Source organism: Rhipicephalus microplus, chromosome 3, assembly GCF_043290135.1.
Source record: "Rhipicephalus microplus isolate Deutch F79 chromosome 3, USDA_Rmic, whole genome shotgun sequence".
Taxonomy (NCBI): Eukaryota; Metazoa; Arthropoda; class Arachnida; order Ixodida; family Ixodidae; genus Rhipicephalus; species Rhipicephalus microplus.
In genome coordinates, this window is record NC_134702.1 from 95877830 (window position 1) to 95949918 (window position 72089).

Consider the following 72089-nt stretch of genomic DNA (forward strand, 5'->3'; position numbering starts at 1 on the left):
AGCCGGCCGTCTTGGCGCTCCAAGAATCTGGCCCTGCTCCATCCCTTTCTGGATACTGCTCCTATGTAGGCGGCACCACCACATGTCTCCTCGTGCATAAAGCTTACACGGCGATACAGATTGACCTTGATCTGGATCTTCCTTACGACTACTGCATGATATCAGTGCTGTCTCAGTGGAAGGGCCAACCATCAATACATAATTTAAACGTGTACTGTCCCCCTCGCCGTGCGAGGGCTTCGTTTGCGCATCTCTTCCATCGGGCGCGGCGTATAGCGGCCCGACAATCACTGGTGATTGTCGGGGACTTTAATGCCCCCAGCCCTCACTGGGGTTACCACTACGAGAAGGCCCGGGGCAGAGAGCTCAAGGAGCTCATTTCCTCGCTGAGCCTCACGCTTCTTACCGATCCGGCACAACCCACACGTTCCGGCAACTCGGTCACGCGAGACACATGCCCCGACCTCTCCCTCACCCGTGACATCCGCGATGCTACATGGGAAAATTTAGGCGAAACCCTAGGCAGCGATCACTTTTTACTCCGCATTTCGTTCACACCGCGGCAAAAAATGCGCCGACACTGGGGCCAAGCCCGTCTCACCGATTGGACTCAGTTCAGAATGCAACCATTTCCCGCCGTCCTCTCCTCGACCGAATATGCAGCGTGGGCATCATACGCCCTCCATTTGAAACAAGCGAACACTCGCACCCTTGCAACCTTTAATTTGACTCCTGCAATCGATCCACACCTCCTACATCTTTGGCACGCTCGCCGCGGGCTCGTAAGGCGCTGGAAACGCAACAAACTTAATCGGAAACTTCGCGATCGCATTGAGGCGCTCACTGCAGAGGCGGCCGCATACTCTGCACAACTTTCCGATGCTAACTGGGCAGACACCTGTTCGAAGCCTGCAAACAAGATGAGCTCTAAGAGTGCGTGGCGACTCTTTAGAAGCCTTCTCGATCCCTCCACCACCAGGGGAGAAACGCAACACCAGCTCCACCGTGCTCTGCATGCCTTTCAGGGCACTACGGATCAACTCGCGCGAGAAGTTTGTGACCGCTACATCTGCCGCACAATTGATCCCGCGGGCCCAGCATATACGTATCCCGGCGCCCCTTACAACGACCTCGACGCCCCATACACGCTTTCCGATTTACGATTTGCACTCACGAAAATGCGACGGGGCACGGCCCCTGGACGCGACGGAATCACAGTATCGCTCCTGGCAAATCTTCCCGACCAAGCACACCTCTCGCTACTCCACCTTATAAATTCGATATGGGACGGCTCTCCGCTGCCATCGGAATGGACCACATCGGTCGTGACATTCATACCCAAATCGGCAAAGTCCGTTAGTATCGACGCACTGAGACCCATCTCACTTACGTCCTGCGCAGGCAAACTCATGGAAAGCATGGTTCGCGAACGCCTTTCCGCCTACTCGGAGGCCAGGAGGACCTTTGCCGACACGATTTTTGTCTTTCGCCCGCATCTGTCGGCGCAGGACGTCCTGCTCCAGCTTCAACACGATATCATAGAGCCGACTACTATGCGCCATAACGATAAAGCCGTGCTTGTCAACGTCAAACACCGCACTATACTCACTAACCTGTCTACCACAAACTGTGGGCAGAAGACTTTCAACTACATTCGCGCCTTTCTATCACATCGCACCGCCTTCATTCGCCTTAATTCTACCGAACGCGGCCCGTACTTATTAGGCACGCGGGGTACACCTCAAGGGGCAGTCCTGTCTCCTCTGCTTTTTAACCTGGCGATGACGAACCTCCCCTCTCTTCTAAGCGAGGTCGAGGGAATACAACACGCACTATATGCGGACGATATCACAATCTGGACCAACACCGGCTCCTTAGCGCAAATCAAAGAACGCCTGCAAAAGGCTGCCCTTCTGGTGGATACCTACGCTGGTTCACGCGGCATGGAGTGCTCTTCAGCTAAATCGGCTCTTCTCTCAGTCTCTCCGCTACCGCCGCCTAAAATTTTTCTTCCGTCCGGGCCCGTCCTGTCAGTGCAAAGTATTCGGGTTCTTGGCCTTCACCTCACATCGTGCTTGGATCCAAAGGGCACAATAGCAGGCCTCAGACGCACCAGCGAGCAGGTGAGCCGCATGATACGGCGAGTGTCTACCAAGCGCAGCGGCCTCCGCGGGTCTCAGTCCCTCCGATTGGCCCACGCGTTTGTGATCAGTCGCGTCCTCTACGCCTTGCCTTACCTTCACCTGCGTCGTCGACACGAGCACCAGCTGGACGTCCTTCTTCGTTCAGTATACAAACGCGCTCTGGACCTACCCATTGCAACTTCCAACAGCCGATTCGCGGCTCTGGGGGTACACAACACCTTTGCAGAGATGCGCGAAGCTCATCGCGTTAACCAAATCAATCGACTGTCGCAGACGCCTTCAGGGCGCCGTCTTCTACACAGACTTGGCCTTAGCCCGATATCTGACCAAGACCCTCTGCAGCCGGTACCAGAGCTCTGGCGTCAAAAGCTATGGGTGGAACCTCTACCCCGTAATATGAACCCCGACCTCCATCCTGGCCGTAGACTAGCACGCGCCGCGGCCCTTCATACGCGACACTCCGATCGTCCTGGTCTTTTCTACGTGGACGTCTCGGGTCCCTCCCCCTCGGGTCACTTCATGGCTGCCGTGATTACAGAGGGCAAACAAGTCGATGGCCTCTCCTTTCGAGCAGACACAGTAACGCACACTGAAGAGGTTGCCATAGCTTTGGCCGCCTCTCACCCTGCCTCACGCACCATCCTGACGGACTCGTGCTCGGCCTGTTCTCAGTACCTTCAGGGTTCCATTGCCCCGCTGGCGGCTAGTCTACTACAGGCAGCCTCTTGGCGCTTTAACCCTCATCCCATTCGTATAGTCTGGACCCCAGGCCACTCGGGCCTGCCCGGCAACGAGGCGGCAAGTGCCGCTGCCCGCGCTTCTCCTGTCCGGGCCTTTGCCCCTCCATGTCCCGAGACGGAATCTGGCAATACCAAGCTGACGCGCTTTCGCGAAATTTTGGCTTATTACCGGGCTTCGCGCCGCCTCTACCCGGACCCAGCACGTGGTTTGGAGAAAGCGGACGAATGACTGCTACGCCGCCTGCAGACTAACACCTTTATCAATCCGGCGTTCGCCAGGCACTTTTTGCCGGAAATCAATGGCACCTGCTCGACCTGTCTTGTCCTCGCTGACACATATCACGTCGTAGCATCGTGCCCAGTTAATCCCGTCCCTTTCTCATCCCCTTTTCCTATCCCAACTAGAGAGGCTTGCGAGGAGCATCTGCTCGGCTGCTCTACCTTGGCTGCGCAACGCTCATTGGTGGAGCGCGCACGGGCAGCCTCCAGCTCCACTGGCGTCCCGAAATAGGGTCTGGTCACTCTAGCACGCCGATGGGCCACGTCGGCACTCTCTAGTAGACGTTTTCTGAAATAAATGTTTTTTACCACCACCACCGGTCCTCTATATACAGACAAAAAAGGCACACGAAACGAACGCACAAGTACACACAGGACAAGCACTGACAACTGTCACAACTTTCACTTCTTTGTGCGTAAGTAGTACGCTTATTTTGTAATTGCAGCTGCGGTAGCTAGAGAAGTGACCTTGCTCTCTGGAATCGCGCAGGAAAGATCACGCCCCGTGGAGACAGCGCTCCACGAAACGCCAGAAGCGATGACCTTAGGAGCAGACCCAACGCCAGAGAGTCCTTATGTGCTCGCCGCGAGGTGGTGAGCACATGAAGGCACCCTATACAATCACCATCATCAACATCATCATTATCACAATCATCGTCCTCGTTTATTTTCTCTTACAGGCCCCCTTTGGGGTAATACATAAGGGGGGGGGGAACATAAGAAAGTTAGACAGGAGACTTGTCAGATCACAAATTTGAAACACATCTCAGTGAAATTGATTACCAGTTTATATGCAAAATAAAAACTTTTTAATTTAGTGACACATGAAGAACAGTGTAAGGTCGTAATGAATATTGCAGCGTGAAAAGATCAGTGCGCAATTGCTTAAATACGATGGGGTTATGCTCGGTGACAACACAATCTGGCAATGTATTCCACTCTGCAATGGCGATCGGCGAAAAAGATTGATTGAAAGAAGACGTTGAGCCATGCAACCACTGCATGCTGCAGGTGTTAAAAAGGCGACGAGATGTGCGGTGTGGGGGGTTTAGGAGTTTACCACGAAGTTGAGGAAACTTGTAATAGAGCCTATATGGAACAAGCACAGCCTTACAATCTTACGTCGGAATGACAATGACTCGAGTCCCAGGGATGACTTTATGGCACTGATGCTTTCATCACGGCTGTACCTAGAAGAGATGAATCTGGCCGCACGTTTCTGTATAAATATAAAGCGATAAGGAGGTATGCTTGGTGAGGGCTCCAAATAGATGAGGCATATCATAGCTTACTCCGTATAAATGTTTCACACGCCAGTTTTCGCGTGGCTGAGGGACACAAGGAGGACACAAGGAAAGGGAACGTCTGTGTAACCAAGTTATTTAGTAGTATGGGCAGCTAATTTTGTGCTGTGATCGGACCACGCCAAATTGTTATTTATTGTGAGACCACTATAACGATATGATTCGATGGAGGACAAAGCTAGCGAATTCAGGGAGTAGGTGTAACTATTGTTTAAGCGCTTGCGGGTTATCTGCATCATTTTGCATTTCGAGACGTTGAGTTTTATTAATGAGTCGAAACAACAGGTTTTGATTGGATAGATCTAAATCATTTTGGATGATATCATGGTCACTATGGTGTGCAATGCGCCGATAAAAAACACAGTTATCTGTAAAAAGTCGAATGGGAGATGAACTGCCGTTAGGAAGGTAGTCTATGAAGATGAGAAAGAGCAGAGGACCAAGGACGGATCCCTGTGGTACTCCAGAAATCACATCAGTAGTGACTGAACATCGATTTCCGAAAACTGTGTATTGGAGGCGATCTGTCAGAAAGCAGCGGATCCATGACAATGCGAAGGGGTCCAGCCATAGGCACGCTCATCTACTGATGACGAAAACGTGCTGACGCTGAGGAGCTCCGAGGACCGCCAAATGGTATATGGTGTATATAAGCGGCTTGCTGTTAGCGCTGTTATCTGCATGCGCATTGTGATTGTGGCATAGAGTTTAGCGCTGCGGTTCAAAAGTTCTCTGGTTAGACACCCTGTGGTAAGCATTAGCATGTAGTTTTAAATGCGAGACATGTTTGTTGATTTTGAGCATATCTATCTATCTATCTATCTATCTATCTATCTATCTATCTATTTATCTATCTATCTATCTATCTATTTACCTATCTATCTATCTATCTATCTATCTATCTATCTATCTATCTATCTATCTACGCCCCACCGCGGTGGTCTAGTGGCTACGGTACTCGGCTGCTGACCCGCAGGGCGCGGGTTCGAATCCCGGCCGCAGCGGCTGCATTCCCGATGGAGGTGGAAATGTTGTAGGCCCGTGAGCTCAGATTTGGGTGCACGTTAAAGAACCCCAGGTGGTCTAAACTTCCGGAGCCCTCCACTACGGCGTCTCTCATAATCATATAGTGATTTTGGGACGTTAAACCCCACATATCAATCTAATCAATTATCTATCTACCTATCTATCTATCTATCTATCTATCTTGCCGCCTACGACCTTTAGCACAGAATGTGAAATGTGAAAGAACACGCACATAATGCGAAAAGCCATGTTTGGAATAGAGCCCGCGCGAGCTACATTATAGCGCTCATCAGTTTTCTCAACAGCCGACGTTGTGTTCGTCGTTGCCATTGTGCAGTGTGTATTGCCAGCGGCCGTGGTATTGCTGTTGTCTAACTTACCGTTTCCCGGCCGCACGTTCAACCAAATAAACAATTTCATCTAGGACACGGCGACTGCTGCTTTATTTAGTGTCACGACCCTGCGATAATATGAGTGAATACTTCAAAACTAATCGCTGCACGAACAGAAGCCTTAATCGTCGCGTTCATTCTTTATACAAAAAACACCTTTATTCCGAACAGGGAGTGGCAATCTGCTTCGCTAAATGCGACAGGGGGTGGCAATCTGCTTGGTGAAGTGCAAACTGCACGTTTGTTCTTTCAGAAACGTCCACTATTTTACTAGGGCTTGACACAGACCATGTTGTGGCATATCTGTAAAAGAAAAGATGGATCAGAAAATTGATCTACTCGTTTCCTGCTTAGAAACGATATCACGCGATTTACAGTACTGTGAATATTAGAATAAAGTAAAACCTGTGCATGTCTGATTAATATGACTGTTCTGAGAGATGCATGCTCTCCCCATGCGATTGAAAGTTGAATTTCACAAAATTGTCAATAAAAGGTTCCGAAGGATTAACTTTTTTTTCTCTATGTAGGCATTTATTCCGCATGTGTGAAGCAAACGCAGGGACATCTTTTTCTACGAAGTTTTTATGAGTGTAACGAAACGTTAGCTTACGCCTTTGAAGATATGTTGCTGTACTGCTGTGGCGTATATTTGTTCTACAGAAACTGTTGATTGCATGTAAAACGATGACTCATGCACAGCCTCCCAAATTTTTAACAATCTTGCGTAAGTGGCGACCTTTCTGTGCGTCAGCGCCATATGGTGAAGTCTAGTCGCAAAGAGGCGAGGGCAAGAGCATGTCCGTAAAGCACGCTCAGCTGCGCCTGTCATTTGCTGGGCCCTTTCTACTTGAGAACTTCCCCTTCTATTGTCTCGCTTAAGATGAACAGACAGCGTGAGCTGGCTAATAACTTCAGTCATATTTCTTTGTTTTTTAAAGACGTTGCAGTGAAAAACAGAGAAAATAATTTGAAGGGGCCTTGAAACACTTTTTTCAGTAAATATTGAATTATTTCACTGGAAAAGCGTATTGCCTCACAAATTCAAGACCGCAACTTTTTTTAGAATCCGTCCAGTACGAGCGGAGTTACAAAAATTTTTCACACGCTGCAAACGCATTTTCTCTTTTGCTGTTCCGACGAAAGCGCTGGAAGCTAAGCAGGGAGAGGTGGGCGAGAGCCAAACAAAAAACGTCACGCAAGCCTTGTGACCTTAAATATTTTTTTCCTTTTTTTTCTTCGAATACGCGGCATTTTTCTCAGTGTGATCGTGCGCGCACTCATGGATAAGTGCAGGCCTCCCTCGGCGATCTCTGTAACGACCGAGCGTGCAATGTTCAAATCAGTCAATGGCTAATAGATGGCACTAAGAGTGGTAGACGAAGACGAGGCTTAACAGCGCAAACGACAGAAGGGGATAGAAGAGACGAGAACAGAGCGCTGAACAGTCTCTTCTATCCCCTCTTGTCGTTTCCGCTGTTAAGCACTTTCTTCGTCTACCATGCAGCACCAACCAGCCCAATCAAGCACCTTTCACTAAGAGTGATTTTTAGGCTTAATGGTGATTTGTCGAGAGATTAAAAAGCAATTTTTGCTGGCTTTGATCATTTATTGTGAATTTCAGGCCAGGTGCTGCGTTATATTGTTTGGCTCGCTTGTTCTCGGGAGCCTCTACTGCCGATCGGCAGCATTTTCTGACTATGCTCAAAAAGTGTTGCAGGGCCCCTTTAAAGATACGCACTCGTACACACTCACGATAAAAGCAGTAAATCTACCCATTAGTTCCAAAACCTTTTACATAGATGTGAAAGGTTTCGCTAAGCATGGAAATGTTTTTTTTGTATATATGTCTTTTCGAAAGCTTGCCACATGAACGGGTAATCAGGGGTGCACTCGGAGTTTTCACTTGCACTAGAAGAGTAAAAACATTTATCACCATTTGTGGTTCAGTTTCAGAGCAGGGTGTCCCATCTATTGCAAAAGACGTGCGGTTCTGCATCTTCGAATGGCTGTAAGTATCGTGTACCAAGCAGCGGAATACGCACTGCTCTAGGTCGGATTGAAGCTGTAACGAAAAAAAATGTCAATACGGAACTTTCTCCTCGTAGTATAGCCCTGAGTTCTTACGTTCTGCCTAATAATACATCTCGAGCTCCAAATAATAAAATTCAATTATACCAAGTTCTCAATGAGGGAAAGAACTTCCATTTCCGTGCAGGCACACCCGTATGATTCAATGTTGCCGTCACATCGAGTAACGAAACTATACCTTTTCCTTCAAATTAGTTTTTATGGAAAATGACTGAGCGAAACAGCGACCATTTACTTCTACCTTTGGCAAAATAATTTTGGTACGTGGGATTCAACGGTATCGCTTCAAAACATATGGGTTCCCTTGGGCAGGGTGTACGTTTATCTTGACGGGGATGTGCGCCCCGCCCTTTCAATTCCAACGAACGTGGTAGTCGTGTGCGTTCTGACGTACTGGATGGTGCTACGGCCCTAGGTCGGCACTTTGGGAGACTACTCACTCATACTCACTCACCACAAATTTTTCAGCCTTCACCCTCACTCACGTTCATACTCACGTCTACTCCCACTCACAGGCCCTCACTCACGTTCATACTCACGCGTACTCGCACTCATGAGTCATTTCTCATAATCTCTCATAATCATATAGTCGTTTTGGGACGTTGAACCCCACATATCAATCAATCGCACTCATGAGTACTCACTAACATTCATACTCCCTCCTTGTCACACTCAGAGTACTGACTCACGTTCATACTCACTCCTTCTCACACAAAGTACTCCCTCACGTTCATACTCACGCCTACTCACACTCACTCTTCCTCACTTATGTTCATACTCACTCCTTCTCACACTCAAAGTACTCACTCACGTTCATGCTCACTCCTTGTCTCACTGAGAGTACTCACTCACGTTCATACTCACTCCTACTCAAACTCATGAGTACTCACTCACGTTCAAACTCACTTCTACTCGCACTGAAAGTACTCATTCACGTTCACACTCACTCTTACTCATACTCATGAGCACTCACTCACGTTCAAACTTACGCCAACTCACACTCTATGCCCTCACTCACGTTCATACTCACGACTACTCACACTGATGAGTACTCACTCATTTCATACTCATGATTACTCAAACTTGTGAGTACTCGCTCACGTTCACAGTCACGCCAGCTAGCACTCATAGGCCGTCACTCACATTCATACTCACGACTACTCACACTGATGAGTACTCACTCATGTTCATACTCACACCTACTCACAGTCACTCACGTTCATACTGACGCCTACTCACACTCATTGTTCATGGCTCACGTTCATACTCATGACTACACACACTCTTAGAGAAACACGGACTGCTGGGCGAGTTGGTAATTCATATTAACTGTGGTGCGCGAAAAATTGAAATACAAAAAGAAGACGCCTCGAGACAGCGTGCCATGTCCAGGTGTCTCCTTTTTGTACTTCAATTTTTCGTGCACCTCAATTAAGACTCATAGTTACTCACTCACTTTCATACTCACACCTGCTCAAGATCATAAGCCCTCAATCACCTCCGCACTCGCATAAGAACTCACCTTCATACTTACGCCTACCCATACTCCGGCGCACTCACCCACGTACTTTTACATTCACATACTCATCATCATCACAGCAGGACAAAGGCCTCTCCCCTGTTCCGCCAGTCAACTCGGTCCTTTGCTTGCTGTTGCCACTTCATACCCGCAAACTTCCTAATCTCATCTGCCCACCAAACTTTGTCTCCCCTTTTCCCGCTTTCCTTCTCTTGGAATCTACAAATAAACCGGCAGAAAACGAAAGTAATGAACAACAACCTCGAAAGAAAACAGCGCTTCGAGATAGGTGGCAGTGCACTTGAAGTTGGAAAAGGTATATACGTCTACTTAGGACAGGTAGTAGCTGCAGAGTCGAGCCACGGGACTGAAGTAACTAGAAGAATAAGAGTGGGCTGGAGAAGATTCGGCAAGCATTCTCAGCTCATGGCTGGTAGATTGTCACTATCTCCTCAAGGCGAAGGTAAGTAACAGCTGCATCTTGCCGGTACTTACCTACTGAGCAGAAACCTGGAGGCTTACAAAAAGGGTTCAGCTTAAATTGAGGACGACGCAGAGAGCGATGGAAAGGAAAATAGTAGTTGTAACCTTAAGAGTCAAGAAGAGAGCAGAGTGGATCAGTGAACAAACCGGGGTTAAGGATATCATAGTTGAAATCAAGAAGAATAAATGGACATGGGCCGGGCATGTAGTGCGTAGGCAGGATAACAGCTGGTCATTAAGCATAACTGACCGGATTTCCAGAGAAAGCAAACGGGTTAGGGGGAGACAGTAAGTTAGGTGGGCAGATGAGATTAGGAAGTTCGCGGGTACATGATGGCAGCAGCAAGCACAGGCCCGAATCGAGTGGTGAATCATGGGAGAGGCCTTTGTCCTGCAGTGGACGTTGTCAGGCTGATGATCAATAATAACATTGAGGTTGCGTTACGTGTACTAAGCTTACTCAAGAAACAATCGAGCTGAACAATTGTCGCTTTCTGTTAGGATCGATAGGCTCTACAAACAGGCAATTACTCAGCGCATTTACGACGCACCTGCACATTCATTTATTTATTTATTTATTTATTTATTTATTAGAATACCCTCAGGGCCCGTAGGGCATTGTGTGCCATGACGCGTAGGAGACGCTGAGACATCGTTTAGAATATCAGTAAATTGTTACAAGCACTCAAAACGCGCTTTCTTAGGCTACGACGCACGCGCGCGAAATACAGACGCTCTCGACAGCTTCAGTATACTACACGGCCGCCGCTATGATTACCCGCCAGAACCCAAGACGTTTCCATGCCATCCGGTTTGGCCGCTTCATTCGTTCCACTGCCCCTAGCCCATTCTGACTGCACTAGCGGGACAGGCGGGCGCCGGGGCCTCGCCCCCACGTCGGCACTGCGGCCACCCCGGCCGCCCGGCCACTGATAGGTGTTCTGTGGCCCGGTGCGACCGTCGAGACGGTGCCTCCCCTCTCTGCCTTGCCTTCAGATGGAATGGGTTGCGTACGGTAGTTTTACATTCGAGAAATCGTGCGCATCTTCGGAGGTGTTTTTCTTCCTCTGTGGGTTGCGCTCACGCGGAGACTTCTTTGGCTCCGTGCCCGCACTGACGATTGCAGGGGGCCTTATTTATGGATCTGCGGACGCGGTTAAGGTTCATTGGAAGTGTGCGTACGCAGGGTTATCGCGGACAGACGAATGAAAAGGTGATTAACGAGTTGCGTTATGTATGTTTTTGTACTAGCCCGCATTATGTGAATGATAGAATAAATTATCAAGGGCGATTGAGTGCTTATTCCACACTGTGTCTGCAATGTTGAAGGCATAATAAGCCGCCGAAAATGAAGCGAGGGTAGAGATTGAAACGGCGATGCGAACAGGGTCCGATTACGCTATCGCATACTATACTATTGACGGCGAACCTCCACCGTCCTCCAAGCTTTCCTTTTTTTTTCCCTATGGGGCACTGGGAAGGCGAAGTTTGCACACAGCTTCGCGCTTCAGAAGTCATGAGATCACTTAAGGTTTTTGTTCAAGGAAACCGTCACTTGAGGGACAACGCAGAGGTAGAAACTGCAAAATCACTGCGCACAATGTGCGTAGTGCACACAATGTTGTTTCTCTCGTGGGCCATTTCTGCGTTTTTTTTTTTGTCGCTTGCGCAGCGCATTTTTTTTTCTGAACTGGCTCGCGCGGCGATTCTCGTTAAAGGGCTTCTCAAGACCTTGTTGTTTTACATGTATTATCAGCGCGTTGCGCAGACTGAAGGCGCAAGAGGTAAGTGCAGCAAGAACGGTAGCTATAGAGACAGGCAGCTCAAAGCTATTCAGCCTAGAAAATTCAAATTACAATAAAATGAACGGCTACTCTCAACTCGAGTTTTGCGCGGTCATCTCGCCCTTCCCCCCCCATCTGATTTAGGATGCCTCCCCCTGTTTCCAAACTACCTGAAGGCTTTTACGTACAGGAAGCTTGCGTGCCATAGTGCCCGTTATTTCCAACGTATTGAGGACGCCGTTGCGATGGTTACAAATATTTATCACACTCATAGTAACTCACTCACGTTCCTACTCATTGCTACTTACACTCACAGCAACTCACTCACCTTCGTAGTCAAGTCTACTCACACTCATGAGTACTCACCCACGTTCATACTTACTCCTACTCACATTCATGAGCTCTCACTCACTCCTAATCACACTCATGAATACTCACTCACGTTCATACTAACAAATACTCACACTCATCAGTACTCACTCACGTTCAAACTCCTACTCTCACTCATAAGTACTCACTCACGTTCATACTCTCTCCTTCTCACACTCAGAGTACTCACTCACGTTCATAATCACTCCTACTCACACTCACAAGCTCTCACTCATTCTTCCTCACACTGATGATTACTCACTCACGTTCATACTCACGGATACTCACACTGATGAGTGCTCACTCACGTTCAAATCCACATCTACTCACACTCATGAGTACTCACTCACGTTCATACTCACTCATACTCACACTCAAAGTACTAACTCACGTTCATACTCATTCTTACTCACACTCACAATACTCACTCACATTCATACTCAATTCTACTCACGCTCAGAGTACTCACTCACATTCATACTCACTTATACTCACACTCAGAGTAGTCACTCACGTTCATACTCACTCCTATTCACATTCAGAATACTCATTCATGTTCATACTCACTCCTACTCACACTCATGAGCACCCACTCATGTTCATACTCACTTCTACTCACACTGAAAGTACTCATTCACGTCCATACTCTCTCTTACTAATACTCATGAGTACTCACTCACGTTCTACTCACTTCTACTTATACTCATCAGTACTCACTCATACTCACACTCACCATGTTCAAATGAGAATGAATGAGTGTGACTGAGTGTACTCATGATTGAGTATGCAGAGCTATGGCCAGCCTATGGACGGCGGCATTTCTTTTGCATGTGAGGCTCTATGTGACAGGAAGCACTGATTGTGTTTTCAAAACATTGCCGCTCCGCCCGCACAAGTTATCGATTTATCATCCGGGTTCCGGCATATCAGCAGCATGTCACACATGGCCGTCTACCTGTACTGCATTGCCGTGACATGGAGCCCTTCATATTCGAACATCTGTAGATAGACGGAAAAATTCTGATCTCGGTTTCACAAAGTTCGCGATGTAACAGAACACGAACGTAGCCATCACTTCTTGAAATCAAGTTTTAACTAGAAAACCATGAAGAATGCACAAGATTTTCTTGTTCTTTTATTATTGTTACTTGTAGCGAGCTAACACTAATGTATTAGCGGAAAATAAAACAAGCTACACTTAATGTGCTTAGAAGACAAGGAGTACATCGCATTAAGGTCTGGCAGAACCTACGTGGAGTGTCATTGTACGCATGCACTTTATATCAGGGTCTCTTCTCCACATGCCATAAGGAGCATTTTTTTCGGCCTGAAAGTGGACTTTATGGGGCTAAAAACAAAGGTGAGTGCCCACAATGAAGTGGCTCGTTATTTCTTTTTATCCCGTGGGTCATGAAGAAGAACAAGTCATCGCTTTCTTGGAAACACGATAAAGATTCTGCACTCGCACCTCACGCACATGCCTGCCTTAACAGTCTACTAGCTCATGAAGCCTCTGGAACGCATTCGTAAGCGCGCACCCTTCTCTCACCACATATACAATACCAGTAGGATTTGACGAAGGTACCGCCTACTAGGACGGAGTGGGTAGCCACCCCCCAAAAGACCCAGTCAAGTTCGCTGTGTATCAAGGCGGGACCAAATGGTAGGTATACCCTCGTAGCTACCCTCCTTCTCTCGTGGTATTTTTAAACCATATAGGTAGCCCAGCTTTATATGCCATTCACGAACTGTCACTCTCTACATTAAACCTTCCTGGTTTGTATGAGATTCAACATTCTGCCACTGAACTCTGTTAATGGGACGCCATCACCGGGCTAAAACCTAAGGTGGTGTTTTCCACAGCCAAGCAGCACGTAGTTCACATCCTCGTTGTCGTAGCCGCAAAAGCATAGGTTGAAGATCGTGCATGGTGAACCCCAAATAAAAAAAAAAGGATTTATCAAAGCAGTTTCGAGTCTCAGGCGATACATGTGTCAATATGTCTTGGTAGCTGAGAGTCTAATCGGCACTGAAGATATTGGTCGACAACCTAAAATATCCAGTCCTTTATGCTGCCTGAAAACGAGGAGTATATGAGTACAATTTACGTTTCGCTTACGTAGAATTTGGTGTATGTCGCATAGCTATTGTATATCTAATAGAGGCGGGTTTCTTTGTGTACAATGATCACCTTCATTTGCCAACACATCTGCCATTTGATTTCTCTCGATTCCAGAGTCAGAATACCAAATGCAAAGTGATGGTCTTACTTTGGAGCTTCTGAAAGGTCTTTTGGGTAGCCTTCCATACATGCGGACGTATTTTATCTCAATTGGCATTTTTTACACGTGCAAGAGGAAATCCGAGATTACGGTTTACCCGCTTGGTGTGGTTTACATCTCTCCCTTTTTTTGCATGTCTGTTTTCTCAAACCTGTGCCAGGTAGCCTGCCGGATACTACCATCGCCTTTATATTCTTAATAATATTATCTGTAGCTTTACGTCCCAAAACCACGAGATGATTATGAGAGACGTCGTTAACAAAGGCTCTAAAATTTCTGCCATCTGGAGTTTTTTATCATGCACTGACCTTGCACAGCTTCGCAAAATATGCTTTACGATGGTATAAGCGCCGATGTTCTCATCGTGTATACTTTTTTATGCATTTGACACTGGCCCCCCAAGCTGAAACGCGGTAGCCTAAAAGTACAATGCCCTAACCAAGCATGGTGTAACGACTCGAATGAAATTAGCGATTTTGAATCCTCGAAGTAACTTTTCGGCCATGAAAAGCAAGTTGCTACATTGTGAAAGAATAAAATTGACTAAGTAAAGACACTCTCAGTGGCCAATGTTACAACTCTCGCACTGTCTTTGCCCATTGTGTACTTCGGTTGTGTAGGCCGAGACACTTTATTTTACGTTCCTTTTGAAAGCCCCCCATAACATTTGTCTTTTCATTCACGCTTGTAGTGCTACCAGTGAGTGGTAATCAATTGCCTGTGTGGTGTAAAAACTCAAATTGTAGTCACATTTAAAAATAGCGATTGTATTGAGCAGCCATTTCTGTCATGTATGATTGAACCGGTTGGCATTGAGGCCATTCATGTCTCTTCTTTTTTGTTATAACACTTCTCGTTCAGTTTGTATATTATAGCGTGCCAAGAACACATCCATTCAAACTATAACTCATTTCATACCGTGGTATTTTTTGCAACTTTTTATCGAAAGTTTGGTACCACACACCAATAAAAACGTCATTGATTCACCTGTAAATCATTTGAGAAGAATATAGAAGACGCACGTGTCACCTTTATATAAGTGGAGTTCAAGTATCTCGGTTCCCTGTAGTATTCCTTACAGAATGTTTGCCCATCCATAACATCCCCTGGAAGGTCTGCCGCCTTGTTTGGTAGAGAAATGACGTGGCATACGTCTTTCCGAAATAGACATTTTGAATATCGCCACCTGCAGAGTGATAGATATATAATGTGCAAATCTTTCCAAATAAGGCAAAGAGAATGGCTGCTAACTGTGAAATTTTTTTTGCTGTTTCATTCATGGCGAAAATTCCATCGTCTTTAGCGGATAGTTTTGACCCGACAATACCTCGTACTAAAGATGTGACAAGTATTGATGCGTATAGGTTTTGTCCTAACGACGCAAAGATAGGTTGCAGTACGGTTGTATACTATGATTGATGTTTCACGTCAAATATAGGTATTTTTCACGAAATATTTGTATTTGCCGACAGTATGTCGGTCGAAGTCGATTGGTTCAAGCATCTAGCAATAAAAAGAGTGAATCGATGTTCACTCCACTGATTTCAATCACTTACTCATAATTATTATTCTAACCCCCGAACTAATTCTCATTTTCCAGTGTATAGCAGTGCTTGCAATGTTACGAACGCAGCTGGAAATGCTACCTGTGGCTCCAAAACAAACACAATCGTTCGGAAGCGTGAGCTGCTCTGTACGCGGTAGCCGCGTTTCAGAGGAGTCGAAATGCCACTAGCCTGTGTACCTAAACTTAGTTGCACGTCAGCGCACACCAGATGTTACGAGTGGAGTTCCATCCTCCACCATGAGCATCAGACGATTAAAGTTTATTTGAGCTTTCCAGTTCGGCGTCCCTCATGATTACATCGTGGTTTGGAAAGTAAAATCTCAACAATTAACAACAACAACAACAGCAACAACAATATTATTATTATTATTATTATTATTATTATTATTATTATTATTATTATTATTATTATTATTATTATTATTATTATTATTATTATTATTATTATTATTATTATTATTTGTACTCGTACTAATATTCGCAATATGGCCAAGAGAGCCGCTCAGCGATGTGTTGTAGAATGATCTCCAATAATAAGAACTAGATTTGTGTGTGTTTCCACAAATATTTAAAATAACGAATATATTCCGAATAGCTTGAGTAATTCGTACCGGGGGAGAACACCAAAACAAACAAAGCTTTGGAACAGCTAAAGATTATTTTTCTTCTTTTAACTCCTGTAGTGATCCGCACACGGCCTAACCTTTTACGAGACTACTGATGCTATTTATGATGTTGGTTGCCGCTTGCTTCCTCTGAAAAGTGGAGATGTAGTGTGGCCGAAATTTAGAAACCGAGCTCGGCCGGGCCCGCTGACTGCGTTGAAGGCGCACCGAGACCGACGCTGGAGAACTGCGACTCCGCCCCTCCCTCCTCCGCCCACTTCTATTCAAAAATAAAATCATGGGCCTGGTTCGGCTCCATGTTAGGATGTCTGCTGCGGAGACAAGATGACGTTTTTTAATAATGTGACATTCCACATTCACCATATCAAAGTTAAGCGTAAGAAAACTACAAATAACAGTCACTCTATGCAACGATTACATTTGAACGGGGCTGGAGCAGAGCCAAGCTGTGAAGCAGACCTGACTCGATATAATGTGTTTCGGTCACGAGTGTGGGCGAGGAAGTTGTGTAAAATTAAGCAGTCAAATGATTCAAGTTTTGATGAAGTGTGGTGCTTCTACTTCAGATATCCCGATCGACTGAAGGTACGTCGGCTGCTCTCATCTGGCAGCCTGAATCGCCAATACCTCTCCCGAGTAGAAAGCAAGCACACAATATGCAAACTGTTATTTCTTTTAGAACTTTGGCACCTATGATTTAATATATAATGACAAAGGTCACCTTGTCTGACTTCACCCTCTCCCCTTGCGTTTAGGGTGGCGATGTGAAAAGAGAACAGAAAAAACGGGGTGCGGTGACTGCGGCGAAGGCGCTAGAGAGTGGAAAACACTTCTGCCAGGGCGTCTACATTTTAGACTAACTCGGATTTGCATCTGGTATGACCCGCCCGACTGAAAAACATTGTAACCCGAGCCCATCCCGCGTCAGACATGAGAGGATATCAGCCCGCCTGAGCAGGACCCGCGGGCTGGACCGGCCTCGATCTTTCGGGCAACCCGATGCCCGTTTCCACCTCTACTGAACTCTCCCCTTTTGCTCACGTTTTACGATGTTGAAGCTGTATCACGTTGATCAGCTCTTGTCTTCACCTAGCAATAACTGAAGCTTCATGCCTAACAACAGATGCAAATGTTGTATTTGCGTAAACTGTTCTTGCATATATCGATTTAAACACGGATTGTCGCACGGTTTCGGTGCGCCGGCCATGTTGTGATGGTAGCTTGGCTTGCTTCATTATATATTTAGCTGTATTTCTAGAGTTTGGTTGAAAATTCTCTAGTTTTTATGTCCCAATTTAAAGTAAGTGACAAACTCTGACGTTCATAGCGTTAGTGAATGCAGTATTTGAACCAGAGTTATAAAATATTACTATAGCTCTAGTACTAGAAGTATAACTTATATTAGTTTACCTTATTGGTGTACATTGTGACGACGAGGTTCTGGAAAAAAAAAGATCCTCCAACAACGTACAATGAGCTTTGCAAGAACTTTTATCTGAGGAGGGGAAAGTATCCGCCACCGCACAGAAAACTGAACCGGCCTCAGGCATTACCGCTCAGACTTCTGTAGGTCGGGGCATACCCAAGTCCCGCACTCTTGCACAAAATTTACCCTGAAATTCAGACGTCAAACACTCGCGCGCTTTGCTCGGACTTTGCCAGCTTAGATCATATGCTCTGTCGGTGCCCTGCGTTACGGGTAGAAAACATTACATCATCAAAGTGGTATGTTGCGCTACGCAATATGAATTTGAGGACGCAGCTATGCGCAGTCCAACGGGCCCACGACGTGGCGGAAAGGTTAGGCCTATCTGTCCCGACGTGGGAGCGGCCCGCTATGCGCTAGTTCGCCCCGATGGACCTAAATAAATATTTTTCATACTATACGATACCATTGTGGTATATTACTTCGGTTATACCTAACCGAATATTCTTTGGTGACACTTTGTGAATATCTGTTTAAAATACTGAATATATGTTTTGAAAATGGTCTACTTACTGTTCAAAAACTATTTTTATATCATTCATTTACTATTCGTATTCGATTCAGTGTCATCAATATTGATTTATTCTTTGTTTCGTTTCAAAATTGACTATCCCACACCCCTAGTAAGGACTAATTCTTTTCCGTGTTGGGCAAAGTACTCATCGTGTCAATGCGGATCTGTACTTTGTTATTTAGGTTGGGAAAACAGCCTTCAGATTTGGTATGAGCAACACGACGCCTAAAGTTCTTTGGCAAAATAGAGGTATACAACAGAATGTAGTAAGCACACCAATGACAGCCTTTGTGAAGAACAAAAAAAAACTATTTAGCATATGGGCATGGGCATGTGTCCAACAAGAAGATGGAAGAGACTGTATTTTTTGTTTTGAGGTAAAAAGCCAGTTTTGATTGATGGTTACCCGCCTAGCCAGGAAAAACTAGTTTATTGTCAGGTCGTTGAACATTACTATTTTGTTTCGACTCTGTCACCGTAACAAAAAGCGCGAATGCTTTTTGTTTATGGGTTTACAACTGTGGCTCAGGTCATCTTCATTATCTTGATTTACAATAAAATTCAACACATAGCAATCAATTTTCTTTTTTATGTACAATTTTAACTATAAAATAAAACAGGTATTGTGAGTCTTGCCGTGAAGCTTACGTCAAAAAGTCGGCGATGTCATTCTTGCTGCAGTTGGAAAATGCACAGCTGTTATTCCCGTTCCTTCGGGGGCTGCTCATTATGTAACCCTCATCACCTGAGCAGTTCTTTGCTGTGCCGTGACCATCATGGTCAGCGTTCAACCTGTATAAAAAGAATGTTAATATTTACCCAGGCTAAGTTCAGGATATAAGTGAGATAAAAATAACAGGTCACATTTGTTCAATGAGTTCCGCATAAAAATACTTTAACTCATCACTGTTTAAAGAGCATCACATGTAACTCATCGCTAATTACTTTACAATGTAGTGCACGCTATTTGAATTTGAGGTTTCTATATTATCTACGGGAAGCAAGTATTGCGGTCACTTCTGACTGCACAATAAACAAGATAATTCATCATCCGCCTCGTGCCAAATACAGTTGTCCTCCTGTGGTCATTGAACGAATGTAGCATGAGGCTATAATGCAGAAGTTGGATGGAGGCAAGCTCAAAAACGGTGAGCCCTGAAGTCTGAAGGCTGCATTTCCTAAGCGAAATGGTTCTGTTTAGTAAAAGTGGGCAAGATAATTACTCTCTGCCAGCATGTTTCGTTCGCCTTGGAAGGACAGGAGCCCGCCCCTACTGCGTCTCTTATATTCATATAGTGGTTTCAGGAGGTTAAACCCCACATATCAATCAATCAAAATCGCCTTGGAAGTGTTACTTGAAGATATTTTGTTTCAGTATAAACAGTGCTACCAGAAAAGAAACATGAGGTCGATGTACGCACTGCAAATAAGGTTGCAATGAAGGTGAAACTTCTCGCTCACCTAGCTCGGTGCTTCGCAACTCTATTACTACAACGAGGAATATTTTGTTTTAGTTTTCTAGCTAAAAACCACAATGGCATTATGAGGTATTTCATAGTGAAAGGCTCCGTAAGTTCAAACCACCTCACGTTTTTAACGTGCACTTAAACCAAACAGGCTTTGCCCTAACACGGGCCTCTAGTATGTCGCTTCCATCAATATGCAATCGCCCATGTCGGGATCGAACCAATGGTGTTCGCGTATAATTGAGCACATTGACAACTATGCCACCACAGTCGCAGGCACTTTGCATATTCATCTCGTTTAACATGCATGCACTGCAAGTACGCAAGACGCAATTGAGCACAGGTCTATATAGGGTATCCCGTATAGCCGCAGCTGTCTCTCTCAGGTATGTACAGCCTCTGCCACGTCTCTGTAGAGCACGTGAGCAGCCGGCTTCAGCTCTGCCGAGCGAAACCTTGAGGCAGTATCGGACTCTGACGGGGTGTGCTTGACAACTAGGCCGCGCACGCTCCTGATACACCACTTCAGAGCCCGAAACTGCCTCAAGGTGTCACCCCGCATAGCAAAAACCGGCTGCTCGCGTGCTCTATACAGACGTGACGGCGGCTCTTTCCCTGTGTATAACTAGTTTAATGATTTGGGAGAGTGGTGTTTAGGCTGAATGTCTTGTGTAAAAATTCATTGACAATTGCGATATTGATTCATGGCAATTCTGAATAGGTTGTGACGAGATATATGCATGTATGAGCACTGTCCATATTTATGAAAGGGAACACGGGAGCCTGATGCCTATATACGTACTCCAGTGGCCGCTGGCAGCGCGCCGAAGTTGGAGTGAAAGCAACCACAGTTTCTTTTCGCCTCATCGCGCAGCGAGCAAGACAAGCACCCATTGATGCTATGGAACCGCTGGCAAGATAACGCCCTCCCCCATAAAGCGATTAGGCAAGAGGCCGGTAGTCACCTTGAAAGGTGAAGGCGCTGCAAACTTGCCGCTGATTTCATATCAGCAATGAATGGTTGTTTTGCAACAGAAGGAAAAATAAGTTGAAAAAAACATAAAAAGGGGCACTAGTTCGTAGTGTTGTTCCACCATGCAGTTGTTCAACCATGCATTAACAGACTGTGCATTATTAGTGTCATCCCAAAGCTAAGACAACGATTCGAGTTTCTAACAAGAAACTGCAACTATATAATGTACATATTGGCAATCACAGCTATATATTCCTCATTTTATTATACTTCTTTTACTAGTTATCTTCCCAGTCACACTCACTTTTCTCTAATTCCTGACTTCATCAAAATCTATTTTACCAAGTGCGCGCTGCTAACGTGCTCCCTGTCAGTACTCCAGATCTAATACCCCTACTTTAACACTGACATTATTATCTCTTTTTTGCATTCATGAACAATGCGAGGATTGTCCGAAATGTTTTGTAAATATTCAATCAAGATTCTTGCTTTCCTTATGCCTAGATAGGTAGCCCAGGAACCGCAGCATTTTATCATATCGTATATGCTTCTTCTTCACTACCCCCATAATACTGGAAAAATGTATTGTACAGTGTATACCGGTACACATCCACATTCTGTTTAATCCGCGATAAAAACAGGAGTATAGATTAAAAGGAAGACACGTTAATATTCAATTACTGAGCAAATTCTAAAGGCTACTATGTTGCCAATTATTTCGTCGGCTGGTAAACACCATGTCAACACACAATACGTATCCTAAGTCGCAGGCGTTTTGAGCTCCTCAAGGTACTTACAAATGAGCGATTTCATGAGCCGATGTCTGGACACCAGAAAAGGTAACAGGCCGGTCCAACCCTAAGGCAGCTTTGCCATTCCTGCAGGCCTTCCCCTTATTTGCGATTCCTGTGTATTAAAACACAGCGTGATCATTAAAACTGAAAATGACCAGATGGATAATTTGTAGCCAGAAAAGATGTTTTTTAATGATTAGCTTTAGCAATTTGTCTGCTAAGAAGATGAAGGAACCAGTGTTTTTAAATAAGTAATCCCATGACTATAGGGATGAGGGTGGGAGGCTGAGGATGAAGTGCGATATGTGTTAAGAAACAGGGAAACCGAGGCACATCCTACTCGGTGAGAATGGCGCAAAGTGAACCAGTGCACGCGAGTGCGTCGCAGATTTATGCTATATGCACACATCAGCTAGCGGCATGATAGTTGATGTACCTGTCCTTATCAAACTGCTCAGCGCAAGAAATGTTAGACTATGATCACAAGAGATGAGTACCAGTGCGGAATTTAAACTGATTTATTCTGACCTCTGTGGCAGCATAGCACGTGTAGTGTCACATTGCTATTCTTGAGGGCGCGGGATATATTAGCGACCACGGCGGCCGCACATTGATGGGGGTGAAATATATAAAGAACACCCGTGAACCAAGATATATGATTCGACAACCGCAAGCCGTCACAATCTTGAGTGTGGCGGCTTGCAAGGTACAGCAACAGTTACAAGGAAGGCACCCTCAGGAATTGTTAGATCTTTGATCGTCCTAATGAAATGCTGGGTATCACCTAGATACATATGTGGGGTTTAACGTCCCAAAACCACCATTTCATTATAAGAGACGCCGTAGTGGACGGCTCCGGGAATTTCGACCATCTGGGGTTCCTTAACGTGCACCCAACACTGAGCACACGGGCCTGTAACATTTCTGCCTCCGTCGGAAATGCAGTCACTGCAGCCGGGATTCCATCCCGCGACCTGCGACTCAGCAACCGAGTACCTCAGCCACTAGACCACTGCGGCAAGGTGGTGGGTATCAAGTAGGTAAGAGAGGTGTGTAGGAGGTGTGTTCTTAATTATGGAGTCTATGTACTTTAATATTGGTTTGGTGAAGGTACCTTTTCCTGAGACCATTGGTCGGCTGGTGTTTCCTTTTTTGTGTATTTTCGGAAGCATATGAAACCATCTAGGTTTGGCATGTGCTACAGTAAGTGCCCTCAAGAGCTTAGGATCTCACTCTCCGGGTTCTACCAGATCATCATGTGCGGTGGTTTCTATTGCTTGGTGTTCTATGGTTGGATCTTTATCGAGTGGTTTGTAGAAAGATGTGTTGGCTAATTGGCGGGTGCCCTTTCGGATATAGTCGGATTTATTTAATACTACGATTCCCCCGTTTTATCTGCAGGTTTAAGACGACATATCTTCGACCACTGAGTACCTAAGAGCTCCATACTTCTTTTTTTAGAGGTCTTGGTCTGCTGCCGGTTTGTGTGTGTTATATTCCCGAAGTATGCCTTTTTGAATGGCTTCAATGTAGGTATCTAGATGCCTCTCCAGCTTAGAGCTTGGTGTCCACTGTTACCTTGAACTAAAAGGTATTATGGTACTGGTTTTTCCCTGGGTTTTGTCGAAAACGTATTTCCCCAGGCGAATATTCCGTGCGAAGCTATCTAGGTCTTGTAATAAGGAAAACTGATTGTATCGGCTGTATAGTAGTGGGGCAAAATGTGAGTTCGCGGGAGATCACGGTTCGTTTATGACTGCTAAGTTAAACGTTGGAGAGGTTAATTAGGTGTTCTGCTATGTTGTGTTGTGTGCAAGTAGTGCCTCTCGGCCGGTCGTTTATGAATTTTATGCATGCTACCAAATTGTGGCACAACCATTAGTTCAGGACTCTCTGAATTGTCAGTGTATGGTTCGCAGAAGTTTGAAAGTTTATCCCTTGGCATTTCTTACTCCTTTTTTTTTAATTTCTGCTGTTCTCTTTTTCTCAAAATGTTCTAGTTCATTAACTTCTTTAGAGGATAGAGAAGTATTAGATTTAAATTGACACACACACACATATATATATATATATATATATATATATATATATATATATATATATATATATATATATATATATATATATATATATATATATATATATATATATATATATATATATATATATATATATATATATTGACACGTGTTTATAAGAAAAAGAACGATGATAGGAATGTTTCGTAGATTACAGCTAGTGGGTCAGGTGGTTTATCGCGACGACAACGAAGCAGGCATGTTGCTGTACAGCTGATCCTGAATACGCTCTTTTCGCTGCCGTAAGCTGCTGTCATCTTTTGTTCGCTTTGCACTGCGACACTGGTGGAGGTGCTGGGTAGTATGAAGGCGGAGCGGGTGGGGAGCTTCGAAGGGCGGCGGCGTACGTCATGGGACGTTTTTCGGGGGCAGGATCAGCTGTCGAGAATGCTTGGCGTATTTCGTCACGCACGACTTGAGCGACAGATGCCATGGGTGTATCCACTACAGGAGTCCGCAGCCTTTGCAATTCTTCACGAACAATCTCTGTAATCATGTCACGTAAGGAGCTATGACTGTCAAAAGTCACAGCGGCGGCCTGAATTTGGGGGCTGTTGCACAAGCGGTCATATTGCTGGGAGCGTTGGTCAAGGGCCCGCTCGATAGCCGACGCTTCTTTGATGAAGTTCTCTACAGTGCTTGGCGGGTTGCGCAGAAGTCCGGCGAACAGCTGCTCTTTCACGCCACGCATGAGGTAGCGCAACTTCCTATCTTCAGTCATCTGCGGGTCAGCCCTCCGAAATAAACGTGTCCTGTCTTCGGTGAACATGGCGACCATTTCATTGGGTTTTTGGACCCTTAGCTCTAGTAGTTGGTGGGCGCGGTCACGTCTGTCGACATTGGCAAAGCTTCAATCATCTTCTGGTGAAAGTCGGTAAATGTGGACAGGTTGCCTTCTCTGTTCTCGTACTAAGTACAAGCGCTGTCATTGAGATAGAAGTAGGCCCGGGCAAGGTTTTCCTGAGCAGACAAGTGGTTGATATTCGCAACACGGTCATAGTGGTCTAACCAGTCTTCTACATCTTCGTGTGCGCCACCACCAAAGCGTTTAGGCTCCAGCGATTGAAAAAACGTTACCTGGGATGGAACGGGAGGACTGGTGCCGAGAAGTACAGGCTGGGGGCTGGTGTTAGCCATTTCTAGATGTCTGGTAGAGGTTTTCTACGAGGGGTTGCGGTCTGGAAGAATACCTCGTAGCCGACGACTGAATCGATGGACAGGGGTTGCAGTAGGCACGTCCGAGCTGGATGAACGGCTCCCACTAGGAGTGTGAAGCATCGGGCAGCGTCGCGGCCCAGCACATATATTGGCAGATCGAGGTAGACCCAAGAGATCGGGAAAAAACCGCTTTTGTGACGCCGGATGGTTTATATGAATTTAAAGTTCTACCCTTCGGTGTGTGCTCAGCGCCCGCTACTTTTCAAAGGCTCATGGACACTGTACTTTCAGGGTTAAAATGGAAGACCTGTTTAGTTTATCTAGACGACGTCATAGTGTTTTCCCCAACTTTTGACGGGCATGGAATGGATATTTTGGGACCCCTTCCTACGAGATTTTTCATAGAAAATATTGTGCTACGCCACGGTTCCCCGACTATCGTGATCACAGACCACGGAACAGCATTTACGGCAGCTCTTTTAGACCACGTCCTGATGCTTAGTGGAACGACTCACCGTAAGACCACTGCGTAGCACCCGCAAACAAATGGACTAACGGAGCGCCTCAACAAGACGATTGAAGACATGCTGTCGATGTACGTGAATGTCCAACATAAGAATTGGGACGAAATTTTACCCTATGTCACGTTCGCATACAATACGGCTAAACAAGAGTCGACTCGCATGACTCCATTCAGCTCGGTTCACGGACGGGAGGTACAGACTATGCTGGATGCGATGTTGCCACATAAATGGGACGCTACTTACACAGGCGCTGACGTGTTCATTGAACGCGCGGAAGAAGCTAGGCAGCTCGCCCGCTTACGGATCCACCAGCGACAAGACTACGACGCAGGCCGCTACAATGCTCGCCATAGAACTGTAACCTATAAAATCGGTGACAGAGTGTGGGTTTGGACACCCGTACGAAAACGTGGACTGTCCGAGAAGCTGCTAAGGCGATATTTCGGGCCATACCGAGGATCGCGCCAGCTAAGTGACGTCACCTACGAGGTTGTCTTCGACAGTCCCCAATGCCCGAGGCGTCGCCAGCACCAGCCTGAACTTGTTCATGTAGTGCGTATGAAGCTGTATGTGAGTGACTGACTACACGTTAAAAAAAATGCTGTGCGTCTGAATCAGCATCGGGACGATGCTCTTATAAGGAGGGGCAAGTTACACGTGTTTATAAGAAAAAGAACGATGATAGGAATGTTTCTTAGATTCCAGCTAGTGGGTCAGGTGGTTTTTCGGGACGACAACGAAGCAGGCATCTTGCTGTACAGCTGATCCTGAATACGCTCTTTTCGCTGCCGTAAGCTGCTGTCATCTTTTGTTCGCTTTGCACTGCGACAATATATATATATATATATATATATATATATATATATATATATATATATATATATATATATATGTATATATATATATATATATATATATACTTATGTTTATAAGAAACATATATATATATATATATAACATATATATAATAATATATTTATATAATTATGAATATATATTATATATATATACATATATATATATATATATATATATATATATATATATATATATATCCCTCTCACTCTCGCAAACATCTTTCAAGGCGAGAGGGACGCGGTAGCAACGAAGTGCGGAAGTTCATGTCAGTATAACTCATCCCCTGATGAAGGGAGGACCCCTCCCGAAACTGTTGGGAAATAAATATATTTATCCTTGTTGACAACGATCCCGTTGTGCCATATCCCATACCTATATATAAATGTATATATATATATATATATATATATATATATATATATATATATATATATATATATATATATATATATATATATTCATGAAACCAAAATACGCACATTTTTTTCTGATGAAGCTGTTTGCGGTTTACTGATGCAACTGCCGCGAGCGACCGTTGCTGCTTCAAATATGAATGTAGTGCATTGGTTAGGCTGGGACACGAGAACCGTTGCCTTTTCAAACACTGGCTGAGTCCCACATGCAGAACAAACCAAAAAACTGTCCTGCTCCACACTTCCTATCTTCTGGCAATATTCTTGACGTCTTACATTAGAGAACCTGCCTGTCGGACCTGCGCACTCTTGTCTACAAGACAAAGGTATACTGTAACCAATTCTTGTCGCACACTTAACTAACTTTTTACGGTGCTCAATCTTGTGATCGCTCCCAGTACTTCCTACGGGACTAGTTCGGACACGCATCATGCCATGCGAAATTGAAATGCGAGCAATAAACTTTTCAACGGGTGAACTTGTAACGTGGTGGACGTGTTGTTCACAATGAAGGACGCGAACGTGGTCCTGTAAACCATAAATTTTGCTTTGTTTGACTCTTAGTCTCAATTTATAATAGTAACAGAAGCACTAATTACATTTTTGGATGAATTCGTATTAATACAGCGCTTCTACACTGCAAACTTTTGCCTTAAAAATTGTAAGCACGGCACCTTGAAAGCTGCCAGTCATGGCACTGATGCTACAATACAGGCTAGACTGAAAATAGAGAGTTGTTGGTCGAGCGAAAGCAGGTCGACGATAGAACTGAGTACAAGCATTGAAAACTTTAGCGCTCGTGATCACCTTGTCTAAGCCTTAAGCCTGTTTTAAATCGTTCTTGTTGATTTTCTCATACCTTCTTTTTGGTATTTTTTTCACACACGCACAGTCATTGCTTTTTTTCTGAGAAACCCTTTTTAATTCAAAATTGACATATTTTCTTATAATGTTAGTAGACGTGTATTGAACTTCAATAAGCAAAATCTTGCAAGAATATTTACAATGGGGGCCTGTAATACGAAGGTACCCCCATATTGTTAGTGCATATTTTGATGTATTTATTTACCATGTTTTGAATATTTATCCGTTCTCATTTGCTTTAGTTCATTGCACGGGCCTAAATGTGTTTTCATGTCACTGCAAAAATAAATATTTTTTCGCGTGCAGCACTTGAGCTGGGAGTGTCGGCATAAGACCCGCTTTCAGTGACTTATAAGTTAAATAATAATAAAAATGAGACTTCCTTCAAAGACTCACATGTGCCAAAAATGTGTTTTATATTGTAGGAGAATCAACTTCTCTTATAATTGCTTCCTAAAAAAACATCTGACTGATGGCTTCATTCCTTGAGCACTGGAGAATACCGTAAAATGAAATCGCAACATTAGGATGCGTTACCTGCTTTTACATTTATCCTATTCTCATTGTATGGCAGTTCCCGGTCTGCGTTTAGCTTTGCGGCATATATTGCAGAAAGTAAAAAAAAAAGATTAAGTTTCTGAAAAAAAATGTGTAAGAAAACATGAACAGAGAAACAACGCTCTTCAAATCAGCCGAAAAGAGACCTTTGTTGCAGGCCCCGTACAATGGTCAAACGCCATGTCTCTAGAACGACTAAGCGTCGTACTCTGAACCATACGAGTCACATCTGCAGTTCGGAACAAGCCACGTCAGAGAATACGCAGCGCCGATATTGTTCCTTACTTGGAGTTTCCCTCTTTGTTTATCACGGCGGCCGCGATAACTCCTTCGGCTGTCAGAAGCGCGGGGAAAAAAAGTACGATCTACTGGATTGGTGCATTTTATACTGCGAATTTATTCTCGGTTCGTGGTACCATATCATGCCAAGGATGGTTCACTTTTTTTTGCGCTAAACCGATCAGAAAGCCTCCGATGGCCAAATTGGCCGTTGCATTCGTGGTGACACTCAAGGATAAAATATGCAAAAAAAGCTCGTCGTTGGCGCCGCACATGCTAAGGTGGGGCTTGTTTATCACTGCAGATTTCGATTATGCAGTTCCGAGCTCTTGCTGCGTAGTTCGATATATGAAGGTCAACCACTGCACTCTTTATCGAGATAACCAGTTCCAGCATATACATCATAGGGGAGACGTTAAGATGTCACATTATGTCACTTACCTAAAGTACCGCCAAGGTTTTTCCCACGTCTAATTTTAACCAGACCTGCACTAAGAAAAAAAAGAAACATTTTACACGTGACCTATCACACCAATTGATTTCACTCATGCTGGTATTCACAATAAAATGTATCTTTCACAGACATCAGACGTTTTTTATAGATGACAGCTATGACTACAAAGCAAAAAAATAAAATAAACATGGGATCGCTTACTGCGTATTGGTTGTTTGGCTAATTGGAATTGCTTCTAGTTATAGCCTAAATAATATGGTATGGTATGAAAAAACTTTATTTAGCTCCATCGTGCAATGCACTGGCACATAGCCGGTCCCCCCTAACCTTCCCACTTTGTCATAGGCTCGTTGGTATGCCCATAGTTGTGCCATTAAATGCAGACTGCGTAGCACAGCATCTCACTAGGATAATGTTATGTCTTCAACCCGTAACACAGGGCACTTCCTGAGCATGTGATCTTAGCTGCTCTTCACAGCGGTGGTCTATTGGCTAAGGAACTCGGCTGCTGACCCGCAGGTCGCGGGTTCAAATCCCGGCTGCGGCGGCTGCGTTTACGATGGAGGCGAAAATGTTGTAGGCCCGTGTTCTCAAATTTGGGTGCGCGTTGAAGAACCCCAGGTGGTCAAAATTTCCGGAGCCCTCCACTACGGGGTCTCTCATAATCATATGGTAACTTTGGGACGTTAGACCCCAGAAATTAATCAATCAATCAATCAATCTTAGCTGCAAAATCAGGGGCAAAGCACGCATTTGTTGGACGTCTGAATTTCTAGATATATCTTGTGCAAGAATGCATTACCTGGGATACGCACCAACCTACAAGATTCTGAGCGTCCATCCTTCAGGGCTGCTCAATTTACTATCCCCTAGTGGATACTTTTGCTTCCACGAATAAAAGTAATGATTGATATGTGGTGTTTAACGCCCCAAAACCACCATACGATTATGCGCGACGCCGTAGTGAAGGACTCCGGAAATTTCGACTATTTGGGGACGTTTAAAGTGCCTCAATTCTGAGCACACGGGCCTACACCAGTTTCGCCTCCATCGAAAATGCAGTCGCCGCAGCCGGCATTCGATCCCGTGACCTGCGGGTAGGCAGCCGAGTACCTTAGCCACTAGACTACCGTGATGGGGCATCGAATAAAAGTAAGATGGCCAAATCGTTTGAGTAACTCTTCGGTTCCTACAAATAGAGAGTGAGCCCTCACTCTAACAAAAAGGTTGAGGAAAAATTCATTGGGGCCATCCCAGACGGACAGGCGGACAGACAGACAGGCAGGCAGACAGACAGACAGACAGACAGACAGACAGACAGACAGACAGAAAGACAGACAGACAGACAGACAGACAGACAGACAGACAGACAGACAGACAGACAGACATACAGACAGACAGACAGACAGACAGACAGACAGACAGTGTTAAGGGTCGGAAGAAGGAAGGTCGCTGATGGCATCCCTCCGCTGTCACCAGTTGTTGCGAATGGGGGTCTACCCGGTCTCCTGTGGTAGCGCGGTGTAACCGGGTCGAGGAAACGAACGCTGACAAGATGAGGATATCAAAAACAAACAGGTTTACGAAGCTATTTACACTTATTTACAGCAAACAAAGGTTAGTGGTTTCACAAACTACGAGTGTGGTGGTTGAACCGTTACATGGTTCAGAGCGACGTCAGGCACTCTGCGGCGTCGTTTTAAGCCCTGTCGGGTCCTCCTCTTTGAGTGGAACACCGATCACAAACACACAACAGGTGAGGGGGACGAGCATGCACGGTCCACGTGAACGTCCAATATTGAGTCGTGACCACTGCACTGCAAGGTGGCGCCAGCGGTGCTCTTCCTCGTCGTGTGTGTGCCGCTAGTCGAGAGGTCCCAAGCTCCTGACAGCACACATCAAAGGGTCCACCGATTTGTTCGCTCAATTAGCGGGGCAATTTGCGGCGGCCGCCACGGTATCTTCCAAGGAAGATGCTGTGTTCGTGGTCCTCACTTGAACAGTTTACGGCGCCGTGGCGACATGAGGTCTAATCTCTATCTCATAATGGATAGATAGATTAGGAGGAGGAAGGGAAGAAATGAAGGGCAGGGAGGGCAACCCTACGCTCGTCCAAGTTGTTACCCTGCACGGGGGGAAAGGGTGAGGGGATTAAAAAAGAATAAAGAGAGAAGAAGTGAAGGGCAACGTGTGGGTACATGTGAGCCTGTCCATTGCACGCTTATAAGCAGTGACGTTCCAATCGTCTATGTGACCTTGTTCATTGCACGCATATAAGTGGTCAGGTTCCGGTCGTTTTTGAAAAACCTAGCAATGCCCGCGTCGCTTTGCTGGCCTGAAACGCGTAGAGCCATGAACTGAGGATCTTATCTTCGGAAAAAATAGATACTCAAAGAAATGGACACCTGGTTCGCCAAGAAATACTTCCTTCGCCTCTAATGCATGAAAACTCAAATGAGTCTGCATGTCTGGGCCTGTATTTTCAGAACATGGCCATGTACTGAACGGCGCAAACCAACGGCGCACACATTGTCATTCCATTTCATGTCAAAACAGTCGACAAGCCTTAAAACAGTCTCTTGCTGTAAGCATTGTTGCAAGTCATTCTCTGGAAAAAATACGACACAACGAATAAACCAGGGTTGTTTCTTTTAGCTGGCTGGGTAAGAGTGAGTTCACATTCCAATGTGGTAATCAGTACAGGTGTACCGACCGTTAAATTGTGAAACCATAAGCATAAGAGGCAAAAAGGTCACCATTTATGGAATATGAATTTGAACATCAAGTTTATTCATCCTTTCAACATGTAACTACAAAATTCCACTTATTTGTCTGTGTCCTTGCACCGTATTCATGTCTCCCACTCTCTCCTATTAGTAATTTTTTTACTATAGAATCTGCACTTCTAAACACTTTTGCCTTTGCAGCATGCATACAATTCCAGCAATGAAGCGGTAGCACCAATGATTCGTTGTTATACGGTGAAGGCCACTGAGGCATCACAACCTGCTCTTGATGTTTTATATGCAGTTTCCACGGTGCAATATTGACTCTGGCAGCGTTTTCCTTGCATTACTGAAGCAGCACTTTAGGTTATGTAATAAACTTTCTGTACAATCACCTGACTGCCATATAGAGGATGTCGGACTTCTTGTGTACTTCGCTAGTACGCGCCAGACTCCCCAATGCAGACAATGTTTGATCTACCATGATCCGTCCGTCGTCGTGTATATGTAGATAGTCTGTTTTGGCCTGAAAGGTAATGCTCTAATCAGCATGGACGCGAAATGTCCGAACGTGTCTTCGTTACCTGCAGCCCTTCTATTGCTGTTAACGCTATCCTGGCGGGTGGCACGAGTTGCTGCAAGCGAAGGCTCACCTGCAAGGGTAGACAAAAACAAAACTGTGCATCTATGGCTGTGAACAAATAGTGTGCCACAAGCAAAAAATAGTAAAAAATTGTAAGGCAGCTTTGCACTATGGTCTCAAATCTGAAAAAAAAAATGCAAAACTTGGCAGCCTTGTTTTTTATGTCTTTTTTTTCCTTCCTCATCGTCCTCATTCTCTTTTTCTGTGCTTCTGTATTTTGTCTTTATTTTCTACCTACTTCCTCTCTGCTTATTTCTTTCTCTTTCTTGCACTTCTGGTTTCCTTCACACTTCTTCCTATTCCCTGTCATTCCATGTTGACCTTGTATCATATTTTTTTTTATTTTATACGTGTCTTTGGCTAAGTTACGGCTAGCGATGGCAACATATCATAGCCTGGTCCTTCAAAAAGGATCCGCACTCTATAAAGATATTGGGACAACGTATCAAGTTGAGGGTAGCCTTCTCAATATATCAGAACTGATAATTTCCGATGTGGACGTATTTATATTCGCCGACTGTATGCGCCTAGGCAATGAAATCATAGACGCTAACATAGGTATTCATGTAGTTCGAAAACGAGGAAAGTAACAGAATATTATCCTTGATATATATACTTGAGGAAAACTATATGGCATAATTTCCGTATGTATCTCGTCATGATAAGCACTGTGCAGTAAGACAGATAGCGGGCATTCCACATCGCCTCTGAATCCTTCGCAAAAATTATGAAACAGTCAAAGCGAAGAACAGTTCGTAATAAAAAGAAAACAGGAACCAGTATTTACCAAGCATTTTCTTTACTAAAGTCGACTTAGAAAACCCAGCGTATGTCACTTCTAAAATCTGTATACCACACAAGCACAGGAAAGAGAAATAAAAGGCGTCTGTTGTACAAACGCTTGCGAGAAAATGTGGGAGGGGCATTGAATGCAGGAACGTTCTCCCCCGGACGGCTCGCCGGGCTCTGGCGACGAGTTGACTCCACTGGACCTGGTCCTGCTTCAAGATCGCAGCCTCCCAGTATTTTCTGGGGTGGTTTGCGTCGTCATTTGTGGCTGCCCCTTTTAGCGCTGGGTCGCTTGCCTTGCAGTGCACTCGGTGTGCCGAAGTATCTTCCATATAAGAGCGTGGGAAGATATAGTTGTATCTCGCATGATGGATTCTCGGAGCTGTGACGGTATCTTGTTTTTATGTTGTTCGTCCGTTTATAGGGTGGTTTCATATCATGTCATAGCACTACTCGTCCTGTGCATGAGAGCTCGAGTCTCTCGACCTGGTTGTAGTGGGCGGTGCTTCGTTTTGTCCACCTTATGTGAGCTCCCATGCGAAGTAAATGGTCAGTGGAGGCGGTTGGTGGTGGTCCTAGGGCGACCGCTGGTGCCTTTCGTATATATATATATATATATATATATATATATATATATATAGATCAGTCAACCTAATTTTACAACAAACGCTGTTATGTAAATATAACACAGCAAGGTGGCCGTAGTTGTCCGCCACCACCACTGCCGATGTCTAAAATCACAGTCACACAAAATATTAAGAAATTAACAAAATAAGAAAATCGCGAGGCCTGCACAGAAAGCCGCAGCACAGCCACAGTGAAAGCTAGAAGAGCGCTGTTTCTAGAAACAGTTGCAAACTCTCTTGGCGCTACTAATACAAGTACGCCTGCAAGGTACGCAATGCTCCATTAATTGATTCAATGGCTGAAGACGATCAAGAAGTATCGCTGAGCCCCATTTATTGGGTTGAAAGCATCCATCAACCCACTCGTGATCGAATTTATATTTTGTGGTGCCTAGTTACACGGGTCGTACTGCGTGATACTTGGTTATTTTACTATGCAACCACGTTATATTGCATATGGTAACAAGGTTCCTTCCCGACATACTACTCGTACAGGATGTTTGCGCGCAAGGTTTTCGAGGATCGACATTGCTCAGTTGTATAACACTGGGCCAGGACAGAGTGGACCCAGGTTTGGGTCCGTTTGCCCTAGTGTGCACGCTGGTTTGTTTGACATGGTTTGTCATTTGCAAGCAGGTATGTTCGACATTCCAGGCGCTGCGAGCGTAAGACAGATGGTTATGCGTGCAACGGGCCGATAACGTTAAAATAAAAAAAAATGCGTGTGTATTTGCTATTGTATGAAAACGCATTGTCCCTATTCAGCAAAGCCACACAAATTTGATGAAAGAAACGTATGTAAATATTAAAAAAAACAACTAGAAAATTAAAGTTCTACACTTCGCTGGTGCACAAAGAGAGGCTTGAGGTTTACCTGATGCCCTACCTCAATGCATGCCCAGTTTCACTCAGAGTACGTCTCCCTGGAGGGGGCAACTTCTTAGTTAAGCGCACCGAGACATCAAAGTAACCTTTACTAATTAGACGCGACGCTCAGTGATGTCATTGATCTATAAGTAGTAGGTGGCTTTTATGACTGTATCTTATGATAGGCTACGTTAGGTGAGCCGTAATGGTCATCCTACTGTCGGTGACGAGAACCTCAGCAGCACCATGATGACGAACGAGGTCCCGAAGAAAGAATTTCGCTGCCTCGACGGCACTTCTGTTCGGCAGGGCCCTCTTTTCGGCGTAGTGGGAGCTGTAGTGTGGCTACGGCGATTCGTTTATTTCTAAAAGTTGAAGTTGCGAACATTATTTTCTATAAATGTCGGCGAAGGGCTTTGATAGACAGCAGAACTTCGGCGTGCCTGGTGGGTGGTGCATTCCGTCTCTATGGTCTCGGTAAGCCCTTATGAAGTAAGTGACACTTGACGGGAGGCGAGGCAAATTATACTTTTCATACATTCTAGCGAGCACATGGAAAAATCCATTTAGGAAGGCCAGTAGGGCACGTTGGTATATAAGTTCATAATGAAAAAATCACCAAAATGTACAAAAATTGGTGGACGCTTAAGCTTCACCTTTAAGAGTTGAACGCGATAGTGAAATTCGGCCCCTAGAGCGCTCTTCAACCACTAAATGCATACTTGTTCATATGTTGCGTTACATACACACAAACGCACGCACAAACACACGCACACAGCAGATCGTACCAGCACACGCACGCAAATGGTACATACAGGTTTTTTTTTATCTAAAGCAAGAGCTGCAAGGCATCCATGATACACCCCGTGCGCACGCCATCTCGGAGGCAATAAAGAGCCTCACAATGCCTCACAGAAAACAGCACATTATCTAGCGTTTGCTGTTTGCTCTATCAGCGCCTCTAGAAAGGCATGATGTTTTCCGCTAGATGGACATAGTTGTCTATTTTTAGAGCTGTTTGAAAGTTCTTGTGGGTATTTTTAGCGGCGATTGCTGCACTATCCCGGTCTTCTTCGACGAAGTTTGAGGCTTCCCAAATGCGCCTACAGATCATCGGATGGGCTCGTCTTCGTAGAGACACCTGTCGAACAAATGCGTTAAAGGGGCCCTGAAACACTTTTTTAAGTAACCATAGAATGAATTCACTAGAAGATCTTATTGCCTGGCGAATTCAACACCACAAAAGTTTCAAGAATACGTCCAGAGTGAGTGGAGTTACAAAGGTTTGTCGCACGCTGTAATTGCATTATTTCTTCTCTCGTCTCTACAAAAGCGTTGGAAGCTAAGCAGGGAGGGGTGGCAGGGGCGAAGAAACTACCACGCCTCGTGACCTTGAGCGATTTTTTTTTCTTCAAATGAGCGGCTATTACAGAGTGATCGCGCGCGCACATGTGGACAAGTAGCGGCCTCCCGCGGCAATATCGGTGACTTGATTTTTCGGTCACAGACGAACAGACCATTTTCCGTTCACGTATAACGGGGCTGACACCAACGGCGGAATTTCTGCGACACGAGCTCTCTAACGCTTTCGCGTTAAAAAGTACGAGGAAGTGCTCGTCATGTGTCCTTTCTGAGTGTTTGTACTTTTTGGCGCTTGTTTCATTATGGAAGAATCCAAGGTGTCCACTCATGGGATTGTTGCAAAAAGCTTCGAGAACATCTGGAAAATCTTGAACATACTGCTAAAACGCTGTTGGCCCGAAGTGACGAGAATTTTTTTTTAGTAAAAAGCTGCTTCGCAAGAAATACAATGCAAGTCCTCAGTTTCATTTCAAAATCCTGAAGAGAGCACAATGGCGTCGACTGCCTGCGTTTGTGCCCTTGTCACCCCACCGACGCAGGACGACTAGGACGATGAGTGCTTCTTGGGAACCATAAATGTTGATGACTTTTCATAACGACAAATAGACCATGCCAGAACTCAGAAAAATTGTGGAATATATCGAGGAAAAACCGCAGTTGTGTTTATTGTGGTAGTTCCGCTGACAAAATGAAAAGTGTTGTTTCAAAATTCAATAATAATATGTGATGGTCAACATCCTAACACGTAGATGAGAGGCGTGGTAGTGAAGGGCTTCCGAAAATTCAACCACCCTAGCCTGATTCTCGCATTACTAAGAGCCCTTCTGCACTTTGAAGCGCATGGTGATGTGGTGTATCTTGTTACGGTACAACAATGGTCTCACCACGGAAGCAGAGTAGCAGAAAGTGCTCGACAGCTCCAACCTCGCCGCTCAGTTGCAGGACCTCCACAATGCAAGCGAAACGGTAATCAGGCATGACCTGCTCGTCCCGACGTGGGAGCTGCCCGTGGTGGCTCTTCCCCCGTAAAGGGATTTTCCGACTCACCCTTCCATAAAGCTTGTTGTATGCCAATGTGTTATTCTTTAATGTGCATCTAAGTCTGGGGTACATGGCCCTTAAAGGGGTACTAACACAAAAACCTTGGCCTCGCGTTTTGCTGCTGCAAAGGGTTGCTGGGGGCCTGTTAGTCATGACACGACACATCGTTTGCTGCAGCACGTGACAGATAATTGATCCGAAGCCCTTCATTATCAATCAGTTTCAGTTTCGGTTTGAGAGAGTTCCAAAAAACAGAGTGCGACTGTCACCACCTAGCATGTGCAGCTCTTGACCATGTCTGCACACAAAACTGTGACGCACTTCCGTACGGTCTGCATAAAGAATACCTTTCGGGCAGGAAACGGGACTGGAATGTCGCCAAACACTTAACTTTCTAAGCGTGCGCCATGGTCACACACTCACAACAAGCTGCCAAGAAATATAGAATGCGAAAACTAACTCGGGAAAAAAAATGGCGGTTATGAAGTCAGCATAACTTGTTTTGTGGACCATAGCGTGGTGACGTGAGGGAAGTAGGGGGTCACCTCGGGGTCCCCTCCGATGGTGTCTACAGCGCTAAGGAGTTGGTCGCTCGAACAAATTTCAAAATGAATTTAAAATACCTTCCAAGCTATATTCACTGTTGATATCTTCTAGATGACATACGAATGTTCACGAGAATCGACCCCGCAGGCTCACTCAGCCCCGAAATTTTGTGTCAGTACCCCTTTAAGCATTTTCGCCTCCACCGAAAACGAGGCCGCCGCTGCCGGGATTTGATCTTTCGACCTCCGTATCAGCAGTTGAGCACCGTGACGACTACACCAGCATGGCGGGTGATAAAGAATTGAAGGCCTAAAACCACAGAGTGTCGTTTCTGGCGCCCGCGTGGCTCGGATGATGACACCGCCACTTTTCCTTGATGCCAAACATACGACAGTGTAGTTTACTAAAGAAACTGCCACTCAGAGAAGTCGTACGTGGCTGCATTACGCCAGTATAACTGCTTTATGACTGAGCCAGGAAACTAAACTTTTAGGTCGGCATGAAGGATGGCTACATTCTGTCTGCACTAACTTTCGATGTTGGTTCATTTTGGGTCCATTTACCTAATTGTTTGTTGTTAAACTTCCGAGTAAGCCTAAGGACTACCTTCTGTTTTCAAGCTCTCCTGACGTGCCAGTTGATGCATGCGCGTGCACAGCGCCCGCAAGCAGCCTGGTGCTCAGACAGATAGTTCTACGCAACGTATGGCACGCCTGCTAAGGTATAGTGACAAAGGCCTCGTTCTTGTTCACCTAAATAGTTTTACAAACTATTGGAGCAATCTGGCTTTACTCTCACCCACTGTGGGGAACTCGCGAAGACGTCGTTGGTTTCACCAATCAAATCAAAAAATTTCATGGTGTTAATTACTCACATAACTTCCCAATCAGAGATGAAATTGAGCTGCGCTTTCTGGCAAAGATAAAATGGGCAACGTTGCGTGCATGTTGGCAAACGTGTGGCTAGGACGCTGTTCACGTAGCCTGCCAAAAAACTTGACGCTATGGGCCAACTTCTAATGCAGATGCACTTCACATGAGCACGTGTGCTCATTTGAAGTTGACAAAAACAGCAACCCGTGAGAAAATGAAGATTTGCTTTGCATCTTCGACCCCATGACACAACCTAAAGGTGTTCTGGAATTATGATAACTTCCTAATCGTTTTTGCCCTATGACTTCGGGATAAACTTTATTATATGGTTTACGTTTCTACTGAGGGGTTGCCTGGAATGTTCCAATCTTACTCTGCCCCTGATTTCCGATGGAGGCGGAAATGTTGTAGGCCCGTGTGCTCAGATTTGGGTGCACGTTAAAGAACCCCAGGTGGTCGAAATTTCCGGAGCTCTCCACTACGGCGTCTCTCATAATCATATAGTGGTTTTGGGACGTTAAACCCCACATATCAATCAATCATTATTTTCATTTTATCACTGATTCAAAATAACATTAGTTCTTTGTCAACACTAAACGTGTTAGATAATACCACTTCTCTAAAATTTGCGTACAAATATTGCAATAGGAGTGGATGGCTTGACTACTTTAGCTACATTTACCTTGAGTACTGACTCCCGTTTAAATCACATCAACAGCGACACTGAAGTTCCTGGGCGTTCCTGTCCTCACTTACCGAATGCATAAAAAGCATAGCATAGGCTATGCGCTCTTCCGTTTCATTGCCGAAGTATGCGGTGTGATTTAGAGCGGTGATGAAGTGTGTCTCCACGGTATAGGATTCTGGGAGGTCACGACTTTCTGTAAACAAAAATGTAGCGTAAAGAAGAGGTTGACAAGGATCATTCTCCAACCACATCTCGTATACTTCCACAGACATGAAAGCCTTCTTTTCTGAATAAATTTGTTTAAAAATAAAAAAACAAAACAAGCCCTTGATTTTTTTGTTTTTCTCCTTCAGTCACAGTTAGGGTCTTGTTCTAGCAGACTTGATGCATCATCGTCGTCATCATCATCATCATCATCATCATCATCATCATCATCCACATCATCCCGACTACGCCCACTGCAAAGCAAAGGCCTCTCCCATGATCCGCCAATCCACCCGGTCTTGCGCGTTAAATTACCACGTTATAACCGCGAACTATTTAATTTGATCGGCCCACCTGATTTTCTGTCTCCCCTTCTGCGTTTGCCTTCTATGGGAATCCAGCCAGTTACCCTTAATGACCACCGGTGATCCTGCCTACGTGCCATGTGTCCGACTCATGTACATTTATTTTTCTTCATTTCAGCTATGATATCCTTAACCCCGGTTTGTTCCTTGACCCCCTCTGCTCTCTTCTTGTCTCATAAGGAACACCTATCATTTTTCTTTCTATCGCTCGCTGCGTCGTCCTCAATTTAAGCCGATTCCTCTTTGTAAGCCCTCAGGTTTCTGCTCCGTAAGTAGTAAAGACTAGCAACATGCAGCTGTTATATACCTTCCAGTTGAATATTAAAGACAGATGACCATTCATGGTTAGAGAATGCTTGCCGAATGTTATCTACCCCATCCTTATTTTCCTAGTTATTTAACTATCATGGTTCGGCTCTTGTGTTACTACCTGTCCTAAGTAGACATATTCCTTTAACTTACAGTGTCTCTCCACCTATCGCAAAGTGGTGTTTCTGCCGAGACTATTGAACATTACTTTAGTTTTGCGCATATTAATTTTCAGCATGATGGCTGATATTTCTACTGAATCAAACGCCTTCTCGTAACCTACATAGCCTTCATAGATTAAGAGAAGGCGTTTGATTCAGTAAAAATATAAGCCGTCATGCAGACACTGCGGAATAAGAGCGTCGATGAAGTGTATATAAACACATTGCGAGAAATCTACAGGGGATCAACTGCTACCATGATGCTTCATAAAGAAAGCAACAGAATGCCAATCAAGAAGGGTGTAAGGCAGGGGGGCACAATCTCCCCAATGCTGTTTACTGCGTGTTTACACTCTAAAAAAAACGAGTAAAAAGGGTGTCTGTTTGTCCCACAACAATAATCGTCATCTATATTGCGTTCCATCCTTGCGCTATCGCCCCGCGCCCGGTACATTCCGGTCACGATCGACATGTCCATTATCAGGGTTACATTGCATTCTCGATAGGGAAGCGGCCAGCGCCAAGTTTTCAAGAAAGGAAGCGCACGCAAGTCTGATGATGATTATTGTTGTGGGACAAAAAGACACCCTTTTTACTCGATATTTTTTTAGAGTGTACAAGAGGTTTTCAGAAGCCTATAATGGGAGCAGTAAGGGATAAGAGTTAATGGATAGTTCCTTAGTAACCTACGCTTCGCCGATGATATTGTATTGCAGAGTAACTCAGGGGACAAATTGCTACTCATGATTACGGAGTTAAACAAGGAGAGCAGAAAGGTGGGTCTTATAATTAATCAGCAGAAAACGAAAGTAATGTGCAACCACCTCGGAAGAGAGCAGCGCTTCAAAATAGGTAATAGTGCACTTCGAGTTGTAAAAGACTATGCTTACATATGGCAGGTAATAACCGCAGAGCCGAACCGTGAGATTGAAGTAACTACAAGAATAAGAACGGGGTGGAGCACATTTGGCAAGCACTCTCAAATTATGACTGGTAGATTGCCACTATCCCTTAAGAGGAAGGTAAATAACAGCTGTATCTTGACGGTACTTAGCTACGGAGCAGAAACTTGGAGACTTACAAATAGGGTTCCGCTTAAATTGAGGACGACGCAGCGAGCAATAGAAAGAAACATGGTAGGTGTAACCTTAAGAGACAAGAAGAGAGCAGAGTGGATTAGGGAACAAACTGGGTATAAGGATATCATAGTTCCAATCTAGAAGAAGAAATCGACATAGGCCGGGCATGTAGTGCGTAGACAGAATAACCGCTAGTCATTAAGGGCAACTAACTGGATTCCGAGACAAGACAAGCGGGTTAGAGGAGACAGAACGTTAGGTGGACAGAAGAAATTAAGAAGTCTGTGGGTATAAATTGGCAGCAGCAAGCACATGACCGGGTTAACTGGCGGAACTTGGGAGAGGCTTTTGTCCTGCAGTGGACGTAGTCAGGATAATTATGATGATGATGATGATGATGATGAATTTTCAGGCCTACTTTTCTGATTTCTGTGAGCAGTTCAACAATCATAAACTCTAATTCGTCCTCTGAGTTACTCATCAAGGATATGTCAGCATTGAATCAAACGTTACTAAAATACTCTCCATTAACTCTTATCCCTAACTCTTCCCAGTCTATAGGGTCCTGAATACCTCATGTGAAGACGCCGTGAATAGCATCGGAAAGATCATGTCTCCCTGTCTTACACCATACTTTATTGGTATTCTGTCACCTTCTTTGAAGAGAACTACGGTGGCTGTGAATCCTTTGTAGATTTCTTCCAGTACATTTAGGTAGGGTTCTTCGATGCCCCGATTTTGTAGTGCCTACTTTACTGCTGATGTCTCGTCTGAGTCAAACGCCATCTCGTAATCTATGAAAGCTATGTATAAGTTGGTTGTATTCTGCACATTTCTTTATTACCTGATTGACGTTATGAATATGGTCCAGTGCGGAGTAGTCGGTACAAAATCCTGCTTGGTCCTTTGGTGATTTAACTCTAATATCACCCTAATTCTATTAGCTATTTTTTGTAAATGGTTTGTACAGAATGGATAATAAGCTGATCGGCCTATAATTTTTCGAATCTTTGACGTCTTTTTTCTTATGGATTAAGATGATGGCATTCTTCTAAGATTCGGCCACCCTTTCCGTCAAGAGACACTATTTACATAAAATAGCTAGTTTTTCTAACACGATCTATCCTCCATTTTTCAGCAGATCTGATGTTACCTGATCCTCACCAGAAGCTTGCCCTCTTAGCATTCCCTTCAAAGCTTTTCGCACTTCTACCATTGCTGGTGGGATGTCCTCTGGGTTACTGCAAGTTCTTGTAATAAGGTCGTGGTTGTCCCGACTACTGTACAGATCTCTCTAAACCTCCTCCGCTATTTTAACTATCCTATTCTTGTTGCTAGTTAATTTGCCTTCCTTGTCCCTCAGTGCATACATCCGGTTTTTGCCTATCTCTTGTTTCACAACTTCTCCGCCATCATTCAGGAGGTCCATTGTTACCTTATCCTCACCATTTGCCTCTTTGCATTCCATATAGAGTTGTCCTTACTTCCGCTGTCATTACTGGTAGGATGTCGAACTCATCTGATCCATTGTTGTTTCTCACATATTATCCTGGTTCTTTTGACTTCTGTACAGCTCTCTGTAGAAATCCTCCGCCATCTCCACTATCCTATCCAGATTGGTTATGACGCTGTCTTCCTTGTTCCTCAGCGCATACATTCGATTTTTCCCCTATTCACAAGTCTGCCTTCACAGTTTTTAGACTTCTGCCACTTTTTATAACTTGCTTAGTACTTTCCACGATTTGGTGCCTTCAGGTAAAATAGAAAAAAATTATTTCTAAGCTGCCAGTTTGTGATAAGATCGCGTGCTACGAGAAGACCACCGGCAGGAAAAGAGAGCTCCTTACTTGTCGTCATAACTACTAGTGATGCTGACAAGTACTCTCAGGTTTCAAAGCACATCATAAAGTAGACGGGTAGACGACCACCACTGAAGCTCATTTGGTAGAGCAGCGAAGCCGTTTTTCGAAGGTCGCAGGTTCGATCCCTGCCAGCCGCAGGGACCGAGACTTTTCAACCGCTTTTCGACCACTTTTCACTCTAAAAATTTACTTTACTATTACTTCTTGTAACAACTCCTATACTTTCCTGGGCATTGTTGTCTGTTACTTCTCAGCTATATTTATTCAAGGCAGGGTTATATTTGTCCGGAGACGAACCAATTACTGGATTACGTGATTTATTTTCCATCTGGTTTTCTGAAAAAGACAAGAGTGAATATATTACAGGCATGCAAAATGGCCAAAAACGACCCTTATGTTTTTCCGGGGCCAGAAGTGCGCGACTACTTCATGAATTTTTAGTGGCTAGGAGTGCGCGATAGCGAATTTCAGAACACAATCGAATCAAATTGTTTTTGAACTTGTTTACGTATAATAAGGCAGCTATTATGAAAGCAGAGCTAAAATGACAATGTAACATTTTTCTAATTAGCCCAAGAATTGCAAAATGCTTGATTTGAAACAAATATTCATTATATTCAACAAAGGAACATGGCTAGTATTTTAACCAGCAAAAATGACACTGTTCGACATAAGGCCATAGCGATGAATGCGATAGCAACACATCGAACTGTTATACGAAGTAAGACTAGGAGATTTACAAAACGTACGAAATGTAGCGAACGTGGTCGATTATACTCAATTCTCGGAAAAGCACGTAATTTCATCCCCATTCTATTCCATGCAAAATGCGCTTAATTCCATTCCTCCAAGTTTTGTCGCCCTTCCATTTCGGGGCCGCAAAAATGTGGAATGATTCCGAATTCATTCCGATTTTGGATTAGCAAGTCCACAACACTGGTATCAGCCATGGTTGTGGATTCGTCGTCATCATCATCAAAACTGCATGCGTATTTGAGGGCTTTCAGAGCACCTGCAACACAGCAACGCAGACAAGCGGAACCAGAGTTGCGGGCTCGCGAAGCTGCAGCGGCATGGCTGCGCCGGCAAGCGAACCTGGAGGCGGCGAGATGATAATGATGAAAAACATTTATTATAAAATAGAGAGGTACGGGGCCAAAGCATGACCCCGCTACATGGTCAGCGTCCTTAGTCCGGGACACCGCATGACGAGGCCCCTACTCGCGCCCGTCTCACCAGAGCCCGTTGAGACTCTAGTGATGAGCAGTTGAGGAGGGCAGTCTCCCATGCCTCTCGGGAAGGGGTAGGGGAAGGGGGTAGGTGGGGATTTTTCGGACATGCCCACACCATGTGGAAGATATCACACGTCTCCCCACATTGTGGGCACCACCCATCTGTGTTCGCATCGAAATGTTTTAGGATTGCAGGACAGAGTAGAGTACCTGTCTGCAGGCGCCTTAGAGTTCGCTCTTCCACCTTACTCAGCCCCTTTGCAGGAGCCGGGTAAAGGCGGTGAGGGTCGCGATAATAGGTCAGAATTTCTTTGAACCGCAGCAGCGGTGTATTGGCCTCCGAGTCATAAGAGCCAAGGTGAGGAGCCCGGTGGCTAAGCGCTCGGGCGGCCGCGTCAGCGGCCTCATTACCTCGTAAGCCCTGATGGCCAGGAGCCCATACGTTGCGTTTCGGGGCTGGATCGGCGAGAGCCCGTTTTAGAACTTGGCTGGCTAAGGGGGATATCTCTCCTACTAAGTAATGAGCACATGCTTTCCGGGAGTCCGTGATGATAACTTTCGAGTTGGGGTCCGCAGCAGCAAGCGCTATCGCGACTTCCTCAGCGCGCTCTGGATTTTGTGCTCGGAACGAGTGCCCATTGACATGCTTTTCCCGGTGAACTACTGAGGCCGTGTAAAATCCCGTGGGCGAAGGCCCTGCTATATCTACGTAAAATACACCAGGTCGGGAGCCGTGTTGCCTCTCAAGCGTCCGAGCCCGCGCCTGTCTTCTGCTTTCGTGCGTGTGCTTATTCATGTTACTGGGGAGTGGAGAGACCGAGAGCATATGCCGCCACAGTTCCGGAATATGCTCTGCCTCCTCTGCAGTGCAAGTGTGCTGTATATGTAAGCGGTTTAGCAGGCGGCGCCCGGGAGCCGTCTGCACGAGCCACGTATATTGATTCATAAGGTGGGCCTCCCGCAACTCCTGGTAGGAGTTGAGCACACCTAGCACCCTCAGTTTGGCGTTGGAAGTGGCCACCGGGAGATCCAGAGCTCGTTTAGTAGCCTTACGAATGATGGCATCTATTCTTTCGTCTTCTTGCTTGTTAGTGCGAAGATATGGGACGGCGTAGAGGATCCGGCTAGTCATGAAGGCATGGGCGAGCCGAAGCGCGTCCCGGCCCCGCAGACCACCCCGCTTGTTGGAAACGCGGTGGATCATGCGCCCTACCTGTTCGCCTATTCTCTTGAGTTTCGCTATAGTGGAGTCTGGTCTGAGTCTGTGGTGAATGAACAGGCCCAGAATCCGGAGCTCCTCCACCTCTCTGATGGGAACCCCAGACAGCGAGATGTGTATGGCTGACTTATCTCTTGGCTTCGCTCTAACGTGCAGAAGCTCTGATTTGTTTGGAGCACATTGGAGTCCACAATCGTTGGCATACGCCTCGACTATGGATGCGGCCTGCTGAAGGCGTTCCTGCATTTCACCAAGGCTCCCTTCAGTAGTCCAGATTGTAATATCGTCGGCATATACTGCTTGCTGTGTGCGTTCCACCCTGGCCAATTCGCTTGGAAGGCGCATCATAGCAGTGTTGAAAAGGAGCGGTGATAACACTGCTCCCTGTGGGGTACACCGTGTTCCCATAATGTACGGGCCATATTCCTCGTCCTCGATCCGAAGAAGTGCCTGGCGTTTAGAGAGAAAATCTCTGACATAAGCAAAGGCCTTAGCCCCGCAATCGGTGGAGCTCAAGTTAGCCAGGATGCTGCTGTGTTTAACATTGTCGAAAGCCCCCTTCAGATAAAGGGCGAGGATGGCTTTATCATTGTGTTGCATAGTTATGGGCTGTATGACGGCCCTATGGAGCTGGAGAAGGACGTCCTGTGCAGACATGTGTGGGCGAAACCCAAACATGGTGTTTGCAAAGAGGCCCTTGCCCTCAAGGTATGGGGAAAGGCGATCCCGTACCATCGTCTCCATAAGCTTGCCCGCGCACGAAGTCAGTGATATGGGCCTCAGATTTTCCGTATTCACGGCCTTGCCTGCTTTGGGGATAAAAGTCACAAGTGACGTTTTCCATTCAGAAGGGAGCGCACGGCCTTCCCAGATCTCGTTCATGTATTTCAATAAATGGAAATAGGCTGTGTCAGGGAGGTTTGCCAACAGCTTTACTGTTATGCGGTCCAGTTTCGGAGCCGTACTCTTGTGCATTTTAGCTAAAGCTGCTTTAAGGTCATGCAACTCAAAACGGGCATAGAGTTGGTGGTTAGGCTTACCAGAGTACGTGTACGCCGGCCCAGGCGGGTCCTCCGTACGACAGAGATACCTATCGCACAGAGCATCCGCAAGCTGTTCCGGAGTGCCTTGGTACCCTTGCAGAGCTCGCCGGAGCTGCTTCTGCGCCTCCCCTCTCGTTTGAGAGGGGTCTATGAGACTGCGAAAGAGACGCCACGTCCCCTTCGAGCTCATCTGACGAGCTGCGGCGTCGCAGCGGGCTATCCAATTTGAATCTGAGAGTTGGGCAGCAAACGCTGCAGCCTGTTCCGTGAGTTGGGCTATGCGGATACGTAGTTTGCGATTAGTCTTCTGCTTTTTCCAACGTTTTGTTAAGCTTCGGCGCGCCTCCCACAAGTGTAGGAGGTGAGTGTCAACAGCGAGGATTTCTTCGTTGGTTTGGAGGGTAGTAGTAAGTCTTTTGTGAATGCTGTTTACGTGTTGAGCCCATTCTGCATAGCCTCCAGAAAATAGTACGAGAGGGATAGTCAGATTGCGAAATTGGGTCCAATCGGTCAACTTGGCTTGACCGCATTTTTTATGAGCTGACTTTTCCAGGAGTGTGACCCGGAGGAGGCAGTGATCACTGCCTAGAGAATCGTCCGAGTTCTCCCAGGTAGCATCTTTAGCATTTTTTACGAGAGAGAGGTCCAGACACGTGTCACGGGTTACCGAGTTCCCCACTCGAGTGGGGTACGCCGGATCCGTGAGCAGCGTGAGGCGAAGGGTGGAGATAAGCTCCGCCAGCTTACGTCTTCTGGCCTTCTCGTAGTGATAGCCCCAGTGAAGGCTGGGAGCATTGAAGTCTCCCACGATCACTAAGGGGTCCTTGTCTGCCAACTTGATCGCCCGGAGGAAGATTTCGCTAAAAGTTACGCGGGGCTTATGCGCGGGGCTGTATATATTTAGGATGTGTATTGACTGGTCGCGACGTCTGAGAGGCAGTACTCTGACCATTGTGTATTCTTGTTCAGTACTTAAGTATAAATCGACCTGAATCGCGGTATATGCCTTGTTCACCAGGATGCATGACGAGGGCCTCCCCTGGAAAGTGCTATAGCCAGAGAATTTAACGTCCAAACCGGGCTCCTGCAAAGCAAGCAAGGCGGGCATGTTTCCGAGGGACTGCAAGTAGAGCTGGAGGTGCGACCGTTTTTTCCAGGCTCTAAAACCCCTGCAGTTCCATTGCATAATCTCAAATTTTTGTAGATATTTAGCTTGTTTATTATATCGGCTAGCCATCTTTTAGTATTTATTTACGGTGCAGAGGACCGGTCCGGACCTGGAGCCGGCCCCGAAAAGCCTTCTTCTGCTGTCTGACGGGAGGCCGGCTTGCGTTTAACCTGCGGGGAGTCGCTCTGAGTGGTGTTTTTAATTTGGGCGATAACCCAGGGCTGCACGGCTTTAAGGACTGAGTTAGAGACCTTCACCACAATTTCGGGAAGTGCTTGCGTTAAGGCTGCCGTGAACATGTCCTGAAAGGACTCGCGGACTGAGGCGGCAAGAGTGCGGGAAGCAGCTGCCAAATGCCGAAGGCGTTACGCACTGCTACTGCTACCCACCAAAACGTTATCACTTACCCGTTTTAAACGCACAGGAAAGTTTGACATGCTTCCTCTAAGTGATTCAAAGAGGTTAAGAGATACCCGCGCTTCGAACACTCACCATCATTCAGTTCCTGGACATGTGGTGATTTATTTATTAAGTGCATCTTGCAAAGTATTTTGCTATTTCTCCAGTTTTTCTAGTATCGGGCCCGCGCAAGAAGCATCGAAGAAACACAACTCCAATAAATTGTCATGGGAAGACATTTCCTGAGCTCTCCTTCAACAGCCCATGTGGCCATGTATTCAGGTACTTTGAAATGTTACATATTGGTGTCCTTCGTACAGAAAGTAAGACACATACCTAGTGGCTCCCACGCAGTTCTGTGATAAAGTCATTGATCTCGGCAGTGACACATACATACATACATACATACATACATACATACATACATACATACATACATACATACATACATACATACATACATACATACATACATACATACATACATACATACATACATACATACATACATGCATAATCATCATCATCATTTATTTACCCTTAAAGGCCCCTGTTGGGGTATTACGCAAGGGGGTAGCTAGCATACACAAGAGAAAAAAATGCAAACAGTCATTAGAAAGCAAAAAAACTAAAATTTACAATGAAATTATCAAAATGCACGTAAAGGATAATGCGCTCAAGATGAAAACACAATTACACAAAAATCTCAATTCATTACGCATCATCACTCAATAAACTTGTTTCAAAATTTGATGGGGTGATGTACAATCACAACACTGTCACGTAAACTATTCCATTCTGCAATGGCTATTGGCAAGAAGGAGTTGTTGTCCGAATTGGTAGAGCCTTGAATTTTTTAAAGACTGAGGGAGCGGGACAGGTGGCGTAAAGTGCGGTTTGGCGGGAGAAGAAACATGTCACGTAAGTGTGGAAAGTTACAATAGAGCTTATGAAAGAGGCATAAGCGAGAGGTTTTTTTGCGAAGTGCTAACAATTTAATGTCGAGGGATGATTTGATCTTTGTGACACTTAGCCGACGGTTGTACTTGGATGTAATAAAACGGGCTGCGCGGTTTTGGACAGCTTGAAGTATTTCAACAAGGTACGCTTGATGTGGGTTCCATATTGCCGATGCGACTTCCAGTTTAGTGCGTGTAAATGTATCGTATGCAAGTTTTCGGATCAAAAGCGGTGATGATGATAGGAACCGTCTAATAGATCCCAGAGATATCTTAGTGGTGGCTACCAGATTATGATAATGTTCGAACCATTTGAGCTTGCTAATGATGGTAACCCCGAGGTACCCGTATGAATCAACCAGCTCAATAGGAAGAGAATGCAAAGACTAGGAGTAGGGCATGAGAGTGTTTCAGTGACACGTGCATCAATTTATATTTTTTGGCGTTTAGTTGCATGAGCCACAGAGTGCATCATTTTTCAATTGTTTTGAGGTCACGTTTTAAAAGCATGTGATCGTTATGTGAGGTAAGGTAGCATACATACATACATACATACATACATACATACATACATACATACATACATACATACATACATACATACATACATACATACATGCATGCATGCATACATACATACATACATACATACATACATACATACATACATACATACATACATACATACATACATACATACATACATACATACATACATACATACATACATACATACATACATACATACATACATACATACATACATACATACATACATACTAAGCCAGGAAGAAGGGTGCATTCAGCAGAAAGCTTGCAGCTTACCGACATCATTCACGACATCATAAATCCCCGTTTCGACGTGGATTCGTGATATTCGGTGCGCCAGTCTTTTCTGTGATGTACGTTCCCAATTCTCACAAGGTTCAATTCTGTGAGTGTGATTCACCATGCCTGTCTGAAAAATAAAGAGCGGTTTTCCTATCCCAGTTGTTGCATGGCATATTTTACTGCATTGAATTTGGTCCATTTGTTGATTTTTTGTTTATTTTTTGTTTTGTTGATCTATTTGTTGATTTCTGAAAGATGGCATTAACAAGAACTTTCCCCAATATAAATATTACATGACCTCTTTGTCAAATCTGTCTTGTATAAGCAGATTGTCATGTACGGATGTATAGCCAGGAGTTTGTTTCAGTAGGGGAGTAGGAGAAGGGAGGTCAAGTCCTCTGTGTGCGCCTGCATGCTTGTACAAGATACAGGCTAACAGTGAAGATTTCGAGGTGTGTTGAACACATCTACTTTACAGTGGCCAAAATGAGGGCTACTTGGGGCAACAGCGTGTAACTTAAAATTCTTTACTCACGACGTGATAATTTCCTGGAACTACCGGCTTGAGCAGCAGTGATGCCAGCTTGTCCGGATCTTCGAACAAGTGTCTCTCATAGTGGGAGCCTTGAACCTGCGTAAAACTTGTGTGAACACTTCCACGTGACTGTGAACTTCCATGTGAACTTGCGCATAACGTCTGTGAACACTTATGCTTGAAATAAATAGTGAATAGTCATTGAATCAAAAAGCACCATGCCTGCTCGGTAGGCGCAGTCCGTCATAGCGAAAGCTATAACAGCGGCCTTTCAGAGCCTTTTCAAAACACTCAGTGGGTAATTACTGCGAGGACACTTTCTTGGTGCCCACTAGGGCATTATTAATAAACTTTTGGGTAGTAGGCAGGCCTCCGCTATGCTATCTTTTGTCATTCTTATGAAAAGCGTGGTATCTGCAAGACACTTCCTAGAAATTTTGTGCCAATTGTCCATGCAGTGGCTGACGACGATGAGGAACTGTAGCTGAAGTGGGTATGCGCCACAGTTAAGAGGGGAACAAGACGGAACCATCACAAAAGCTTGGCCAAGCTTTTGTGATGGTTCGAAGCATCGGATGGCCCACTCGTTATGCTATTTGCATTGTGCGACGACTGGTTGTTCTTTCGCTGTTGTAAAACGCTTTATAAGTCGTATTAACGCGATTGCTTTCCCAAAATGAAGCCTGCTTAAGGCAAGTGTGACAACAAGTCACAGGCACTGGTGTAGCCAGCTGTTGGAAGCTGTTGGAAAAAAATACCATAAAAAACTGTGTAGCTCAGTGTTAGAATACTGGGCAAAATCCCAGCAGACTAGGGTTCGAGCCCCATTGTGCCATTGGTGCAAGGGTTGTTTTTTTTTTTCTAACTTCGAGCGATGTTGTTACAGATGGCAGCGGTGGTGGTGGCTGACAACTGCGCGTGACCCAAAAAGTAATCTTATAACCGCAGTACTGCTCAGTGTAAACAAGTGAAATTTATATTACACTTTTATTTCACGTATATATGAGCGTTGGTCTGACCCCCCTCCTCCCCTTCTAAAAGTATCTTGGGCAAAAAGGTTACACAAGCACTTACAGAAGATTATTCGCAAGCCCCCTAGTTACTTGAGATCTCTGATCAGCGCTGAAGAGCTGTGTGTGCAATTTAAGAATATATACTTCACGAGGTGACGCGTTATGAATATAGCATACAATCGAACACAAACGTTTACAGACGGCGCGAGTGCTAGGCTAAAAGCCTCTTCGCGACATTTCCACTACGTTAGCGGTAGTCGATAGCACGAGAAGCATCTCTCCCTAATCCAGGGCCGGTCTCTTTTCTGGTTAGGTACAAATAATTTTAACTCTTCACTTTCTATTGCGACGCGCTTTTTGACATCTTCATCTACGTGCTTTTGCTTCGAAAACAGACTATGAGCATACAGTTTATCGGTCGCACTCTTTATTACGAAGTGACACCTCGACAATGGTATGCCGTTTCAGGCATGCCAAGTTAGATTTGATCCTGCAATGAAAGGAGAACTGTGACGGTCATACTGCAGAAAAGCGCTTACCGCGAAAACTTCAATCTAACAATGCTCTACGCGGCAGCAGAAAATTGAAAGTCCAGTGAATATCAAGAAGACCCATTTCCGGCCTCGCCCTGCAGTCGACGGTAGATGGCGCGCCGCTAGATGGTGCGGAGGTGGGACAAATGGCGCGCCGCCAGATAGCGCACCGCTGGATGCTACGGAGGTGGGTGATACGTTTGTGGTGATCACAAACGTATCAAGCTAAGTTTTGGAAGAGCAGTGAAAGTGGGAAGGAGAGAAGATGAACAACTACAGGAAAATTTTTATCCAGAAAGGCAAATTGAAATAGCCACTAAACAAATTCAGAAAGCAATCATGGAGGATAATAAAACAGTGTGGACATACACGAACATAATTAGACTGTTTGAGCTAGAGCTTGCTAAGACGCGTGACAAGTCACCCCGGCAAAGAAGGCACAAACCCAAAAGTTGGTGGGATGAGGAAGTTAAGAAAGCTATAGCAAAACGTCAGGAAGCCTCTAGGAAACACAGACATGCTAAGCAGCGGGATGAACCGACAGATGATGTTGAAAGAAAATGGGAAAGCTTTCTAAGCTGTAGAAGGGATGCATCCCTTCTGGTCAATGAAAAGATTAGAAGAAAGGGAGCTCAGTGGCTGGCAGAAGTACATAAAAAAGATAGAAAGGCAGCTGCGAAATTTCGGAACCATCGAAACTCCCTAAGAAATGAGACGACCCTAGAGCAGAGGTTTATAACTACCACCCAAGGTGCTAGGCTAGAAGGGGACGAAGCTATTGAATATATAAGAACAAGGGTGACAGAAAAATTTTAAGAAATAAGTGCTTTATGCACCACAATAGACAAGGATGAATCAAGTGGTGCAGTGGCTCAATTTTCACAACGAGAGTGGGAAAGGGCTCAGAAAAGAGTTCCTAGTAGTACATCAGCAGGCCCAGATGGCATTCCAATTATGTTGATAAAGACATTAGGTCCAAAGTCTAAGCATGCTTTGAGAGAGGCAGTGAGCAAACTAATAATCGATGGTGAGGGACCCTATGAATGGAAACTTAGCAAACTGAGCAGGATTTATAGAGGAAAGGGGGACAAAGCTGAGACAAACAACCACCGTCATATAAGAGTGACATCAGTGGTCTACAGGCTGGCGATGCAGATTATAAAGGAAAGACTGCAGGCATGAATAGAAGATGATGGGGTGCTGGGGGAACTGCAGAATGGGTTTCAGAAACACAGGAGGTTGGAAGACAATCTGTTCTGACTGACGCAGTGCATCGAAATAGCAGAAAAGAAACACATGCCCCTGTGGCCAGCATTTTTGGATATCAATGGAGCGTACAATAGCGTGGTTCAAGAGGAATTGTGGGGAATACTGGACACACTAGGCGTGGAATATGTAGTCACTAATATTTTAAAGGATATCTATAAAGGTAACGAGGCGGTTATAAAGTGGCAAAAACAGGTATCTAAGCCTGCCGAAGTAAAACGGGGGCTTAGGCAGGAGTGTCCCCTGTCAGCCTTATTATTCATGATGTACCTACAAGGATTAGAGGCCAAATTAGAGAGATGTCGACTGGGCTTCAACCTCTGTTTAGTCAAACAAGGAAAACTCACTGATCATGCACTACCAGCATTAATGTACGCAGATGATATAGTGCTAATGGCCGACAACAAGGAAGATTTGCAGAGATTGATGGACATCTGCGGTAATGAGGGAGATAGGTTAGATTTTAGATTCAGTAAGGAAAAATCAGCAGTCATGGTTTTCAATGATAATGAAGGTAGTGAGCTTAGAATAGAGGAGGTCACGCTAGAGATAACAGATAAATACAAATATCGGGGCGATGGATAAGCAATGGGACCGAGTACCTAAGGGAACACGAAATATACGTGACGACTAAAGGTAACAGGAATGCAGCAGTGATGAAAAAATAGGGACTGTGGAATTACAATAGGTATGATGTTGTGAGAGGAATAATGAAATGCGTCATGGTTCCTGGGCGGACGTTCGGCAATGCGGTCTTGTGCATGAGATCAGAAGTTCAAGCAAGATTAGAAATTAAGCAACGTGGAATAGGTATAAGGCTTGCTTTAGGAGCTCGCGGGAATACACCAAATCAGGGAGTAAGAGGTGATATGGGATGGACATCATTTGATGGCGGGGATGCTGCTAGCAGCAAGATAAAACTTGAGAAGCGATAGAGAGAAATGGGGGAGGAGCGTTAGGGCTAGGAAGGTTTTCAGCTACTTGTACATGAAGAATGTCGATACAAAATGGAGGAAGCGAACCAGGAAATTGAATGGTAAATATTCGCAAAACAGCAGGTGGCCAAACCAAAAAGAACTATCAGTTAAGAAGAAAGTGAAGGAAACGGAGACCGACATGTGGAGAATTGGCATGATTAAGAAGTCCGCACTAGAGATCTATCGCACTTTTAGGCGGGAAGTTGCCAGGGAAAGGATCTATGATAATACTCGGGGTAGTTCTCTACTGTTTGAGGCCAGGACGACAGTGTTGCGAACCAATATATATCGAGCCAAATACGAAGGGGTAGACACAGTATGCAGTGCGTGTGGAGAGGAAGAAGAAACTACCGAACACTTGATAATGTTGTGTAAAGGGCTTCACCCTATAGTTCAGGATGATGGCGCAGAGTTTCTTAAAGCACTGGGGATTAGGGACAGGGAGGGCAAAATAGACTTTAAGCGGGCAGACTTACCTAGAAGGAGGTTATCTGATTGGTGGCTAAAGTCAAGGCACGAGTGAAAATAAACCCGTCACTGCAAAGTACGAAGGCTCAACCTCACTATTTAGAGGGGAAAAAAAGATAAATCTAATGATTAGTTCACTAAGTATTACGGCTAGGTGGCGTTAGCTGCCGCCCGATTTAAAAGGTACAGCCACATCCATCCATCCATCCATCCATCCATCCATCCATCCATCCATCCATCCATCCATCCATCCATCCGGACAGGTAGTTTGGAATTGGTGCGCGAGGTCCGCAAGCGGTTTTGGTTGACTGTACATTCCCTTTAAAAAAAACCTGGAGCTTCGTGCTACTCCTGCGCACATAGCGCTCTTTTAAAGGGGGGAGGGACGGGGGCTTGATGCTTTACATATATTTCGTACCAACTACGTCAGCTTCAGTCATTGCTGAATGTATAATATAACTTTTGTGACAGCAACGTTTTAAACGCGACCACTTTTGTTATAAAGCAACGGAGGTTTCACCATTCTTCCAGTGTGAATGACACGGGGTATATGTCGCATGCTATTCCGCCGGCGACACATGTCTGCGTCACCGAGCACGTATCGAATCATCATAAGGTAGCTTATCAGCCCAAACTTCCTTAATTATAATTACCGAATAACGGAACAATATATAATTATAACAATCACGTTTATAGATACCAACTGTCTTCCTGTAACCCGTGATGCCATAACACAGATCATCCTGACCAAGGCGTAAAGGCAAGTGTATTGAAGGGTTGAAACGTCAGGTGCTGCTTTTCGTACAGTGGTGTGTGTGCAGTACCTTTAGAAGCCGCTAAGATGTCGGAACACCTGTGCTTTTGTGCATCGATGTAATTTTTTTTTTCTCTTTTGGCTTGAATGGGTGGATGGGGTAGAATGCATGGACGAAGCCGCGGATGATGAACCCGTGCCGCAGAACAGGAAAAAAACTGTATGAAGGGGAGAGCACCTGAGTAATGTTCTTCATAAAGCTAGGTTCTCGAACACTGATATTCTAATCATTTTAAAAGTGATCACTTTGCAACAATAGCTTAGAAAGCGATTAAACGTAGCTGCACAACAGAAGCTCACCTGCAGTTTTGGTCTGGGTTCGAGTTTGGTTCAACACCTTTATAGGCACGCTTCAAGGTAAAAAATTGTGCGCAAATGAATACAAGGACACAGAAAGACCGGAAAGAGACAGCTGCAAACTTTAAACTTAGTGTATTTGTGTCTTCCTTTTGACCAAACAGGTTGCAAGAGGCCACAAAAAAATTACGCTACATCCACGGAAAGAATGATGATATGTAGGTGAAGTTCGAGTGGGGGAGATCATTAACAAACCGTAACTCTTCCATAAAAAATTAGCGCATTACACCAATAGAAAGACGTAAGACTGTGTGTATTTTACACAAATCAACTTTTATTTTGTTCGTTTGTTGCTTCGTCTCTTTCTTTGTTCTTTTCATTTGTTCGTTTTCGTGGTGGCTGGATTGCGAAGTCCCTTCATTATTATGCTAGTATTATGGCGAAACCCTTTCAACAATTCACGGGGGCTCTCAATGTCGCTTCGTGACTCTCGTCTCAATACGTAATCAAACAGATTATAAAATATTTCAAAAGATAGCTTTCACTTACGTATTGTTCGGCAGTACCATTTTCTGTTACTTCTAGCAGAAGGACTGTGTCGGCAAGAACGGAAGCTTTCTTTAGATTAAGAGAGTACCCGTCAATAACCAGCAGTTTTTCCAAGTTTTCCTGTCTGCTTTCGTACACTTGAGGGTAAACCGTAACACCCTCTGTGCTAGAATCGGCTTGCTTGCTTGTGAATTGGTATGCGCCGGACAGGTTCACGAAGAAGGACATTCTTTGAATACCTGGCACGAAGTAATTCTTTCAATCAATGATCAATACAATCGCTATGCATTAGCGATACTAAATACTTCACTTCTAGACCACAGTAGCTGAGTGCATCATTGTACCACAAATATTTTATAAGAAGAAAGAGCACATATTTTCTCAATAATCTCACATAGCACACTGGTTCTGTGTCAACTCATAGAAGTACTGTACTCCTCGTGTTATAAATGGGAATCACTGTTTGGCACAATCGGAAAACTGTATGTCGTGATTCCAGTGCAGCATTTTGCATTCTTATTAAGCAGAGAAAACACAAGAAAAAGTGTGCGAAATTTTTGGTCCAGCTAAAAATACTGGAAAATTCCGAGAAAGCAAATCAACATTTCCTAGATTGTAATTGCCACAAATAAATATTACTGAAGCAGAGTGCTGTGAAACAGCTTGGTGTGGCAGTGGATATTAAAATAGTCCGTTGAATGACTTGATTATAACGTCTATGGTGATAGTACGTGATGTATCCTCCATACAAGCTCTACCTATTGTCTTTGCGCTTTCTAAGCGCACACTCGGTGAAGTGAAATAAACCCGTGCTCGAGCACGTGCGCTTCACGGCATAGCGCCTTAAGAAAATCCACTTCCATTGATGTATCCAAGTCTGCGTTTACTGCCGACCTCTTTTCAATTTTGTGCATTATGACTGAACAAAAAAAAACCAACGGACTAACAACAATCGACAATCGCTCTATAGAGTCGAGGGAGTCACAGTTTAGCGGTTGGTTGGACCACGTCATTCATCACAAACACCTTGATAAGCTTATTGTCTGTGTGTGCCTTGAATTAATGTGGAATGCGCCGTTTGCCAACGAGAGTTATTTCACGCTCATTAGTATGTTTTCATAGGGACTTTCCCGGCTGCACAACAACTGGGCATTAGCGTTTGGTTGTTATTGACTTTCTTGTAATTTCCTCTCGCCGGCTTCACGCGGGGCATAAAGTTGCGATAAGATGAAAATTGTAGTGCCGTTCTGAGGCTTCTATTTTTGAACATTACGTTGTTTAGGCGATAAAAAAAATATTTTCATTATATCATTCTTTCGGACTACTGCGCGTAAAATGTCAATTAACGTCTATCGAAGATTATTTGTTCAAGTACTTACCGATTACCACGATGTAGACATAAGCGCGGAGCAGCAGCACGGACATTTCACTGATTCCTCGACACTAAGTTAGAATTAGTTCGGAGGTCTAAAAATTAGAATTTCTTCACTATCAGCTATTTTTATAAAGTCACTACGACTGGTTATGCGAGTCTAAGACTATGTCTGTATTGTTCAAACTGCTTTAGAACAATCACAAGGGCCTCGCGTCAGTGTACAAGCTGTGCCTTTTCGTTTTCGTGTCCGCTGTAAGCATTTATTAGTTAGAGTAGTGAACCAAAGTAAATGTTCTCTTTGAATTATTCTGCATTTAAAGTGGTGACCTCTGCTACGGTTAATATGAATGACACCTACACCAGAACCTTACGTTGGTTTAGATATTTTATTTCTGCGCAGGTTCATAGTTAGAATAGGTTGTCCGGAAGCAATCTTTACTATTCACACAACTCGAACCTTAACGGATATGTAAACGTACTGCCTTTATACGATCTCAATGAAACTACAGTTGTATATGGGGGCCCTCGCACTCCTTGAAAAGACTCCAATAATAAGTCCCAAAACCACGATATGAATATCAGGAACGGAGTAGTGTAGAGCTCAGAATTTTTTTATGTGGTGTACATTAGGCAGTACATGGGCCTTTTCATTTCGCCTTCATGAAGACGTGATGGCCGCGGCCGGGGTCGAAACCAAGACTTTCGGGTCAGCAGCCTTGCATCGGTACTGCTACAACAGTTCGGTGGACGTCAGCTTCAACATATTCTTGTTTAAATGAAATAGAACAATAACGTCAATTGCATCCGTATTTATACAGATATAAAGATATCACGTTTCTTTCTGCTGTCTTAGCCAAGCTTACTTATTTAGCGAACAAAAGAGTAAGAATTCAATTAGGTTAGATATTTAGGAAAAATTAACCTGCATGCGTAGACGAAAAACAATCTCCGCATCCCCACAAAGTGAATGATGATGAGTCGGTAAAGCACCGGCGGATCATCCGTGAATCACCCGTACGATTCTCAATCGAACTTGCAAATTAGTGACAATGCGTGCGTAGAGCATATACAATGTTGTTTTATTAGTCGTATATGATATTGGGGTGCGGACTTCGTTTCGCACGTAGAGCGTGAACCAAAAATTAGCTGTGAGCATCAACGCCGGGGAAATTTCACCGCAGCACAGCAATGGCGTTCGTCTGAGACTGTTTGATTTGAATGTTGGCAATTTTCCCCAAATTACCTCGCAGCTGTGTGAAATATTTGCAAAGCGGCAAACACCTTGCAGCTGTGCACGAAGCTCCTGTAGAGGAAATCCCGCTTGAACCGAGCATCGGTGCAACCAATCTCAGGTAGCGAATGTTTTCGATGTTTTGCCGTTGTTTCCGACGCTCTCGCCATTTCAGGGTGCGCTTTCCAGCGTCGCCGTGCTGGGGCAGCTTCCCGCGCCTTGGACTCCACGTCCGCTTGTTTTTCTGCGTCGCCGCTTCTGTAGTAGCTTGTCGTTGGACGCCAATTGTGGGGATATGGGCTACAGATAGCGCACAATGAATGCCCCAGGAAAGAGGCGGGCCCCACCGCGGTGGTCTAGTGGTTAAGGTACTCGGCTGCTGACCCGCAGGTCATGGGTTCAAATCCCGGCTGCGGCTGCTGCATTTCCGATGGAGGCGGGAATGTTGTAGGTCCGTGTGCTCAGATATGGGTGCACGTTAAAGAACCCCAGGTGGTCGAAATTTCCGGAGCCCCCCATTACGGCGTCTCTCATAATCATATGGTGCTTTTGAGACGTTCAACCCCACATATCATTCAAGGAAGAGGCGGATACTGACCAGGAACCGTCTTTATTGCGTCGAAAAGGAGCGAGCGGCTCCTTTTGCGTAGCTGGTGTAGCTGCTCCTTTTGGTGTGCCCATTCTCACCTACAGAAGGGCGATTACAACTTGCTCTATACAGTAAAAGTACGCCACTTGAGTAACTTCAGATATTGCAAACGCTAATCACAGCGTAGATCTTACAAACCACTAAATCATCCTAGAATAATTAATTGACCAAGCTGAAGTACACAGCACAAAATATTTCAAGGACGAACAAAAGCGCCATTGTCTCGCGTTTTATTCGCCAGTCCTCGTATGTTCGCGCTGTTTGTTTGTTCAATACTTAATTTTCTTCAGAGCGTAGGAACGACACCACACTTTCTCAAATAGGACTGTGCTTTCTTAAATGGCACAAATTCTTACTGCTCGCAAAGTAGTTTGTCTTAGTCAAATAAATAACGCTTTAAGTGTCCTCCGAGGTTGAGGATTATCGCCATAACTGCGAAGTGTTTTACTATATTTACTAGCATGTAATATATACATAGGGATGTCAGATGTATGTATATGTCGATGACACCGGATATCATGATACATCAGTGTGGGCTGCAGGCTCATAAGAATAGACCGGAAACACGAGGACTTTAACTTGCCCTTGAATATCAATGAAATAACAGCGATAATATTCTTTTGAATTGTTCCGCAGCAAATGTCGTTACTCTAGTAACACGACGCTATGCTGCAGGTGGACTCAAGCATTTAGGAGTCACTTACACCGGAAAACCTAGCTGAAGTTCCGGAATATAATATAGGAGTATGGGAGCATCAGCAGCAGGCACACTACAGATATTTGCCTAATAAAACCTAGTTGCTGTATTAGGTCATGTATATTTTATTTCTTTATTTTCGGGCGAGAAATTACTAACAAATAAAAGACCTGTCCTGTGGTATTTCATGTATTTGTTTTTTTATCGCGAAAGCAAATACGTCGTCATGCTGCACAGACGTACGAATGAACTCGAAATCGATGCCCCAGCGCAATACTCGGCCCATTATTTAATACTCACTACCAGTGCTTCTCGGAAAAGCATTGATATCAAGTAGCTATTGAGATCCGATTAGTGTAATATCTGAAGATATATTTCCAAAAAAATCTAGCCATTTGCCACATCGATTTGTATTCCGTATCTTTTATATCCATAACTGAGCATTCTGATAGTGACTCATACTCCCTTTTGTGCATAGATACACGACGTGTGAAAATCGCATCATTGTCTTTTAGTTGGCCCTTTTCAATTCGAGTATATGAGTTTAGGCTATTTTTGTAAGCAGAAATTTCCGGCAGTCAACACAGTTTTACGCAAACGACCACAATCTCCAGCAGCAGTCGTTATACTGAACAGCCTATCTGACTCTTCATTAGTGAGTCCGATTTGTCTAAATCTGCTGGCTTCTATTCGAGTTTTATTCACAGATTTTATTTAAATTAAGGTGTATATGTCACTGCAAGGTTCCAGTTGCGTATGCGGATCCAGTTGCATTTTTATCACACGAGGTCCCATTAACTCTTTATTGGGGACGTCCGCGTACGTCTCTGCAACGAGACTCACAAAATTTGCTATGCCTAGTAACTTAAAGAAACTTCCTTCATTTTGTATGTGATTTTTCATACCTGAAATATCCTTAGAAGAAATTAGTGGTATCTTCAGCCAAGCTATATCTATGCCGAAATATGTATGGCTGAGTACCCCCTGTACTCTACCTCTCACAGATCTTGCTTCTATCATGTACTCTGTTGAACCACAGATACCCAGACCGAAAAAAAGAAAGAGAAATAAAGATAGAGAAAAAGATCAATTCTCGGGGAAAATATTTTGCTTGAAGAGATACGAACCCACGTACCTACAATCTGAACGCGAGAGTCTGGAACACTCGTCTATGCAGGCCTTTTAGTGAAGCAGAAGTACTTAGCATAGCGTTTTCTAGTATAGTACAGCAAGTGTGTGGAAAAGCGTAATCATAGTGATGACAGATTTTAAGGTGAGAAAGAGGGAAAGAAGGAGGGCACAACAATTACGGAGAGACACAAAAAACTAGAAAGAAATACAGAGAAAGAAAATGGACACAAATGAAAGAAAGAGTGAAAAGCTACGGTGTGACAGAAGGACTACAAAAATAAGAAGGAAAAAACAGGAAGAAAGGAACAAATACAGAAAAAAGGGGGTATACAAAGGGAAACATTGAAATACTGACGATGAGAGAGTGAAATAAAAAAGAACGCGCAAGACAAGGATAAAGTCGAAGGGTCGACTGTATACGTTCGGAAAGAGAAAGAAAAATAGAGATTCAAAGAGGAAGGCGAAACCAGAAAGACATCGAAGATGGAAAAAAAGATTGATCGGGAGGGAAAGGTAGTCACAAATACAGAAGAGATAGAAAAAGAGCATGCCTAACTATATATAGTAAACAATAGTAATGAATGGTAGACGGATAGGTCAAAGGATAAAAGACCAAGCACGCCAGGGTCAGCCAGAAACCCACTGTTGTGAACCATCCTTGAGTGGCTTTGTGAAAACAGCGTCTTTTGTTTAGGTTTTCCTAAAATATCTCCCTGTACTGGGGTCATGTATGGCGAGGAATCACGTTGACGAGCGCAAGATTGCTTAGCGGCAAGTTGAATTAGAGTGGTGGTTAAAGCGCATCAAGCACGACACTGTAAAAATTGGAAAGGTGGTAGAGGCATAAAGTATCATACCTGTTATGAAAGGCTCAGCTGTAATTCTTCACTTTCGGCATCATGCGCCTCAGCAACAATAAGATTTGCAGCTTCGCTGGTACGCATGTTGGCTTAGAAATGCATAGTGGTTGTTCCACCACATAGCAAAGTGTGATTAACCGCCCAGTGGGTACCTCGCAACTTCATTTGCAGCCACCTTAGCAGAGTTTGCAAAGGCATCCATGAAATTCTCTCTTCCCACCCACACACTGTGTTGCGTGTTTCGCGCAGGCATCGCATTTTATCGATGATTCAATTTACAATGAACGCTGTTACGAGATCACAACAGTGGTCACGTGCGTCGTAGTTGTCCACCACCAGCATACACCAGCTCCAGTGCCCGTAACCATTGTTGTGCGGAACAAGAAAAAGATCTCGTAAATGAAAACCTCCAAGGACAATGGGATTCAAAGCCGGGTCTCCTGCATACCAGACAAGTATTTTATCACAAAGTCATGCCAGTACTTGAAGCTCTGTTGCAAACTGGGCTTAGACAGCCTTGATGTGGGGAAAGTAATCGCGTTGATGTCAGTAATAATTTTTTTAAACAAAGGTAACAACAAGGTGGCATGCAATTCGAATTGCGTAGCGAGTGGGTCATCGACTGCGCCAACACATTAGAAAAACCTTCAGGCATAAATTTTCAGCTTCGTCAGCCACAACATAAAGTATGGCACAAAATTTCTTGCAAGTATGTAGCCGGTACCATGCTTATTCAGCGATTTATGATGGTTGAAATAGTGAATGCTTCCTTAGCAGAGAAAAATTAGGATGATATATGGTGTAGTGGGTACCCTGCAAGTTTAACTTGTAGCAATTGCCCACAAAGTGTTTAACAGTCTCTGAAAGGCCGTTTGCTAGCTTTGATGATGATGATGATGATGATGATGGTTCCCGGAAGAATGGCACTACCCACTACGGAGGATTGCCAATGAGGCGCGCGGCAACAGAATTTCTGAAACAAGGTAACATAATGATAAAAAAGAATAATAAAAAAAGAGAAGAAGAGAAAAATACAGTGGGAAAATATGTAAGAAAGATCATCTAAATAGGACAATAATATTCATGATAAGTTTGGTGTTTTTCAATGCAATTCTACTTGAAGTTAGAGATATGAACTAATTATTATATATTGTCACGTTACAACGTGACTGTAACCTGCTGATAAGGGCACACAAGGACGTCAAACTGATTCGAACAACGGCAGTACGACTATTGTTTTTCTCTGCACGCGCATCTTTGTCCTCTTCTGAACAGCGGCACATACAAGCATGCTAGCATCTGTAGAAATAATAGTTTCAGAACTTGTACTAGTGGCATTACCCCCCTTCCCAAAGGACATCGTCCCGATGTCATAACATTATTGCCAGATGAAAACACACACGATAAGCAGTACACAAGGGGGTGTTCACAATCACTGTAAGTCTACTCAAGGGAGTGTGACGAATAGTCAGCGTTGGTAAAATGGTTTCATCCTCGAAACATGGACGACGTGTGGCTGTTGTAAACGGCGGGATTGACGAGCCATGTCCTCGTCAAGAACCTCGTAGTTCACTTCGCTGAGACGACGGAGAACTCTATAGGGACCAAAATAGCGGCGTAACAACTTTTCCGACCGGCCCCGTTGTCGATTGGGAGTCCACAGCCATACTCGTTCTCCGGGTTGGTAAGAGACATCGCGACGACGAGCGTTGTACCGCAGCGAGTCTATGCATTGTTGCTTATGGATTCGTTCGACTGCAAGCTTACGAGCCGCGTCTGCCAGTCTGATAAATTCGTTCGTCTTGACACTAATCTGGTGTCTGTCTGGTAGAAGCATGGCATCCAGCATTGTAGTGACCTCCCTACCATGAAGCAACCGGAATGGTGTGAATCCAGTTGTTTCTTGCACAGCGGTGTTGTAAGCGAACGTGACATAAGGGAGGATGTCATCCCAGTTTTTGTGGTCTTGGTCAACGTACATGGATAGCATGTCGGCGATCGTCCTGTTTAGTCGCTCTGTAAGGCCGTTGCTTTGTGGGTGGTATGCAGTAGTTTTTCGATGTACTGTGCCGCTAAGCTGCATGACGTCTTGTATCATCCGGGCGGTAAAAGCTGTGCCACGATCAGTTATGACAACTGCTGGTGCTCCATGTCGGAGGACGATGTTTTTCATAAAAAAGTGGGCAGTCTCAATGGCGGTGCCACGTTGTAATGCCTTCGTTTCGCAGTAGCGCGTCATGTAATCAGTAGTGACTACAATCCAGCGGTTGCCGTCACGAGACTTGGGAAAAGGTCCGAGTAGATCCATGCCTATTTGTTGGAACGGTTGTGTCGGAGGAGCGATGGGCTTCAAAAAGCCGGCTGGGCGCTGATGTGGTGCTTTACGGCGCTGGCACTCGTGACACGTCTTCACGTAATGCTTCACGTCTCGACTGAGCTTAGGCCAGTAGTAGTGTTGGCGAATCCGGGCCAAGGTACGTGTGCATCCCAAGTGGCCTGAGGAAGGCTCATCGTGACAGGCGGACAAGACATCGGCTCGTAACGCTGGCGGGGCAACGAGCAGGTACTCAGTCGCGTAAGGGTCGAAGTTTCTTTTATAGAGGATATTTCTGCTGACGCAGAACGATGATGACGAGCGGGCGAATGCTGGTGGTGGATGCGGCGTACGGCCTTCGAGATATTCGATGAATTGTCGAAGCTCGGAATCGTTCTTCTGCTGTTCGGCCAAGTCGGATACACTAACGGCGCAGAGAAGACGGCCGTCGAGATCGTGATCACCTGACACTGTCTTAAGAGGAGCTCGGGAAAGGCAGTCCGCGTCAGTATGCTTCCGGCCAGACTTGTAAACGACTGTCAAATCGAACTCCTGAAGGCGTAAGCTCCACCTGGCCAGACGTCCGGAAGGGTCTTTAAGGTTCGCCAACCAGCAGAGCGCATGATGATCGGTAACAACTCTGAACGGGCGACCGTACAGGTACGGTCTGAATTTAGCTATTGCCCAGACAACAGCTAGGCACTCCTTTTCAGTTGTGTAATTTGCCTCCGCAGATGATAAAATCCGACTCGCATAAGCAATAGGGCGTTCGACACCGCCTTGCCACTGGACAAGGACTGCACCAAGGCCGATGTTACTGGCGTCTGTGTGTAGTTCAGTGTCGGCATATTCGTCGTAGTGTCCGAGTAAGGGCTCAGATTGGAGACGCTGCTGGAGCTCGGAGAAAGCGCGTGTTTGCTCAAGGCCCCACACGAAGGGAACGTCGTCTTTTGTCAGACGAGTGAGGGGTTCGGCAATGTTTGCGAAATTTTGCACAAAGCGTCTGTAGTAAGCGCAGAGGCCTAAAAATCGACGCACATCACGTTTGTTGGTAGGTGGTGGAAAATCTGCGACAGCCAATGTTTTGTCTGGGTCCAGCCGAATACCATCAGGGCTAACAAGGTGACCGAGGAACTTTAATTCGTTGTAACCAAAATGACATTTTTCGGGTTTCAGTGATAGGCCTGCCGTGCGAATTGCAGCAAACACAGATCTAAGTCGCTGCAAATGCTGCTCAAACGTTTGGGAGAAGACAACGACGTCGTCTAAGTAAACAAGGCATGCTTCCCACTTGAGACCGGAGAGCACTGTATCCATCATCCTCTGGAATGTCGCAGGGGCAGAACACAGACCGAAGGGCAGCACCTTGAATTCGTACAGACCATCAGGCGTTATGAATGCTGTTTTCTCTCGGTCGCGTTCATCAACTTCGATCTGCCAGTAGCCACTGCGTAAATCCATAGAGGAGAAGTATCGGACGTGTCGGAGGCGGTCTAGTGAGTCGTTGATGCGCGGAAGCGGATAAACGTCTTTCTTTGTGACTTTGTTGAGTTTGCGGTAATCGACGCAAAATCGGAGAGTGCCGTCCTTCTTTTTTACCAGTACGACGGGGGACGACCATGGACTGTTCGAGGGTTGGATTACGCCATCTTCGAGCATCTGCTTCACTTGAGAACGTATAGCCTCTTGTTCCTTTTGTGATACTCGGTAGGCGTGTTGACGTATGGGTCGCTCAGAATGGTCAGTGACAATGCGGTGCTTTACGGTTGGCGTTTGTTTTATGTTGGATGTAGACGCGAAACAGTCGCTAAACATGCAGAGGATACAGCGGATTTGCTCTTTCTGTGCACATGACAGCTTCGGATTGACATCGACTGCATCGGTTACCGCGGTGTCACTTTCAACGGCTGCAGAAATTGGGGCTATTGTCGTACACGCTTCATCGTCAATGGATTCGAAATCAGCGATAGTTGTTCGCTTGGCCAAATGTTGGTATGATCCACTAAAATTGGTGACCAACAACTCAGTCATCCCACGTTTAAATTGAATTATGCCGCGGGCAACACAGATTTGCTGAGACAAGAGCACCGAAAGGTTGGCTTCAGCGATACCACTACTGTCATGGTCTATGTCGCCCTGTACTGTAACGAACATACTGATGCGTGGCGGAAGTGTGACGGTGTCGTCGACAATGCGAAGCGCAGTCTTCTGCGGATTGGTATCTCTAGGCTTCGGGCCATAGTCGTCAGCAAACGTTACGAGGCAGTCTCGAAGATTTATAACAGCGCCGTGCTCACGAAGGAAATCCATGCCAAGGATTACTTTCCGGGAGCATTCGGGAAGCACAACGAAAGAAGCAACGAATGTCGACTCACAGATTTGCAGCCTTGCGGTGCATCTCCCGATTGGTGTCAAGAGATGACCACCGGCTGTCCGAAGGTTTGGTTCATGCCCCCAAGGAGTCGTGACTTTCCTGAGTTCAGCCACAAGTTCAGCGCTGATAACTGAGTAGTCGGCGCCGGTGTCGACTAGAGCAGTCACTGGATGGTTGTCGTCACGAACAGCAATGTCAGCAGAAACGGGTTCGTCAGCGATGTGAGGTGTCGGCTGAAAGGAATCGTCGAAGGTCGGTGGAAGGGTCGGAGGAGGCTGTTTTGACAATAGCTTAACAGCGGTCCCACCCCCGGAGGCCGCTGATTCTAGTTTCCCCGGCGTTGACTTGGGGACCTAGCGGATCGTCCCGCAACAACATCGGCGAAAGTGGAGCACTGATTTGCGCACGTAGAGCGTCGAGGAGACGGAGAGCGTGATTGGCGTCGCTGAATATTCGGAGACGGTAGACTTGCCAAGTATTCTGCGATGGCGCGGGGTCGTTCGCCGTCCCTGGGCCGACGAGCGTCTGGCCGAAATCCAGGTAGGCCCATCTGTCTGTACGAGCACTCCCGGTACAGGTGACCTAGCTCACCACAGTGGTAACATAGTGGCCGATTGTCGGAAGCGCGCCACACGCTAGATTTACGCAAATTGGGTCGCGGATTCTCATAGTGTGGTGGGCCCGAGAAGTACTGCGGCATCTGCAGTCGTTGGTTTTCATAGCGTGGCCCGCCCGAGAAGTGCTGTGGCGTCTGCAGGCTAGTCGGTCGGGGGAAATAGCTGGCTGCCGGTGCAGGAGTACGTACAGCTTCCACATACGTTAGCAGAGGAGCTTCGGTTGGAGGTGGCGCTAATGGTCGTACCAGCTGCCGCACCTCTTCACGGACGACGTCTGTCAGAGCAGCCACTTGAGGCTGTGAAGGCACTGCGTGAAGCTTTTGCAGCTCGTCGCGTACAATGCTACGGACTAGCTCAGCAAGGTCTCTCACGCTCGTGACATCGGGTGTTACCAAGGCTGCTGACAGACATGCAAGGTTGTCGGACCGCTCATACTGCGAAGATCGCTGTCTCAGCATTCGCTCCATTGTCGTCGCTTCACGGAGGAATTCTGCCACGGTAGCTGGTGGGTTTCGTACAAGTCCTGCAAACAGCTGCTCCTTGACACCCCGCATCAGAATGCGCACCTTTTTGTCTTCCGTCATTGCAGAATCCGCTCGACGGAACAGACGAGACATCTCCTCAACAAACATGGCCACGCTTTCATTGGGTCGTTGATTGCGAGAATTGAGGAGACGTTCGGCTTGTTCTTTCCGGTCAGCGCTACCATACGTGTTCCGCAGCTGAGTGCAAAACACCGGCCAGGTTGTCAGGGCGGCCTCGTGATTCTCGAACCAAATACGCGCCGAATCCTCCAGGTAGAAATAGACATACCGCAGTTTCCGGTGCTCGTCCCACTCGTTGGCGACGGCGACTCGATCGTATTGGTCCAGCCAGTCTTCAACGTCTTCGTAGGGCTCCCCATGGAAGGGCTTTGGCGTTCGGGAGGCTGGTAGCCATGGTGCTGGCGGAGTCGCGGACGGTTCAGTCTGGCTTGCAGTTGTCGCATATGCCATGGTTCTGGAGCGTTTCGGAAGAGGGCTGAACTGGGGTGGTAGGCCTAGTTGCCGCCGACTGCGTCGAAGGTTGGCTGTTTCTACTAAGGTGTCAATGTTGAAACCGAGATCTTCCTCGTGGTAACAGTGCATAGACTATTACCCAGCAGCTCCACCAGTGTCACGTTACAACGTGACTGTAACCTGCTGATAAGAGCACACAAGGACGTCAAACTGATTCGAACAACGGCAGTACGACTATTGCTTTTCTCTGCACGCGCATCTTTGTCCTCTTCTGAACAGCGGCACATACAAGCATGCTAGCATCTGTAGAAATAATAGTTTCAGAACTTGTACTAGTGGCAATATCATTAAGGTGAAAAGATAGATGGCACATTGTTTTAAATGTCCTGATAGATATAGCATGCCATTCTCTTTGATTCTTTTAAATAATTAAATATAGCCACGTAAATGACCCTGTCACAATAGCCTAGTGCCGACGCTGAGACTGCACTGCGCAGGCCTGGCAGTTTTTTTGTTTTGCTAGAGTGGTTTCTTAAGATTACTTTACGTTGTGCTTTGATTGTATCAGATGATATGTTACAAGCTATTCATTTCTAGAAACATTTATTTTTAAAGCTATTTATATATAAAAAGAAGGTACTGCCTGATTCATGGCCGATTTCTCTGGCTGCGCTACACCTAGTTACTGGAGAAAGGATTAGTCCGCGGTGTAGACACAAGCCTGACACCTGCAGATCTGCTCGATTTGTTTTCGGTGGCGGGTGTAATTTCAGTGTACAGGTGCACCCGTACAATTGACAACATAAAATCACCAACGGAATCGGTGATAGTGACCTTTTTAGGAACAGTCCGACCTTCCGAAATTAAGGCATGGCCACTGATCTATAAGGTAGAGCCACTTTTCCCCAAACCCCTGCAGTGTTTGAAATGTTGGCGATATGGACATAGCGTCAGAGGGTGCCGATCAATTCTTAGATGCCGTCTGTGTGGTGAAAATCATGACAGCCGCGAGTGCAGCTCTGAGAAAGAGAGGTGCTGCTTATGTAATGGAGCGCACCCTGCAGACTCCGCAGACTGTGCAGCAAAAGAAAGGGAGCTTGCCATATTGGATATTGTAGAACGCAAGAGGTGCTCTCGAAGAGAAGCCGTTGCAGAAATGCAGGAGAGATCCAAAGGATATGCCAGTGTTGCAGCACGTAATACCACCGCCATGGATGCATCTCTCGCAACATCTATCGCAGAGGCCGTAGAGAAGGCTATGGAAAAGGCAATGGAACGCCTCGCAAACAACCTTTTTGAAAGCTTGGCACAATTGGTTTCCAATCAACTATCTCAAATTCTAGGTGTAGCATCTACGAACGATTGGGCTCCTCAGACATCATTGGTATCGCAGCGTACGGAAATAGAAAGTGCGACAACACGTCAGCGAGCGGTTTCTCCTGAGGCAGGGACTTCCAAAACAACGGAAGATGGTGATCTTACGGATGATTCGGAAGCATATGCAGATATGGATATGGACTCTCATAAGGCTCTGAAGCGAACCCGATCTCCCCAATCAAAAAACTCTTCGCATAATTCGAAATCTAAAAAATATCTATCCAAAAAAGAATTCTTTGAGAACATGTCTAAGAAAGACTTTTTGCGAAAAGACATTTTGGACCAAGCAGTTTCTGCGACGGTTCTGTCGTCAAAATAGGTTCACTAACCATATTACAGTGGAATTGCAGATCTATATTTTCCGCAGCCACAGACCTATCATACCTTTCTTCACAACTTTCCCCGGATATTATATCACTGCAAGAAACCTGGCTTTCAACCAGCCAGAAGTTTCACCTAAAAAATTATCGGCTATTTCGATTGGACCGACCTAGCAGAGGTGGTGGGCTTGCTGTCTTGATAGCAACTAAGTTTAGTCACAAAGCTACGATCTCTTATCGTTGTGTGACTCCAAATTGTGAAATTTTGATAGTAGACATAATATTACCAGACGCTTCTCCCTTGTCGTTTGTAAATGCGTATTTCCCAGCCGGGGTGCAAGACACACGTAGTCTAGACGATATGTTCTCTGCCTGCAGAAAGGATATATTAATCACTGGAGACTTCAATTCACATCATGTGGCCTGGGGTTTTAAAACAGATTTAAGCGGAAAACGATTGTGGGAATGGGCTATTGACAAGAATTTATCTTGTTTAAATTCGCAATCTGCTACTTTTGTCCGAGGTCTCTCTAAATCTGTAATTGACTTGACATTTTCAAGCTCCTCTCTAAATATATGTTCGTGGCAAACTTTAGACTGTGCTACTAACAGTGACCACTTGCCTATTAGTTTTGTACTGAACTTTCCAAGAATACATGTCGCCGAAAAGGCCCGCTCATTCCTCAACTATAGAAAATTAGAAAAAGACTTGAGGGCTACTTTTGATCACCGCAAGGACATACAAGGTGACATTAGGGCTATGAGTCTGTGTGCAGTGTTAAAAAGATCAGTAAAAGACGCAACGTTTAAATTAGACTCGGCCACAAGAGGTTCTTTTAGTCCATGGTGGACTGAAGAGTGCACGAGGAGCTATAGAAAACGGAAAGCTGCATGGAAACAACTGCTGGTCAACCAATGTCCAAAAAATTGGTGTGATTATAAATTCGCAGCAGCAGACTTCAAACGCACAGTAAGTACAGCAAAAGATGGTTACAATATGAAACGACATGAGTATCTTTCTAGGGCTAAAAACAAAAAAGCGCTCTTCAGATTTTTAAGATCTCAAAAGATGTTACCACCCGCTGAAAATATTGACTCTTCTGTTCTTTCCCCCCGTGAGCTCTCTGATTTAGTAGAAAATATTGCGAAAGGGATCCAAGATAGATTTATGTCAACTCTACCACTGCACATTGTGAACCCAATGGCAGGCGAGGATTTCGAGAAGGTTACTTTAGATGAGCTGGCAGAGATAATAAGGCACTTATCTCCTTCGGCACCTGGACCAGACGGGGTAACAAATTCAATGATAAAAGTAATATTCGAGATTTGTCCAACTGAAGTACTTAATCTGGTGAATTTTTCTTTGACAAAAGCTTGGATACCTGCGGAATGGAAGCTGTCTAAAGTGATTCCACTTCTTAAAAAGCAGGAAAAAGGATTCGCCTTGGACAATATAAGGCCGATATCAATCACGTCAAATCTGGTTAAGCTAATTGAAAGAGTTTTGAATGCACGGCTAATGAAATATATTAATAATAACGCAATATTAAACCCCAGTCAAGTTGGTTTTAGATCCGGTTGCTCAATATGGTGTGCGCATGTTGATTTAGAGAGCCGAATACAACTGGCTCGGCGTCGGCGCCAATACTGTGCTTTAGTTACTTTAGATTTGGCTAAA

At 45.2% G+C, this 72089-nt stretch overlaps 1 protein-coding gene across 3 annotated transcripts; it reads right to left on the reverse strand.

Annotated features, from left to right (window-relative positions):
• Positions 1–6022: 6022 nt before the first annotated feature.
• Positions 6023–58106, reverse strand: LOC142803839 (venom metalloproteinase antarease TserMP_A-like). Of its 3 annotated transcripts, XM_075890019.1 has the most exons (14): positions 57848–58106; positions 56469–56707; positions 50552–50647; positions 50011–50143; positions 43463–43501; positions 39254–39378; positions 32336–32404; positions 32147–32277; positions 29013–29062; positions 21843–21951; positions 19255–19398; positions 15443–15599; positions 7822–7950; positions 6023–6188 (listed from the first exon to the last, which is right to left on the reverse strand). In XM_075890019.1, the coding sequence occupies exons 1-14, from the start codon at positions 57891–57893 to the stop codon at positions 6156–6158; spliced, it is 1500 nt and encodes a 499-aa protein (XP_075746134.1). In that variant the 5' UTR covers positions 57894–58106; the 3' UTR covers positions 6023–6155. The 3 variants fall into 3 exon arrangements, with proteins under 3 accessions (XP_075746134.1, XP_075746135.1, XP_075746136.1); XM_075890020.1 differs by lacking the exon at positions 43463–43501; XM_075890021.1 differs by lacking the exon at positions 7822–7950.
• Between the last annotated feature and the right edge of the window lie 13983 nt (positions 58107–72089).

What these genes read in the sequence shown, in the direction of transcription:
- LOC142803839 (XM_075890019.1), bottom strand. Translation starts at nt 57,893, where the DNA reads ATGTCCGTGCTGCTGCTCCGCGCTTATGTCTACATCGTGGTAATCG. An exon ending in ATGGTACTGCCGAACAATAC is followed by an intron (nt 50,648 to 56,468) that starts GTAAGTGAAAGC and finishes AGTTTTACGCAG; the next exon opens with GTTCAAGGCTCCCACTATGA. An exon ending in CTATGCTTTTTATGCATTCG is followed by an intron (nt 32,405 to 39,253) that starts GTAAGTGAGGAC and finishes CTACCCTTGCAG; the next exon opens with GTGAGCCTTCGCTTGCAGCA.